At 44.2% G+C, this 72,089-nt stretch overlaps 4 protein-coding genes across 4 annotated transcripts; 3 read left to right on the forward strand and 1 right to left on the reverse strand.

Moving 5' to 3' along the window:
* Positions 1–323: 323 nt before the first annotated feature.
* mchr1a (melanin-concentrating hormone receptor 1a) lies at positions 324–10,437 on the reverse strand. The gene is made up of 2 exons (XM_030351413.1): positions 10,410–10,437; positions 324–2,801 (listed from the first exon to the last, which is right to left on the reverse strand). The coding sequence occupies exons 1-2, from the start codon at positions 10,435–10,437 to the stop codon at positions 1,732–1,734; spliced, it is 1,098 nt and encodes a 365-aa protein (XP_030207273.1). The 3' UTR covers positions 324–1,731.
* Positions 10,438–16,674: 6,237 nt separating this feature from the next.
* On the forward strand, positions 16,675–27,996 carry gga3a (golgi associated, gamma adaptin ear containing, ARF binding protein 3a). The gene is made up of 17 exons (XM_030352104.1): positions 16,675–16,812; positions 17,560–17,644; positions 17,901–17,976; positions 18,303–18,401; positions 19,075–19,198; positions 19,339–19,442; positions 19,787–19,867; positions 21,171–21,308; positions 23,263–23,344; positions 23,648–23,752; positions 23,969–24,181; positions 24,301–24,383; positions 24,516–24,931; positions 25,129–25,376; positions 25,660–25,829; positions 25,942–26,052; positions 26,525–27,996. The coding sequence occupies exons 1-17, from the start codon at positions 16,776–16,778 to the stop codon at positions 26,633–26,635; spliced, it is 2,283 nt and encodes a 760-aa protein (XP_030207964.1). The 5' UTR covers positions 16,675–16,775; the 3' UTR covers positions 26,636–27,996.
* A 247-nt stretch (positions 27,997–28,243) lies between these two features.
* sumo2a (small ubiquitin like modifier 2a) lies at positions 28,244–34,987 on the forward strand. The gene is made up of 4 exons (XM_030351510.1): positions 28,244–28,363; positions 29,033–29,164; positions 29,364–29,435; positions 34,475–34,987. The coding sequence occupies exons 1-4, from the start codon at positions 28,343–28,345 to the stop codon at positions 34,538–34,540; spliced, it is 291 nt and encodes a 96-aa protein (XP_030207370.1). The 5' UTR covers positions 28,244–28,342; the 3' UTR covers positions 34,541–34,987.
* Positions 34,988–35,325: 338 nt separating this feature from the next.
* On the forward strand, positions 35,326–48,718 carry jpt1a (Jupiter microtubule associated homolog 1a). The gene is given in 12 exon segments (XM_030351511.1): positions 35,326–35,507; positions 35,510–35,547; positions 37,428–37,570; positions 39,882–39,979; positions 40,343–40,370; positions 42,250–43,915; positions 44,624–44,714; positions 44,831–45,148; positions 45,451–45,549; positions 46,113–46,217; positions 47,166–47,203; positions 47,690–48,718. Coding segments are annotated over 6 exon segments (459 nt in total). The 5' UTR covers positions 35,326–35,489; the 3' UTR covers positions 42,384–43,915; positions 44,624–44,714; positions 44,831–45,148; positions 45,451–45,549; positions 46,113–46,217; positions 47,166–47,203; positions 47,690–48,718.
* Positions 48,719–72,089: the final 23,371 nt, after the last annotated feature.

Consider the following 72,089-nt stretch of genomic DNA (forward strand, 5'->3'; position numbering starts at 1 on the left):
TTTTTATTTTCTCCACACTGACCAAATGAATAGAGAGGGACTACAGAGCCTTGTGGTTAAACATTCCAGGCGTTGTTTAGCACAGGGGCAAACACAGGTGTAGCTCTGCAGTTAACTATAATTAAAAATAAAAATAACTATAATTTCACCTGTGATCAACTTACTGACTCACTTCTGAAATGTAGCTCAGCTTTTTATTGTATCCTTTTCTTCCCTATTTTTGTCACATCTATAAATTAATGTTAAAGGCTATTATCAATACAAATACAAATTTGCATTTATTTCTCTTGTGTAATTAAATGTAGCCATGAGAGACTTTGTGACTTGTTCAAATGAAGTGCAAAGAAAGAAGCAACACTTTTCAATAGGAGCACATACTTATTTCCTGCATATTAAAGCTGCCGTAGGTGGGACCGTGGGAGGTCAGTTTTGGTATGGGGAAATGTAGTGGGGGCATGTAACTCGCCAAGAACCCATAAAAACAGGCTTTATTGAAATGGTACAAAATGGATCTTATTTTATTGAAACTGCTTTCTCTGTTACAGGACAGCATACTGGCATTGCATAGCACCCAGCACAGGCATACACTATCACCGCCAAGAGATGATGGCTACACTAATAGTCATAGACACAAAATGTTGCAACTGCACACAGATTGATACAAAGCAAACAAACTGCTAGCAAGATAGCAAAATGTAAAACTTAGCTGTAGCCTTGGATCAAAATAGATTGTCTTGGTTTTTCTTCTTCATAGTAAAAATAAACACATAAAATATAAAACTTTTGGACACCAAAATAAATAAAATAAAACATAATTATTGACGCTTCTGACATGGGTGTCAAAACAGGCTACAGGATGTTACCCTCGGGTCAGAACACTACCGCACAGCATTTTAAACACATTTACCAAAAACATCATTCACAACTCAAAGTGCATAGGCTACATTAAACTGATCCACATATCACACAGATACATCAAATGCTATAAAACATCCTAAATGCACAGGCTTGCACATTACCTACATTTTCAAAAAACACGGCATATATACAGTAGGCATAATAGACAGGGACGGAGAGCGTTTTCGTTTTTTTGATCGTGAGTGGTATGACACATTCGTGCTTTCCTGCACTTCCCACGGTAATGGCTGTAGGTTCTGTTTTTGTTAGGATTTTGCTCCCAAACACATCTTAACGATTTGGACTCACTGTGAGTGAGTTTTATTGACCAGTCTAGCAGCACTACAGAGATATTCTATACTAACATTTCCCAGTGAGACTCCCTTTTTCTCCACCACGGTTATCACACAAAGAAGTTACTTCCATCCAACTAATACTGCTAGTGAGAGTTTTTTTGAAAGCAAGGGGTTATGCTCTTTCTCTTTAGGTTTCTCTGATTTGTTAGAAGGAGGGGGCTTAGCTGTAAAACATTAGAACTTACTTACTGCAGCTTTAAGGTTTGCTTGATATGATGCATCAACACAAAAAAAAATTGCCATTGCAAATAAACACAATGTATTTTCTGCTCTAAGCTACAATATTAGGCCTAAATGCAGCCAATAACAGTTTTTAAGCATGTGAATGTGAATGCGTGCTTTGAATAAATGCATGCAAATATAGCTTATAAAATGGTACCATCTTGTATGTTTCTTCTTATTTTTAGCTACCTGTTGCCTTACATTGGATCCAGGAGGGCCTGATCACTCAGACACAACGCACAGCTCTTGGTGTTCATCACAGTCCGTCTCCGTTGGCCTCGTTGTGGGGTTGGCTGGCCGGGGGCTGGGCCCCCCCGGGCACCAGTCTCAGGCTGACGTTGCCCCCGTTTGTGGTGCTCAGGTTAACCACCCTAAACTCCCTGTTCAGCGGCTTCTGGGCCCTCAGGAACTGCCTCTTGAAGGTCTCGCTGAGGGTGAGGTACAGGAAGGGGTTGATGCAGCTGTTGGCGTAGCCCATGCTGATAGCGATGTTATAGGCGTAGGCGAAGGCAGCACTGGGTTTCTGCACCCCCAGGTGCACCAGCTGCAGGATGTAGTACGGAGCCCAGCAGGTGAAGAACGCCAGGCAGATGGCCACAGCCATGCGGGTCACCTTCCGGGTTCTCACCCTGAGGCTCCGGGGGGGCAGGGGAGCCACGCTGGTGGCCATGTGGTGCAGGATCTTGAAGAACACCAGGCAGATGATAGCCAACGGCAGCGCAAAGGCCAAGAAGAACTGATAGAGCGTGAACCAGTAGGTGGCGGTGGCGGGGTTGGGCAGCAACAGGGCGCAGCCCGCCAGCCCGCCGGGAAGCGGCATCAGGCCCACGTACATCCACACGGGGATGATGGTGACCAGGGACAGCGCCCACACCAGCCCGATGGCCAGGGAGGCCGCGCACGGCGTGCGGACGTGGTTGAAGCGGATGGGATGCACAGTGGCGAGATAGCGGTCCAGGGTCATGGTGGTCAGGATGTATGTGCTGACGATCTGACTGTTTGAGTCTAGCACCGTGATGACGGTGCACATGGTGGCCCCGAAGTGCCAGGCACCGTTGCCCAGCAGCTGGTGGATCAGGAAGGGCATGCCCAGGAGGAAGAGCAGGTCCACAATGGACAGGTTGAAGATGAAGATGTCGGGGACGGTCTGCTTGGCGCGGCATTTGGTCTTCTTCAGGATGGTGTAGATCACCATGCAGTTCCCCAGGATGCCAAGGAAGCAGATGATGCCGTAAATGGTCGGGAGGATGGCGCTGCACTGCAGGGTCGATTTTGCAACTAGATACAAAAGGACAAAGGTCAGATTGAAGGTCAAATGATAAACAGCTTATTAAATTGACTATGAGTGGAATCTGATTTTCCAATGTCCAAAGTCACGAGGTATGAATTTATCTTTTCTTTTTTATTTATCAATGTATCCTAGTAACGGGGACGCTGGCGAGTCTAACGCCGCTCTGTATGGCTTGTTTTTATTCAGTATTTCTGTCACGACACAGAACGGGAATCAATTGCAGATCAAGAGGATTTATTCCCAAACAGTCCAGCGGGCAAATCAGATTCCAGGTACAGGCAGGGTTCGTAAACAGGCAGGCAGGCAGACAGATACTGGCGGACAGGTACAGGCAAGAGATCCAAAACCGATAGGCAGAAGGCTTAGTCCAAAACAGGCAGGGTTCAAAACCGGGAAGAACAGTAAACTATAGTTTCTCTTTAAAGAGCTTCACGCTAGTCGCACTCACGTGGCAGTCAGGTAGCAAACAGTACATAACGTGACGATCTGACAAAGTGAGCAGAAAGGGCAGCGTTTAAATACTCCACCAATCAATACAAAATGAGGGACAGGTGGACAGAGAAAATGGAGGGCACAAACAAAAGGCAGGAAGTCGCCCAAATAAGGACATGGGTGTCACCCCGGACACATGACCAACACATGGCTCCAAACATAAACAAAGTCCAGAACTATCACACTCCAACAGGTAGGGGGAGACAAAAACAACAGTCCATGCGAGGATCCTGACAATTTCCGATATTTCTCACGATTGCATTGAACATTTTGCCGTTTTTTTTGGTCTTTAGTAGTTTAGCTAAGTCTACTAGTTATATATAGTCACTTTTCGCTATTGTCAGTGCGCCAGTTTTCTTTATTTCTACGTGTTTTTACGTGAGGTCGTACAGTTGGTGGATGCTGTTGCCTTTTGAACGCTGTTGCTGCTGCTGCTCACCGGAACGTCATTTTTTAACATTATTTTTTCGCGATTTTCTTTTTCTTTCTAGTCTTTTAACTTTTTCATCAGTTTTCTTTTGCTTACTTTCAACACCTTCTGTCTGAAACCCTTCTGGACCCTTCTGGACCTCGGATCGGACTACAAAGTTAAGTTAAGTAACTGCGTCAGTTTTCTTGATTTATTTATTTATTTCTGAACGTTAAACGTCTGCGTGTTTTGTTTTGTGTTTTGTGCATGGAGTCGTGCAGCTGTTGGTGGATGACACCTGCTGGCCGGCTAGACTGCTGATAACCCCCGGCGCCGGCGCCGTCCAACTGGCTTCCCCGTCTCCAGCGTAGCTACAACCGGCTTGCTCCACTCCTCTGCCTCCGCTGTGCTAGCTCTGTGGCTTCACCATAATCGCCTGGATCTACCGCTGGCTTCTTCCGACTTCACAACCTGTGGATTTTAACCTGTTCCTCTGGATTGCGCTATGTTTGACTCTCACGTAACGAGCGCATCTCTGCCGCTCAGTTACTCGGTAACGGAGATGTTACGTCTACGGATCTTCTCAAGGACCCAACCACCTCAGCTTGCATCCCACCAGGACATTCTCAAACGACCAAAATACATCCACCGAGGCTCTGGACAGAATTTTCAGTACACTCACACCAGCAACAAAAACATCCGCTCCTTCTGGTCCACTGGGCCCCGCCCCCTTCCTCGCACAGCCCGTACGGTCAGTCCCGTCAATCACAGTGTCCTGTCCCCTCTGCTCAAAGCAACCTGCTACACTCCACTCACCTGTCTGAAACTCTGTCTGCTGAACACCAGATCCCTCAGTAATAAGGCCCTTTTGATAAATGACTTTATTGTTGACCAGAGCCTAGACATTCTCTGCCTCACTGAGACCTGGCAACAACCAAATGACTTCTCCCATCTAAATGAAGCTGTCCCACCAGGTTTTTCTTTTATTAGCAAACCCCGGGTTAATGGGAGGGGGGGTGGCCTCGCTCTCCTCCATCGTGATAACATCAAAGTCACCACTGTCACAGTCCCCCTTCATTCCTCCTTTGAATGTCTAGCTGTAAAACTCTCCGGCCCCAAACCCACTATCATTGTCACCATTTACAGACCACCAAAACCCTCCGCCGTTTTCCTCAATGAATTCTCATCACTACTTACATCTGTATGTGCAATGTCCCCCACTGTTATCCTCCTTGGTGATTTCAACATCCACATCGACAACCCATCCTGTACTTTTGCTAATGACTTCACATCACTTCTGGACTGTCTTGGCATCACACAACATGTCAACCTCCCAACCCATAACAAAGGTCACATTCTGGATTTAATCTGCTGCACTGACATCACTCCCACTAACCTTGATGTCATTGATTTCCCCATCTCCGACCACAAAGCTGTACTTTTTGACATTCATACCCAACTACACAAAACCAAGGAACAACGGACCATCTCCTTCAGAAACATCAAACTTATCAACACCACAGACCTCTCCACCATGATCAGCTCCTACCCCAACCCTCCCCCAGCTTCCTCCCTGACTGACCTGGTGACTCACTACAATAACTGCCTCTCCTCCTCCCTCACCACCCTGGCCCCCCTGAAAACCCGCTCAGTCTCATTCACCCACACTGCTCCCTGGTTCACTCCTCATCTGCGCCAGCTCAAAGCCACTGGTCGTCGACTGGAGCGACTCTACAATAAGACTCAACTCACTGTACACCGCCAAATGTATTCGGACCACCTCCATCACTACAAGAATGCCCTCACCACTGCCAAAACCTCATACTACTCCAACCTCATCAACACTGGTACAGGCAACAGCAGAGTCCTCTTCTCAACAGTCAACCACTTACTTCAGCCTCCTAAATCTCTCCCTCCAGATATTTCCACCACCCAATGCACTGCGTTCCTTGACTTCTTCAGCTCTAAAATCAACACCATTCACCAACAACTGGCCTCATCTCGCACCCCCTCTGATGACCCACCCTGGATGATCACCTCTGGCCAACCTCTCATCAGCTCCCTCTCGGACTTCACCCTAGTAACAGAACAGACCGTCTCAGAACTAATCCGCAAAGCCAAAACCACCACCTGTCAGCTCGATCCTCTTCCCACCTCCCTTGTCAAAGCATGTCTTCCGTCCATCTCCCCCATGATCACCAACATAATTAACTCCTCCCTCACTACTGGTACTGTACCCCTCACTCTCAAGCTGGCTGCCATCACTCCCATCCTGAAAAAACCTGGTGCTGACCCATCTGACCTTAACCATTACCGGCCCATCTCCAATCTCCCTTTCATCTCCAAAACACTTGAAAGGGTGGTTGCCGCACAACTACAGTCCCACCTCGACATTAACAATCTCCACGAACCGTTCCAATCTGGCTTCCGTCCAAAACACAGCACTGAAACAGCCCTAGTCAAAATCACCAACGACCTCCTCCTTGCAGCCGACTCTGGATTACTCACCATTCTCATCCTCCTCGATCTCAGCGCAGCATTCGACACCATCTCCCACCCTCTGCTCCTGGACCGCCTAGCTGGTATTGGGATCACTGGTGCTGCACTCTCCTGGTTTACATCCTACCTCACCGGCCGTCAACAATTTGTTCAACTAAGCAACCACAAGTCTGGGTGTTCAGGTGTCTCACTGGGTGTCCCCCAGGGGTCAGTCTTGGGTCCACTCCTCTTCACCACTTACCTCCTCCCGCTGGGCACACTCCTCCGTCACCATGGTGTCCATTTTCACTGCTACGCTGACGACACACAGGTCTACATCTCCACCAAACCCACCGCTGCCATCCCCCCCACCTCCCTCATCACGTGCCTGGAAGAGATCCGGAGCTGGTTGAGCAGGAACTTCCTGAAACTCAATGGAAACAAGACCGAGGCCCTGCTCATCGGATCCAAATCCACCCTCACTAAATCACAACACACCCCAGCTCCACTCATAATTATCGATGGATTCCCAGTACCCTTCTCCTCCAAAGTCAAGAGCCTCGGCGTCATCCTGGACAACACCCTCTCATTCGCACCCCATATTCACAACATCACCCGGACTGCATTCTTCCACCTCCGCAACATCGCCAGACTCCGCCCATCACTGACCCAATCCAGCACTGAAATCCTAGTTCACTCATTTGTCACATCACGCATAGACTACTGCAACGCCCTCCTCACCGGACTCCCCACCAAACTCATCAACAGACTGCAGATCATTCAGAACTCAGCTGCCCGGATCATCACCCGCACCAAATCATCTGACCACATCACCCCTGTCCTCATTCAACTTCACTGGCTCCCAGTACACTACCGTATCCAATACAAAACCCTACTCCTCACCTACAAAGCTCTCCACAACCTAGCCCCCAGTTATCTCTGTGACCTCCTCCAAGAATACACTCCCTCCCGCTCCCTCCGCTCAACCTCTGCTGGACTACTATGTATCCCCACATCACGACTCACTACAATGGGTGCCCGGTCATTCAGCTGTTCAGCACCCAGGCTCTGGAACTCCCTCCCCCCACACATAAAACAATCAGACACCATTACAACCTTCAAGTCACAACTCAAAACTCACCTGTTCAAACTCGCACACAACGTCTAACTGATCACTGTTTTGATTGTTTTTTTTTGTTTTGTTTTGTCTTGTTTTTGTTTTATTTATTTCTTATTGCTTATGTTTATTTATTTTTACACAATGTCTTGTTTTTTAAATAATGTATGATGACTATATGCTCTGTAAGGTGACCTTGGGTGTCTTGAAAGGCGCCTCTAAATTAAATGTATTATTATTATTATTATTATTATCCTTCATCCTTTATTATTCTACAAACGAAGTTCAAAATCCAGTGCCATATGAGTCAGGTGTTTTATTCTCTGTGCTTTATGGTTTGCCTCAAGGAGCCATCTTTATGGTGCGTTAGTAACCATGCATGACTTATTAGAAATATTGTGAAGGTTAGGACATTGTTAGCAATATAATGATAAATTGAGACGATGAGTGCTTATTTAAAAGCATTCTCGTAGAATGGATGGCGTTGCTGCTGTGAGTAAAATACATGCAAGAGCAGATGCAGATGCGTCTCTCCAACAGACACACATGGCACTAAGAGTATTGCTCAAGGATACCTCCTGAGTAATGAAATAATCAAACAGAATAAAAACAAACAAACACATATATCTACGTTAGGCTATGACATAAATTGAGAACTCCACTCAGATATACATGTATATTATGCCTTTAGATTGTAGAATTATACATTACATAGAAAGCAATGTTAATATGAAGGAAGGAATTAAATAGTTAGTATTTATTTTAAAGGTAGTAGCCAGCGTCGAAGTGGTTGTGTGCAATTCTATCGATGTATATGATATAGATCTAATTGAATGCAGAAATCGAGAGAGACTTGCTTGACTCTATAACATACCTGTGGTCAAATTAGAATATCGGTAAGAAATATTAACCGAAGAATCGTTGAAGAAATCCATCAGTATTTCCAGCCAATTTTCCAAGACAGCAAAGGAAACTATATCAACCAGTTGCCCCAAAAAACGGTGTTTGAAGAAAATGTTTCAATCTTTCCCTCTTCGGAATAAAGTTATTTTGGTCGAAGAACCTGTTAATGAAGTTTCTACGGATCGGTTATTGTGGCGAGGGGCATCCATCTCAATTTGGCACAAATGTTGCTGAGGTGACAATCTCGTCCACTCAGAATCGTACTCAGAATGAAAGAGAACGGTTGAGTCTGCGCTTTATACAAACTCCAGGGTTTCTTTGGCACTGCCTGAAAATGTCAAATTCGGTTATTTCTAGACCATTTGCACTTGTACAACGTTGTTCTCATTTGCTACTTCTTCGGATGTGGCCTAGGCTACATGTGAAGAAGACAGAACATAAACCCTTCATTCAACTATAATATTAAGCACATGATCTAGTGATCTATGCTCACATCTCATCCTATGTGGCGATCTCTCTCCTGCGGATTACAGCGCGTTTGAAGGACTTCCATCACGTGCGTTACCGCGCTCCGCCACTAGATGGCCTTCATGCCCTTCATGTCTACACACGCACCTCATTGTTCCCTGCGATCATATTCAACCGGGCTGAGCGAGACAGACTGCTCTGCTCGTCTTTGAGTCATTAATTTACTGATTCTTTAACAAAACTTGGCAGATCGAAACCTCTACGTAAAGGCATTCACATCGAACCGCATTTCCACCTAAAAAAAATCCCCCTTATCGTCGATCCTTCTTCACTTCCCCTCGAAATCAAGTGTAGGAACCGAAACATGTTTTTTATTGAATAACTCTTGCTCGGGATGCAAGGGACCTTAAGCCAGTTGCATTTCTGTTGGTCGGCCCAGGCCTCTGCCAACGTTTTTAAGAAATTGAATGAAAACTGAATTGTAATGAAATTTAATTTGTAATTTAAATGTAATATTAATATGTAATTTAACTAAATTCACAATTAATTTGACTCACAAATGACCTCATTCAGCAGACATAATATATTTGCAGATATTTAGATACTTTTGCTGCAATAAGCAGCTTGTTAATATCTGTGTGTGTGTGTTTGAGAGAGAGAGAGAAAGAGAGAAATGTTGAATGGGGTACAGGGATGAAGAAATGAGAAAGAAGGTAGCGAGTGAAAAGAGTATTGACTAGAGGTGAAAAGAAGGCCAGAGCATATGATGTTTGAGGCCTCATGCCCCACAGGAGCTCATAAACACACCGTTGGCCATGGGCATGTCATTCAGCCTGGCATAAGCACCGGAGAGAGAGACAATATAATAATAATAATAATAATAATAATAATAATAATAATAATAATAATAATTGATCTGTTTTTTATAGCGCTTTTCTAAATACTCAAAGACGCTTTACAAATAAGAAAGGAATACATACAGACAGTACAGACACTCAAACAAAAGGGAAAAAATAAACAACACCACAACAATAGGCAACACATTAAGAGAGCGGAGAGTGAGAGTGGAAGATGGCGGAGGATGATTTGTCAAATGTTGTAGGTGGTCCTAAAGAGATAGGTTTTAAGTTGACTTTCGAATGAACAGAGTGTATCAGAGTTTCGGATGGCCAGCGGGAGGGAGTTCCAGAGGGTAGGGGCGGCGATGGCGAAGGCTCTGTCCCCCAGGGTGCGATACTTGTTCTTGGTGATGGAGGTGAGAAGGTTGGCATCAGCGGAGCGTAGGCGGTGAGTGGGGGAGTGGCGATGGAGGAGATATGTTATGTACGAGGGTGCAAAGTTGTTTTACGCTTTGTAGGTGGTGAGGGGGATCTTGAAATTGATGCGTCGTTTTATTGGAAGCCAATGAAGTTGACGGAGGATGGGAGAAATGTGTTCTCTGGAGGGGGAGTAAGTAAGCAGTATTGGATGATAGTGGATGGGAGGCCATACAGAATGCTATTGCAATAGTCGAGTCTGCAAGTGATGAAGACGTGGATTAGCGTTTCGGCAGCTGAGGATGAAAGAGTGGGTCGAAGGTTTGCAATGTTGCGGAGGAGGAAGGATGCTTTTCTGACGCTGTTTATGTGTGACTTGAACGCGAGCGTGGGGTCCATGATGATGCCAAGGTTTCTGACCAGGGGGGAGGGAGTGACAGAGTGACCATCGTTGCAAAGTGAGAAGTTCTGGGAGGTGGGGATTTTTTTGGGCCGAAGATGATCATTTCAGTTTTATTACCGTTGAGTTTGAGGAAGTTGTGGTCCATCCAGGTTTTGATGTCAGTGAGACAGTTGGTGAGAGTGGATAGGATGGCAGGATTAATGGCTGTGGTGGTGATGTATAGTTGGGTATCGTTGGCGCTACAGTGAAATTGAACACCATGGCGGCGGATGATGGGACCTAGAGGGAGCATGTAGACTAGAGGATGAAGAGGATGGGGCCAAGCACTGAGCCTTGGGGGACTCCGTGTAAGACAGGGATGGTGTGGGATTTGTGTTTGTTGATGGAGATGTATTGGAATCTTTCAGACAGGTAGGAGGTGAACCAGGAGAGGGCGGAGTCAGTGATGCCAATGGATTGCAGACGGCTGAGGGGGATGGAGTGATTGACGGTGTCGAAGGCAGCACTGAGGTCGAGGAGGAGGAGAATGGTGAGGGAGCCGGAGTCAGAGGAGAGTAGGAGGTCGTTGGTGACTTTAAGTAGGGCTGTTTCAGTACTGTGGTGGGTTCAGAAGCCGGATTGGAATGTTTTGTACAGATTATTGGAGAGGAGGTATTGCTTGAGTTGTGTTGTGACGGCTCTTTCCAGTCGTTTTGAGAGGAATGTGAGGTTGGAGATGGGTCTGAAGTTGTCGGGGTCGTCGGAGTCAAGGCCAGGGTTTTAAGGAGGGGGGTGATGGCAGCAAGCTTAAGAGGTGGGGGAAGTTTGGGGGAGTTTAGGGAGGAGTTGATGGTGTCTGTGATAAATGGGGCGAGAGAGGTTTTGACGAGTTCAGAAGGCATGGGGTCCAGGGGGGAGGTGGAAGATTTCATGGTGGAGGGTATTTTGGAGAGGTCTGCTGTGGTTATGGGTGAGAAGATGGAAAGCCGGTGGTCAGGGGTTGAAGGAAGTGGAGGTTCTGAGTCAAGGCTTGTGGCAGAGGAGGTGGCAAGCTAGTTGTGGATGACTTCTATCTTGGAGTGGAAAAATGATAGGAGTTATTGCATTTCTCCGGGGTGAATGAGGATGAGATGTTATCCTGGAGTTTATTTATGGTGGAAAAAAGAGTGCGTGGGATGGAGGATCCAGAATGAATGATGCCAGATCAGAAGACAGAACGGGCTTTCCTGAGTGCTGATTTGTAGAGGTGCATTTGCTCTTTGTATGCGAGGGCATGTACTGTGAGACCGGTTTTCTTGTGTAGTCGTTCTAGTTGTCTAAGTTGTTTTTTTAGTTTGTGAAGTTCCGGGGTGAACCAGGGGGCCGAGTGAGTGAACGTGACAGTTTTAGTTTTCAGGGGGGGCAGTTTGTTGAGGGAGGTAGACAGTGTGTTGTTGTAGATGTTGACGAGGTCCATGGGGGCTGGATTTACAGGAAGGTTGAGGCCGGAGAGAGTGTTTGATATGCAGGTGGAGAGAGAAACTGCACAGATGGATATACGGTTGCGGAAGGAGATTTTGCGGTCCTGTTTGGGTTCGGGGCGGGAATTTCAATAACAAGTGTGATGGCCAGGTTGTCAGAGATGGAGAGGTCGGTGCTAGAGACATTGTGGATGTGGAGGGCAGTGGAGCAAACCTGGTCTAGGATGTGCCCAAGGTTGTGGTTGGGAAAGTTGATGTGTTGGGTGAAGCTAAAGCAGTTCAGTAGGTCCAGGAAGTCCATAGCGTTTTTACATTCCGGAGAGTCAATGTGGAGGTTGAAATCGCCGAAGAGTAAAACAGAAGGCGAGATTGAAGATAGTGCAGTGATGAATTCAGAGAGATCTGGTAGGAATGATGGGTTGGGTTTGGGGGGGCGGTAGATGATTGAAATGATGAGAGGTTTGGGGCCGGGTAGTTTGAAAGCCAGGTGTTCAAATGATGGGGCAGCAGGGATGGAGAGTGGGTGGGGTTGGAGGTTTTGATGGTAAGCAATACCCCCTCCTCTGCCCTTAGAGCATGGGTTGTCCAGGTAAGAATATCCAACAGGGGTAGTTTGTTTGAGTTTAAAGTAGTCCAGGGGGTTTTGCCAAGTTTCATTTAAACAGAGGAGGTCAAGTTGCTTGTCGGTGATAAATTGAGAAATGTATAATATTTCAAATTGAGAATGAGGCTTTTATTGTTGAGGGATCTTGTGTTGAAGACAGACTGAGGCCATCCTATAATAGCAGAAACAAATGATTCTTCCGATGTTATAACTCAACAGTGTGAACCCATAATGGCACATTGAGCAACACTCCCAAGGCTGTGTGGATAGCTCAGTGAATGGGGAATAGACAGATAGGAGAGGTTATGTGTCAAGCTTTTTTGTAAACAATTCATTCTTCCGCTTTGCCAGTTACTGGATAACCCCTATTCAGCCACATAAAGAGTGGCAGAATAGGTATTAGGTGGTGTTCATTCAGTCAGCCATCTCATTTGTTTTCTATCACCATGGAAACACTATATTAATGATTGCCTTATTCTCCAAACTCGGGTAGTGAAAGTTGCTTATCTTCTGAAAGCACCCGGCCATTACCAAACAATCGTTCATACAACCCGTTTCCTGTTCAATTAAATCATAAGCATATATAGTAAGATAGAATACAATTCAACATATTTGTATATAATACTTGACATTGCCTGTTATTGGTACCTATTCAATTGTATGCATAAGACACAAGTTATCTGTAGCCCAGTAGTAGGACAGTTCTAAATATTCATAATTGTCTAGATTAGAGTGTTTTTATAAGGATCTGTCTGGAACACACCTAATGGTCCATTTGTATATCCACCAAGCCCTATTCTGTGCCTTGCTAAGTTCATAACATTTTTCTACAAACGAAGGAGATAATGTCATATGAGATGAGGAAAGTTTTACATGTCACGACAATCTTTATTCAGGCCACAAAGTTTTGTTTCTGAAAGTTTTGTTTCAGAATTTAAAAAGTATATAAAGCTACTATCTAATAATAACATTAGCCCAAATAACACTATAATAGGTTTCATCTGCTCCAAATTGCTGGGCAAGTGTACCATAAGCACTTATCCTTACTGTGACCAGCCAGATTCACCAATGTTCATTACCAAATGTCGATGCTTGGGTTTCAAAACTCGATCTGAGTGACGGAGGGCAGAAAAGGAATGGGCATCCTGTTATTTTGTAGCTAACCTTTTCAAAGGAATCAGAAAGCAAATGACCTTCATCTACAGCAGGTTAAATGAAACACTTTTGAAAGTAAGGGAATAAACATTTTGCAGAACCATCTGTCAGAAGGGCCATGGGGAACGAGCTACAAAATGTAACTCTTTAGTGGTCCAAGGATGAAAAAAATCCATGCTGATATGTATGTAGTCTTCTCTTTTGATTTGGTCTCGAACAGCAACTTTTTCCATTAATTCTGGGTTTCAGCATTTTTTTCAACATTGTCTTGAAGTAAAATGTGCATTCAACTAAGTTGGATGTAATTTACTCGGACAAAGCTTAGATTATGCATTTTGACTCCAAACACAGAGGCCGATTCACAGCCTTATGTCTTTGCTTATCAGATATGTTAAGTTAGGATTCACTGAAAACTTTTCAGAGATGGCATTAGCCTCCCCAGGTAAGGTCGGCTTTCATTTGAGAGCTCTCGACTTCCCACCTGACCTGAGTCCCTGACCTCTGAACTGTGTGTGCATGCATCTGGTCCAATGTCAGTATTGGAGTCTGTTGGTCCCACGGTGGATTTGAATATAAACTTTGTTGTGTCGTGTCTTTTATAACCCTGTTGGTTGCAAGCAGTGTTTGTGCAGGGGACCACAAGCGTTGTAAGGTAGAACAGGACATTTACATTTAAATGTAGGGGATTTAGCAGATGCTTTTATCCAAAGCGACTTACAATAAGTACATCTGTCAGAAGAAAGAGAAACAATATATCACTGTTGGAACAGTAAGGATGTTCATAACTTAGTGCCAAGCACTTATGAGGACAGCTGACAGGAGAGAGACAGGTTTGCCCTCTCCTGTTAACCCCTCAGATAAGCCAGTTTTTGTTAACTGCATTCTAGCAATGTTGAACTACTAGAATGTTGTTTGCATTACACTTGTATTGCATTTAGGCTATGCAGGGGAACAGCAGTGACTGGCCTCTTTGTGGGGTTTGTTTGTTGAGCAGGGACCTGGATAGTACCATTGTTGCATTAGTCGAATCGGATGTCATTTAATGAGCATGTTATTTCTGGATTTCTGTCATGTTGTTTCCTAATTATGCATAATCTTTAAAAATGTCCTCCGCATGATGTTTATCTACTTTTCTCGACATCTGACACAAATTGAGTTATCTCGGGATTTGCGAAAACGCCAGCAGATTTTGAAAATACACAACTCAAATGGTCCTACCCCCTCTCCTTCAACGCTGACTCTGACTCCACCCAATCCAAGTACATGGACGCGCAATCATGCACGAGCGCGAACACAGACGCGCGAGAGCGAGCAAGGCTAGCTAGGTTGGAGGTTGGGTTGTCTTCTAGTGCTAGGTCCAAATGTGGATTAGCTAGTTAGCTAGCCAGTAGCTACCGCAGGATAACAACAAACAGAAGCTTGCTCTGGGTCACAAGCTTTAAGTACGTGCACGAATGGGTCATGCGCGGGGAGCAGGGGAGGGGGAGGGGGAGTGCAGTACGACCGTATGAATGACGTACTTACGCCCCGTGCCCACTACCTCCGTCCGTTGCGTGATCCCCATTGACTTTAATGGGGACGGACGCGCAATGCATTGTGGATCCGTCCGTTCCGTTGGAGCCTTCGGCTCAGTCAAGAATTTGAAAAATGTTCAACTTTTTCGGCAGCGACGGATCCGTCATCCAATCAGATCGCGTCTGCAAATTTAAGCACTGTGACGCGACTCGGGCTCTGACGATACTGGAAAGCGGGAAAGCGGGTCATCTTGCATCGCAACAAGCAGGAAGTAGCGGGAAGAACCCGGCGAAGCGATTTGATTGGCTGACGGATGCCTCTGCAAAGACTACTCCCCCATTAGTCAGCAACGCCTTCCCACCTCCGTTGACTGAAGGAGGTAGTGGGCACGGGGCGTTACGCTTCGTGCCCACTGCACCGTCAGTCAACGGACGTGGGAAGGCGTGGCTGACGGATGGGGGAGTAGTCTTTGCAGAGGCATCCGTCAGCCAATCAAATCGCTTCGCCGGGTTCTTCCCGCTTCTTCCTGCGTGTTGCTATGCAAGATGACCCGCTTTCCCGCTTTCCAGTATCGTCAGAGCCCGAGTCGCGTCACAGTGCTTAAATTTGCATACGCGATCTGATTGGATGACGGATCCGTCGCTGCCGAAAAAGTTGGACATTTTTCAACTTTTTGATGGAGCCGAAGGCTCCAACGGAACGGACGGATCCACAATGCATTGCGCGTCCGTCCCCATTCAAAGTCAATGGGGATCAGTCAACGGACAGAGGTAGTGGGCACGAGGCGTCGCCCTACATGCCCACTGCACCGTCAGTCAACGGACGTGGGAAGGCGTGGCTGACGGATGGGGGAGTAGTCTTTGCAGAGGCATCCGTCAGCCAATCAAATCGCTTCGCCGGGTTCTTCCCGCTTCTGCCTGCTTGTTGCGATGCAAGATGACCCACTTTCCCGCTTTCCAGTATCGTCAGAGCCCGAGTCGCGTCACAGTGCTTAAATTTGCATACGCGATCTGATTGGATGACGGATCCATCGCTGCCGAAAAAGTTGAACATTTTTCAACTTTTCCGTTCCACAGATGATTGACTTGTTTAATTTTCATGTAAGTACTTCTAACTCAGTGGCTGTAAGTGGGTTATGATAAGGATTTCAAGTAATTTTGCAAAAATGGCCAAAAAAGAGAATTCCATGCCCAACCTTTAACCTGATGATTGGCCTTCTGTTTTTAGTTAGTTTAGTCAATGCTCAGTGGTGTTCTGCTGACTGAATATAATATAACAGAAGGAGTTACAAGTAGATCAGGTCAACGTGAACATTGAGTAAGCCTAATATTTTTCGGAATTTTAAGTTTAATTAAAGTGTTATATTTTTTATCGTGCAGTGGTGGAAACTAGATCCAATTACCTATAAAAAGCGGTTTATTTTCTATTTCGGGATGCGCATTATAATACGACGTTAACTAACATCGAATGGATAATATTTGGAATGTATTTAAGTAGCATCAGACCTAACACACACGCGCGCGCGCGCGTGCGCGCGCACACACACACACACACACACACACACACACACACACACACACACACACACACACACACACACACACACACACACACACACACACTGTATAAAATACGGTATATGCGTCTGATCCATGAATGTTCCTTCCTTCATCCCATCACTTTCCATAATAAATCGCACGAGGAGGGCGTGGGGATGTGTCGTCACAGGTCACGCGGTGTTTGCCTCCATAACAGAAGAAGGGTGCAAATATGGCGGGCGACGGGGAGTCGCTGGAGTCTTGGCTCAGTAAGTATATCTCTATAATGATATCTGTGTCCTATTGCATGAACACTTAAAGTAATGTGTACATTTGCCTGGCTTATAACAGTATCTTAAAGCGCTTCGACTGGCTCTTCAAGACTGTCACGGTCAGATCAAGTGTTTACCATCACTTGTCAGAATGGGTCAGACGCGGGCTAGGACCTGTGGTCCTAGCTCCTCTCTGCGAAAACAGAAACCGGCGATGCGAAGTAATTGTCCACGTTGCCGGTCCTATTGCCATTTTAGATATGACATTACAGCTCGCAAATGTCAGCTAGCGAAAGCAAGTGGGGCTAATCTAGCTGACATGGGAGTGTGATCCTACCAAAGCAATCCGTTTTACGCTCACAGTAAGAGCATCAGCCGACGTTTGTTTAGGATAAAATGTGGAGGAACCAGAAACGGGGTTGACTTGATGGACATAGACGAGGTGCCTGTAGGCCTTCACTGAACAAAGAACAACCGCTGTGAAGCTGAAGAGCTATAGGGCCATCTAAAGGGAATGACAGCGTATGAGCCTTTTATTAATGACTTATCTTAACTATTACAGTCTGTGTCTGTAAGTGTACATGCGGGAGAGACAAGGAATGAGGGGTGATTTTTAGAGCATTACCTTTTCTTAGTCAATAGGTTTCCTGTCTGACTGTTTGCCCATTGTTTTTCCTTTTTTATTAAGAAAGGCGAAGTCAAATGAAAGCTACATGATGAATAACCCTGTTTGATTATTTCCAGACAAAGCCACCAGCTCAGCTAACCGACAGGAAGACTGGGAGTATATTATGGGATTCTGTGACCAAATCAATAAAGAGCTTGAGGGGTATGGGCATCTTTTACTTTATTCATAAATAATGTGGCAGATACTTCCTGTTCCAGAAGAGAAATCATTTGGGAAATAAACTTGAATTTCAATAAACTCTATTATACATTTCCCATTAATTGTGTGTATGTTACCCGAGGTAACAAGTTGTTGAAGATGCTATTTTTTTTTACAGTAGCTATGCTGGAAGCTGATCTAAAATGTAATGGGCTCATTATAAAACAACATATGTTCTCCTTGTATGTCATTTTTTCAGTCCACAGATAGCTACAAGGCTGTTGGCTTACAAGATCCAGTCTCCACAGGAATGGGAAGCCATGCAGACCTTGACGGTATATAGCCTGACTGCGCTCACATGGTCTTCTCTGGGTCACTGCCACTCAGTCATGTTATAGTGGTGCGCTAGCATGGGGACAGGAATAAGGACACAGTTTTTCTAGACAATTCCCTAATTGCTTTTAGGATAATAGATCATCATTGAGTCATTATGACCATGTAGGTCAAATATCTTGGTAATTTGACCTTTGGCCTAACGGTCAAAATACCAAGATAGGCTAAAAACAACATTTGATGATTAAATGTTGTTTTTGTGTGATGTCTAATGCAACGTTGTTGTTATTTGATGAATTCATACTTTTGACCATCTGGTATTCTGCAGGTTCTAGAGGCTTGCATGAAGAACTGTGGTGGAAGATTTCATAACGAAGTTGGAAAATTCCGCTTTCTAAATGAACTGATAAAGGTAGTTTCACCCAAGGTGAGTCCCATTGTTTTCTTTAAATATGAGAAAACGAAGAAAACGAAGCCTAGAGCATTTTGTATGAAAAGGGTTTGTCTCCTTTCAGAAAAGGAAATGAAATTAAAGTTGACAATTTTTCATTTGTAATTGTGCAAGACATTTTCCTTGGACATGCTCAATCTTGGCAAACAACATTTTATAAAGCGGTTTATAATTAAAGGGGAAAAATACTCATTCAGGTTTCTATGGTTATTGCTTATTGTTTTTTATCATGTTAGCAGAGCAGACAACTTATTCTCAACTTCTCTAAAAGCAGCAAATAATAACATGATTTCAATGTGCAAGACCATAGCTATTTGACTCAAAATCAGCTCCGGCATGTTTGCTTAATCATGCAAAGATTTAAAAATATCTGTGGAAAAACGGACTATGTGTTATACATGTGCTTGATCAATTGAAAAACAAGGCAAAACAAACTTTTGTTATAGTTTCTTAAGTGATTCAGTCATACAGAAATAACTAAAAGTAGGTTTTCAACGCCACTGGAATAATTGCCTGAGGCTATTTATAACAGTTTTATTTATTTCCATGTTAAGCACACTCATAGATGTCCAAAGCACAATGCTGGCGACACTTTCTCATCCTTTGATAGTTCTATTTCTAACCCTTCAAATTGTTATGTTTTTTTCAGTACTTTGGTGACAGAATATCGGAGAAAGTGAAGAATAAGGTCATTGAGATTTTATACAGTTGGACTGTCTCTCTACCTGATGAAGCAAAGATCTCAGAAGCGTATCAAATGCTAAAGAAGCAAGGTAAGCATAAAACCGCTTTAACTAATTATTTTTGTTATTAACTTGTGTTTTGAGTGTTTTGATTATATTTAAATTGTGTGAGGAAATGGACCTGTTGTTTTCAATCTTCAACTGAATGAGGATGTGTTTTTTGATTTTAGGGATTGTGTCAGTTAACCCAGAACTCCCTCACGACAACACACTAATACCTTCACCTTCCCTGCGGCCCAAGAATCCTGTTTTTGAAAACGAAGAGAAGAGCAGGGTAGGTATTACTTAAAATGCATGTGCATATTACACATGGATCCAGTTGTATATTTAAACATTCATGTGTTTCCCTCTGCAGTAATGAGTAGTTTTAGATTTATGTAGATGAAAAGTCTCTCGTGTTATCATTTGTGCTACGGTTACTGGCATGTCCTGACCTAAAGAGGGCAGACCGTTGGTGGGTTAGTGTTGGATCAAGTTGATGAATAGCTCATCGGTTGTTTTCTCTCAAGGCGTTTGAGACAGAATTTCGCTCGGCGTAGTTTCTGTGAGAAATGAGACTGACCTGACCTTTGATAACTCGACTTGATGTGGCTTGATTGATTTCTCTGTTTTCTATAGAGATTAGCAGAACTTCTCAAGAGCAAAAAGCCTGAGGACCTGCAAGAGGCCAACCGGATCATCAAAAACATGGTGAAAGAGGTCAGCACTGGCATCTAGCTGGTATACTTCTCATGATTGCTTATAGGTCCCATGGCATGCTACTTTATGGATGCTTTTATATAGATATTAGTTGGCCCCTAACACAGTATTTGAAGACGTTCATGAAATTCAGCCGTGGTGCAGAATTACAGCCACTACGAGCCAGTCGCACATTGAGCTTTCCCCAAAAGCGCCGTTTAGGTGTCTAGCTTTAGTTCAGATGAGGAGGAGAGAGGCGGGTCAAAGAGGAGGGTGGGGGTGTGGCCCTGAGCAGCTTGCGGCCATGGTACCATGCGCTCTGTTTACAGTGGATGTATCGCAATGGCGAGGCGCACACAGCCTTTGGCCGTGTTCTGTAAATATTCTAGAACACCCCGGCGGGAGTCCTGGGGCTCTATATCTAAATAATATCATATTATGCATAGATATCTATATCATATACTATATATTATCATTGCCAAGAGCTTTGTGCGCCTCCAGACGATATTATGAATCTCAAACGACTGCCTCGGGTTCTCCGACGTCTCTGGTTCTTCCAGAGACGTCTCTGGTTCTTCCACATCAGATTGATTTGGAAGATGACCTCCACATAACAATTGCAAGAAACAATCACAGGCAACAATCCCTTTCTCCTCCACGGTTCATGTACTTCAGGGAGTCTAAGGCAAATTTCCGTTCCCCCCAATTCCTTCTCAACCATGGCTGAGATAATCCCCACTACGAGTCTCGTTGTGGAAATACCAGAAACGTCAGAGAACCCGACATGTTATGCGCCATAACACCAACAGCAGAACGTTAATCCAAATAACAAAGAAAACACTTGCATTACAGTGTGTGTATTCACACATACCCACACATGTGGCGCTCGCACGGTCATTGGGCAAAGCAGAGAAGGGGAGGTGACATGTCCCTGTATGACGACATACAGGGAAAATTCCAAATCGGAGCGTCTGAGCTTTGTTTGTTCAAAGGCAGAGCAGGATAGCTAGTGCTCGTTTTACACCTATCGCCATTTCTAGCTACTGGGGGACCATTGGCGGCCTAGGGGAACTCATATTAACTTTAGAAAACCTCAAAGTGAAATTGTCATGCCATGGGACCTTTAAGATTTTGCTGTGTATTTTCAAACTCAAAACAAATGCCAGATGAGGTGATTGAAAACGCTGTATGTTACTATAGAGTCTGTTTGGCAGTAGTTAATTGCCTTTTAGAGGAGAAAAACAGGCAGATTAATGAATGGATGGATGAAGGGTATCTCTAAGTTGAAGTACTAAATCATGTCTGCTGTGGGTTCTGGTTACAGGACGATGTACGGGCCCAGAAAGTTACAAAGACGAACAGAACCCTGGATGAGGTGGACCACAGGGTTAAACTCCTCAATGAGATGTTGAATCACTTCAGTGAAGAGGTCTCCACGGATGGGGACAAGGACATCATCAGGGTTGGACTTCAAATAGATTAATTTTCTCTTCATCTGTATTTATTATTATTTGTTGACAAAGCGAAAATGCTTGAATTGTTTGAAAATGAGGAGGCTCACAGACAGCTATAGTAGTGAAATATAAACCCCATATGAACTAATTTCTACACATCACATTTCACAGGCAGATACGATCTTTGAAGTCATTATTTTAAAGGAACTAGAGTTTCCGCACGCACGTTGCGCACGCTCAACCTCTAGTTGTAATTAAACCCATAGCAATAACGTGGAAACCCCAGTCGATAATCTGACAAATTTCTGAGCGCAGTATATAATAAAATTGTGCATATAATGTTACAACGTATACAATTCGTTCACCACCAATGACTTAAAAGCAGTGCCAACATTTAAATATTTTTTAACCATTCAGCGAACAAAAGGCTGATTATCATTTAGGGGGCCACTCAATGACATGCAGAAGCGTCATCAACACGCTCACTGAAGTGGTGTGAGTAATACCGACTTTCTACTCACAAATGTCAGGATATGCTGTTCACGCATACGGCCCATCAGGTGAATCACACTTACACGTGTGTCTGAAAGCAGCTAGTGTGTGAGCATTTGATTACATTATAAAATGAGTCCATTTATGGTGACCGGGGTAATTGTTTCATGGAAAGTGTAGTATACTATGCATGCAAATCAATTATTAGATAGCTTTTACTGTTATTCAGAGCTGAAGAGTGCATTGACATTTAAAAATGCAATATAACTACTATTGGTTCGTTGAAAATACTAAACATCATTGAGATTAAACATCTCTTACAGTGTCCTGGCCAAGACAGGCAGCAGTAGCCTAGTCCCAAATAGCATGCACACAAAACATAAGAAAAATAAAACAATTATAACAGTCTGCAGGGGGGAATCAATATCGCAAGACATTTGGGGAGGCTCAAGAAGAAGAGTAATATTGCATTTGAGCAACAAAGTGTAGTCTTTTGGTGGACTCTATAGACATAATTCACCCTACTGTGTTTATTGACATGTATTCGTTGTGTTATATGGGCACTTTCTCTTTAAAATCACGTGACTTGTGTGTTGATATGCCGGTCGGCGCGTTGTTTGAATTTAACGGTTTTGATATGACGAAATGAACGACCTGCCGTTGCTTGTCCAGGTGAGAAATTGTCTCTTCCCTTCTTTTATCGCAATTTCTACAGTCTATAAACGGAACGTCTTACCTGGGAGAGTTTGTCGACGGCGGAGGCGTTATGTTTAAAAACATATCGTCTTAACTGGGCTAGTGTTGTTGCGGTGTGTGCGTGTGTGTTCTTACCTGCGCGTGCGTCGATGGCAGAACCGTTATGTATGAAAACATTACGTCTTACCTTGGCAAGTGTCGCTGCTCTGTGTGTGCGTGCATGTGTGTTCTTACCTGCACGTGTGTCGTTGGCGGAGGCGTTATATTTAACAACATAACGTCTTACCCTGGGCCAGTGTAACTGCGGTTTGTGTGCATGCGTGTGTGTTCTAACCGGCGTGTGTGTGTTGATGGCTGAGCCGTTATGTTTAAGGGATAGTGTAGCTGCGGTGTGTGCGCGTGCTTGTGCGTGTGTGTTCTTACCTGCGCGTGTGTCGATGACGGAGACGTTATGTTTAAAAACGTAACGTCTTACCTGGGCGAGTGTCTCTGCGGTGTGTGTGCTTGCATGTGTGTTCTTACCTGCGCGTGTGTCGATGGCGGAGCCATTAAGTTTAAAAACTTCTTACCTGTGTGTGTGTGTGTGTGTGTGTGTGTGTGTGTGTGTGTGTGTGTGTGTGTGTGTGTGTGAGCTCCAGGCTGTTTCGCACATGCCCACATGACTAACTTGTGTAACTGGTGAGACAGGCCTGCTATTATAGTAGTAAGATATTCTAATTAGTATTTCTGTCCAGTTTTGATCCATGTCTGATTTGGGGTCTTTCTTCTGAACAGGAGTTGTATGGAGATTGTGATAAGCTAAGGCAGACAGTTTTCAAGCTTGCCACAGAAACGGAGGACAATGACAATAACTTGGGTAAGGAATATGGGAAATCCGCCCCCTTTTAATCACTAGAATAAGATAAGTGTAAATTGTCCCAAATGCAAAACACAAGATTTGAAAGTACTGCAGTTAGCTCGATAAATGTGCAAGGCCCTCACACCTCTTCTTGGCCATTGCATGTTGGATTTACTCATTTATACAATCAACCAAAGCAACAATAAGAACATACCATCGGACGAGGCTATTGTCATTACATCCAGCACGTTTGTAACAATGTTTTCTCTGAGTGTTTGGTGGTTTTCACGCCTGTCTTAACCTTGTTGCCTTCACCATCAGGGAACATCCTGCAGGCCAGCGATGACCTCTCCCGTGTCATTAACTCCTATAAGAGGATTGTAGAAGGACAGATCATCAACGGAGAGAAAGAAGAACATTTGACTCGTATGCCCATTTTCTGTCCTAATTGACATGACCTGAAAGATGGTCCATTGAATGGCACAAATTGCTGTTGTCAACCTACATTATTTTACGTACATGAATCTACGGCAGATATGCGTGTGTGTGTCTGCGTGTGCGTACGTGCGCGCATGTTTGTATGTGTGCTTGCGTGCGTGCGTAAAAACAACCTGATGTTGAGTCTTGCGTCCTCTGTTCCAGGCCACAAGGCAAAGCAGTCGGAGGTCCTCATCGATCTGGCGGGCCTGGAACCCCAGGGCCCGGCGGCGGCCACCTCCAGCCATCTCCAGGCCCCGCCCTCCTCCCTGTCCGTCCCTGCAGACCTGCTGTGCGGCGCCGCCGTCGCCCCTGGGCCTCAGGGCTCCTTCACGGCAACCTCGCTGACGCTGCTCGACGAGGAGCTGTTGTTCTTAGGTGAGGACCTCCGAACCCCAACTGGCTGACCACATTGAGAGAGACTGGGCATCACTAAAAGGACTGTGGTGCTTTCTACGTTGGCATCATGGGATGGGTGCGTGTGTTTTTGTTGGCAGGTATCGGTGACCCTGCCCCTGTTGTAAGTCAATCCACCGTGACTAGACCTGAACCCCTGGATCATCAGCTGACATCCTTACAGGTTTGTATAGGTTTATTTTCAATGCCCATATTCTCTTTTAAGGAATTTCTCCTCCGGGGGGATAAAAAAGTTCTTATCTTTCTTTGCTTATCTGTTGTTGCATTCATTTATTTACATTTGTTTCTCTCCCAGGACTCCAGTCAGGACTTTGATATTTTCGGCTCGGTCTCACTTCCCGCCCCGCCCTCCTTCTCCACGTTCCCAGTGTTTTCTACCAACCTCTCCCCAGGGCCTCCCCCGGCCCAGTGTTCCCGCCCCTCCTCCACCTCACACCACTCTGCTGTCTTCTATGGGTCCCCCTACACCAACCAGTCAGCCACCACCGTCCCCAGCCTGCAGTCCTCCTCAGCCGCCACCCTTTCCCCTGCTGGCTGCCAGTCATACAGCAGCACCTCGTCTCTTCCAAGCTATGCTTCAGCGACTTCATTCCAAACGCAGGTCACCAGTGTGCCTTCGCCTCATGCAGCAAGCACTGCCCTGTCTCCCCCAGGCTCAAGCAACGGCATTCTGCAGGATTTGGACTTGCTCGACCTCAGCAGTCACAAAACGTGAGCCAAATAAAACGTATTTAAAAAAAATCATGGCACCGTTTATAAACCGTGGCTGTCATCAAGAGGTGGATGTTATGTGTACCAAAGTGCTAGGCTGTTAATCACCAATGCTGCCTTGCCATTAGGGCAGGAGTTCCAGCCTGAAGCTTTTTAATTATTTCATTATTTTTCTTCTTGTCTTCCACTGATCTCAGTACAACTGGCATGCTGGATGTCGCGGGGTTCCTAGGAGCAGCTTCCACGTCCTCCTCCCCCATGCCCCATCTCCTGGGAGGGATGCCAGCAGGACCTCTGGTTCTCCCCCCCGCTAAGAGTCAGGCAGATGACAGCCCGCTGTTGCGCTCACTGTCGCCGGTCCTCACCCCGAGTCAACCCAGTCCAGGGAAGGGCCAGGAGATCTCCCTGTCCAGTGTCAAGGTCTCTCTGGAGGCAATCAAACCAAGTGAGTCACGTCTTGGGTTTCTGTTCAATGATAAGAGGTGTAACCATTCTCCAACCATTGTGTGGAACCATTCTCTTCTTCAATCAACGTTTTGTTGAGAACGAGGGAAGCCATTTCTGGGTTTTGGGCAACTACAATTGAATATCAACAACACTAAGCACTATGAAGGAGCTTTTATACATTTATAAATGTATTTGAATCAACTTATAAACTTAATCAATTATTTAAATAGAATGGATTTTGTCCCTTGCCTGACTTTGATTTTGGTTATTTCGGCCTTCAGGCAAAGTGTGCCCGGTAACTGCTTATGACAAATACGGCATCCGAGTTCTGCTCCACTTTGCCTCCGACTGCCCACCAGACAGACCTGATGTACTGGTTATGGTGGCCTCCATGCTCAACACTGCCCCGCTGCCCGTCAGCCACATCGTTCTGCAGGCGGCAGTCCCAAAGGTACACACACAGGATGTGCACATCCACATTTCATTATTGGTAAAATAATAGACGTAGACAAATACGTGGCTGGTACTGTGAGCAGTCCCTTGATTTGTTTGCTCCTCTCTAGTCTATGAGGTTGAGACTCCAGCCTCCATCCGGGACAGAGCTGGCGGCATTCAACCCCATTCTACCCCCTGCTGCTATCACCCAAGTCATCTTGCTGGCCAATCCACTCAAGGTACTGGAGTCTTTCATCAATCGCTTCACCCATGAATAAGCTTCCACCCGAATGGTTTTCGTCATAGTATTTGTATAAACAATTGATAGATTTGTTTTGTATGACCAAGGCTAAGCGTATTCTCGCTACACACTATCCAACTTCAAGGGGCTTTAGTTAAATACGCTGCAGGTAAGTTTCGAGAGATGAAAAGAGAAAGCAGAAGCCTAGTTTTCAAAAATGTGAAGATAGATAACAGAAAACGCCCCTACTACTCGTTTCCCTCCTTCACCTTGTCCCCCCGCCATTGAGAAGTGTTGCATTCACACACCTGGGATTCCCTGAACCAGGCAGGGAATAGATGTCCTGAAAGGCCCCTGATTTATTTTAAATCACCTTTAAATGATAATACTTACTGTAAATCCTACCTACAGCACCCATTTTTGTTAATGAATACTCAATAGTGCACATCTTTTTGGTTCTGTTTTTGCAGGAGAAGGTGCGGATGAGATACAAGTTGGCGTTCACGCTGGGGGAACAGCCGTGCTCAGAGATTGGAGAAGTGGAGCAGTTCCCCCCTGCCGAGAAGTGGGGTGCTCTATAGCCCGGCTCTGTGTTGGAAGGGCTGCATTAACCGTAACATTCTTGAAACCCGAGCAAAGCAGAACTATAATCAAAGCTTTGAAGTTCAAGACCTTTATAGGCTCATGGTAGTGTCCACCTCCACCTGTGGGAGGGTCATTCAAGCAGATCATTGCAGTGTTTTGGACCTGCTTTATGTCCTTACTGTGGACTTGATTCAGATGTCACCACAGTGCCAGTGCAGTAGTTACAGTGGTTAAGTTGGGAATATCCATTTCCCAATTTGGGAAATGGATGGTTTCACACAGAAAAAAAATTCATGCCGGGCTTTAGTTTAACGTGCTACATTACCATTAGGTATACTGTATTTTTCACTTGGCTTGCATTCAAAGGACATCAATCATTCATACTGTAGGTCATTTATACCCTTTTTTGTGACCAACATTTGGTCTATCTTGCGCATCTTGGTTCTTTTAACCAATTGGTAGGAGAAGAAATGGTCATAAGTATGGGAAAAGGCATGACATATGAAAACTGAATTTGTTTCTGCTACTGACTGTTTTGACATCAGAAGTCATTTAAAAAAACTGTGATTCAAGCATACAAAGTAATTTTTTACTGACCATACTCAGATGAACGTTAAAAAATGTAGGTCCGAAACAGTAAAATTCTTAATTCCAGTACTAGACTTTCGGGGGAACCTGGATTTCTGCAGTGGGAAGCAGGACTTTGATATGACTCATGACGTGCAATGTTGGATGGTAGGGATAGGATGGCTGGATGTTGATCGTTTTGGAGTGAGGACTATCACCCATTAATAAACTTGTGCTTGAATTAATTTTTACCTTGTTACCGTATGACTCCGATTGTTAGAGACTTTTGTCCTTTAAACAATGATGGCACAAATGTATTTAGAGAGTTGAGAAGCTGAAGACCCAGTATTTATTTGTTTTGTGTGAGGATTGTGAAATGTATTTTATTTTCTGTATTGATAGTACTGTTTGCTCAATTCTTACCTAAATGCTTGTGTTGCTTTTAATATTATGCTCATGGCAGATCTGGTGGTGCTCAATGTAAACAAACTGGTCAATGAGTACTATTTGATATTATACAAATCAACCTGATTTACCTGACTTCATTTTTTGTTCAGCAAAGGGCTGGTTGGCCAGACCTAAACTAGAACTAAATCATTTGTATAAAGACATCCTAAATGGCCCTCTTTCAATATTATACCCTCTCTAATATAAAGGTTTGATCTGTCGGTCGGAGAGGTCCTTTTTTGTGCGAATAGGCCTTGGTCTCATGTCATAACCTGGGTTAATTCTTCATGTTGTGGCTCTCCTTTCAGACCTGGTAAATTGAAAATTAAAGATAACACTGACATTCGTGTTTTTCTTTCATGCGTTGGTAAGTTATTGCAATATTTAAGTTATTTTATTTATTTCCATAGGCCTACTTCTCAATTGAATATGTGATGTACATATTTTAGAAATAAAAATGCATGGAAATTGGTTGTACAATTATTTGTCTAAATATTTTTTATAATTGGTACGTATATAACAGAGTTTTATCATCAATGTAAACATTGGTTTATCGGTGTTATGAAAAGCTCAGTCGGGGCAGGTCGGCGCAATTAAATGCTTTCAGTGCAAGTCTTGCACCGAAAGCAAAGTGGCGCTCATCACCACAGCGCAGCCGCATCAGGTCACTCGCAAACACAACAGCAACCATGGCAGACGAGAAGCCCAAGGTGAGGAGAGTTTCCTTTGAGTATTGTTAATGCTTTCGATTGGGTGACCTAAAGAATTGCATCGAGTGTGTATGCTTATTGGTGTTTTAAGACAATGGATTCAATTTCAACAATTTGGTTTTGGGAAATCGCCAAACATTGGTGGCCAGATCTAGCTGATGCTAACTAGCAAGCGGGTTTGCCGAAGGGGTGAGCATGCTAAGCTATTGCTGCTACTATCCGATCAGCGTGCTGGTTAAGTTCCTACGGTACTTTTCGGAAGTTCAGCTCCCTTGATTCAGCGGTAATTTGTTCAGCCTGTTTCATTGTATCAGTTGGCACTTATAGTCGCAGTCAAAATGAATGAATCTGCATTAGGAAATGGCTAATGAATGATACCAGGCCATGGCTAATGCTAGAAAGCTATAGCGTATGCTACCTGGCTAATAGTACAAGGCCGGCAGTGTGCTGCCATCCTCTCAGTCTGGAGAGCGATCATTGCATTCACTGTAAGGTCCATTTAGTGTTTTTGCTGAGATTTGATCTATTCGGTCGCAGTTATGCACTTTCGTCATTCTTTGTCCTGCTTGGAATTTTCACTTACTAATTTTCTTTAGACCACCCACTTTCTTCTGTTCGCAATTAAGAAGACGCATGCCTAACCTTAAACCTATGTTGTGTTCCTTGCAGGAGGGAGTGAAGACCGAGAACAATGAGCACATCAACCTGAAAGTAGCTGGACAGGACGGCTCTGTGGTTCAGTTCAAGATCAAAAGGCACACGCCTTTAAATAAACTGATGAAGGCTTATTGTGAACGTCAGGTATAAAGATCTGTTTATATCCTAAATCGTTCAATTAACCATTGGGTTGCATTTGCACATTTTAGCTTTTGTAACTTGATTACACATTGGTTTAAAGTTTTACTTTATGCTCCTGGCCATTAAGTTTGAATTTAAGTCATTCGCATGGAGTTTGCTTCTGTCAATATATTGATTCGCAGCATTTCTCTTTTCCATACAGGGGCTGTCATTGCGACAAATACGGTTTCGATTTGATGGCCAGCCCATTAATGAGACAGATACACCTTCACAGGTATGTGTACTGTGTGATGGGGCTTATAGGAAGTGAAACTATCTGTGCCTGAAATGATCAAATACCAGGGGTTGACACTAAGGTTTCAAAAGCACTTGCCCATCGGCAAGTACAGGTCAGGTTCAACTTGCCCGAATGTGATGTTCACTTGCCCAAATTATAATCAGAATCGTGAACGGTCCTCTTTTTGCCAGGCACCCGGCCTGGTTTTGTGGGGCTCAGAAAACTCATCCTAGCTCAGACTGAAGCTGAATGTTAGCTTCCACACGTGTTGTGTTTACAAAATAACAAACTTCTCTTTGTTTACTTATTTATCGAGCGGTCACATCGTGCCATGAAGTGATTTCAGTCCACCGTTGCAACCTATTAAAGCTCTCGCCAAGTTTTATGTGGACCTGCATGATTTGATGCAAATGTACATAACTAAATGTCAGAGGTAGTAGCAAAGATGTATTTTTTAACTTTCAAGTTTCTTGTAGCTCTAACTGAATAATCACAATCGCGTTTCAAGTAGTGTTGTCAGTAACGATACTGGATTTTCTAACTTCGATAATATACCTGGAAAAATATCGATATTCTATACCATTTTCGATATCAGGGGAAAAGTTTTTTTCAGGAAAGAACATACCCAAAGTAAATAGAGTATATCTCCACAACTGCAAGGGCGATAATGTCATCTTTGTGCTAAAAGAAAGATTGTTGTGCAAGTGAAATATTCAATGGGGATAATACTTGGTTAAAGTGAATAAAGCCATGGAACACAGCATAAGTGGAAGATAACATTTCCACCTGAAATAATTATCAGTTGGTCGTTATCAGTTGGGAGCGCTGTCTTACTATGAGACAAAAATAAAGGTAGATATCTTATAGGGCCCGACCGATATTGATTTTTGAGTGCCGATGCCGATTATTTTCAGAGGAAAAATTACGATTTAATCGGCCGATTATATCTAAACAAAAAAAGCATATAAAACGTAGTTTTTGATACCTTAAATATACTTTAAACACTTTTGACGAATATGTGAATTGGTGAATTGAATGCAGAACCTTGAGTGTTTTAGAATACATTTACAGTCAAAAATGAGTAATGTAAAATAAATAACTAACTCCCAATGTGCTGCGCTCGTGAGCAGTGACTAACACGTGCGTGCTGAGCAGTATGGTCTCACCGTTAGAGTCTACAGTATAACAAATTAACATGGCCTGGGACCTAAAGAAAAACGGGCACAACATGCTCAAACAACGCGTCTTGTGTACATTGGTGAGGTGAGCGCGCAGCGAGCGAGCAAGCTTTCATGTTGTACGGTAAAATTCAATCTCCTCTTTTTTTACTCCAGCTAAATTTGTTAGTTAGCAAGGCGAGTAGGAGCGTACTCTGCAGGATACTAAGCGCAATAACATAAAAAAAAAAAAAAAGAAATCGTTTGTAATCGGCGTCTTTTTGTCTTTTTTATTATTTTCAAAAAGGCTATAATCGGCCGATTGAATCGGCAGGCCGATGAATCGGTCGGGCCCTAATATCTTACAATTTTGACACTTGACACCTCTATTTAAAGTTCAGGGCAAATATAATCGAATGCACCAAGCCAAACACTCGCAAATAAATATATGGCCACTAGATTGCGCTGAAGAATGTTTTCTGATTGAAGGCAATTTACCTATTTCCTAAGAAACCTTCTCTTATTCATTGATTGAAAACACCATGTTTAGTTGCAAAATTTGGCCCAGACACTGGATAATCTGTTTATGGTGGTTTTATTCGATCAGAATCAACTTTGTGGACAAAAATCACAAAGGTAATACATTTTTGGTTGTTAAAAGAAAAGGGGACGTTTCTTCTCTAGTTGTTATTTGCGAGTTTTAGTCACAGAATGATATGGTTTGGACTGTTGGAATAAATGGAGGCTCAGCTTTCATGTAATATATAGTAGTTTGTGAGGGTCCAATTTCGTGAAAAAGATCGCTATTGCTGTGCATGTGCACAGTTATGAAACCCAAAACCGTGTTCTTGGATATGACTTTCTTGATAATTTGCCTCAATCCAAAGTACTTCCAAACTGCACTCCTCCATCACTACGCCATTTTCCTTCTACCTAAACCGTTCGCGGAGGCGCTGCACTTGAGATGCTAGCTGTGTTAGCTAACGCCTTCGAATAACTGCCAGAGACCGCACTGCGAGTGAGTGACAGAAGGCGGGGCTATATTCGCACTGACTGCGTGTCTGTTAACTCGCTTTCCGAGAGAAGAGGAGACAGCGTGCTGATCAATTGCAAATACTTCTGATTTATGTGATTTTGCGGAACAAAATGTTGTTCTGCAGTTTCAAAAAATATTTGAATAAATAGCCTTTATATTAACATCCACTTGCCCGTTCGGGCAACCAGAAAAAATCTCTCGACTTGCCCAAACATTTTTTTTGCTTGCCCTGGGCAAGCGGGCAACCGTTAGTGTCATTGGCTGAATACATTCGAGGACTCCATAGAGAATAGCCTTTCTTGACAACCATAAAAGTGTGTGCAAAACGTATTCAGTCCCATTCAGACCATCCTCAGTGCAAACATACAAAGGTAAAAGACTTCCTTATATAGACTACGGCTAGTTGGTGGCAGACATGTCAATCAAAAGGTCAGGTAGGTTGATGTTTTGACTAGACGTTTTAAAAGGCACCACTCGCCTATTTTAAATTTTCTTGACAACATGCATGGCCGAGCTTAAGCCTGAATTCAGGCACCTCGCCTGAACTCTTTTCAGGCCTGTAATTTGTAATGAATGTTGTGGTTTGGCTAGGTTGGTGATCTTGTACTGTTTATTTTATAATGGGCAGGCTTGCCCAGATGCTGAAGAAGTACTTTGCTCGGTTCCTCTTTAATTTAGTAAATTCCTCCTAAATTCCAATAGTCAAGCGGGCGAGTTTGTCTTATGTGTTTTCTTTATTTCGATAACGAGCTCATTAGACAGCACTTCAGTGGCATCCAGGGAGACTTATAGAAAGTACATTAATTTCTCTGACGGTTTCTACTCCGTTTTTATAATGCCAAACGTAAGTCAAAGACACAATAGGTCTGTTACTTCGATGTAGCAGGGCACGAGGAGCAGAATTCTTTGCACTAGTTAGTCCTGTTCCCTGGTATAAAGTAGCAGACATAAAATAAGTGTTATGAGCGCCACCTTTGATTGTAGTAAAGAGTAGCACGGACTACTAGGGATGGGAATCGAGAACCGGTTCTTGTTCAGAACCGCTTCCGAGTCAACCGATTCCTTGGAATCATTAGCAAGCCTGCTTAACGATTCCGCTTATCGGTTCCGGTCGCGGCAAATGCGTCGCAACGTCACACACACGCTGCTTTGATTTGAGTTCAGAACGTAGAGACGCGTATAAGGGCGAATCTTTCGCGGGAGAAAACCGGCGACAAGTTTTTGTCGCGATGCCAGCCAATCAGCGTTCAACAGCGTGATAACTGAGTGACATGTGTAACGTAACAGCCAATCAGCGTTCAGCCGTCAAACTCGGTGCAGTCCGGGGTGAACTCCGGCATGGAGGAGAAAGTGATTGTTGCAGTTTGCGACTCCCGGAGCTCTATATATAATAGTATATAATATATTATAATTGTATATATAATATCACGGCCAACGGCTCTGTCGCCTCCGGATGGCCGTAGCATGGGGAGCTCTCATAGGGGTGGGCTTCTTGGGGTTTGTTTACCGGCATTGCTATGGTTTTTTTTTCTTGTGTGTTCCAACGGCTTATTAGGTAGGCCCATCTAATAAATCTGTCTAATCAATGCTTCATTTTGTTTATGTCAGTTGAATTTTGTTACAAGTTGAATGAAAATGAGCACTGTTAGCATTCCAAAAGGCACAAGCTCTTACTTGGCTGTTTTCAGTCTGTGTTTTTAGTTGTATGGCACATAATGATGGCATTTGGTCTTCAAAAGCCAAACATATATTTTTTCGTCTAGACCGATTGATTTGAAAATGTACAATTTCCTAATACTAGAAGCACTTCTGATCAGATATTAAAGAGATTTAATACAAACAAACACATTTATACTTTCTCACCCAATGAGAATCGATAAGAGAATCGATAAGGAATCGGATCGATAATTGGAATCGGAATCGTGAAATTCTTATCAATTCCCATCCCTACGGACTACTGGCATCAATGAAATTATACTATACACTACTTTTTACTCCTCATACTGCTTTTAGATGTAAATATACAACCAAATACTAGTACAAAGGCACCATAGTTTTTTCTGTTAAGTGTGTCTTAGGCTAGGTGTACATGACGGTCTGAACAGAAGACGTAAAAGTGGCGTCGCGTCTTCAATTTTTTTTCTGTGTTTAGACAAGCGTTTTCGGGAGGAAATCTGCGTGTATACGGTGACGCAAAAGTGTGTGGATTTCGATTGGGTATGCATGTCAGGTGGCTAGGTGGTGCTGTAATGCACTATCACACAACACCGCCATGTCTGAGCGCATGCGTAGAATCTTCCTCCTTCTCTTATCTGGGCCACGAAAACCAAAACATAATTACAGATCCTTCTCTGTTCAGTAATACTATCTGTACATACATTTCGTGGAAAGACTCCAGTAAGTTTATTAGAGCTGCCAGAGCAGCTTGATGGTCCGACGCATGGAAATAATCCAACATGTTTGTTTATTTCCCTGAACTGGCGCTGTATGTGACGTAAACGCGTACGCAACGTGAGCATATCTGAGCAGAGTTTTGCGTCTTGGAAGTGTAGACGGAAACGCTACGGCGGAGCGTATTCAAGTTTTCCACTCTGGAGGGTGGTTTCAGATTTTTGCGTTTTAAGCCCCAAAAACGCTGTCGCCGTCTAAACGAAAGGCACTTCCGATAAAATAGTTGGTCGTTTTTACCTGCAAGCGTCCTCGTGTAAATGGGGCCTTAGTTGGATAGGTATGCTAGAGAGAAGGGGTCTCTGCTCGTTGAAGATTAGTTCAAATAACATTGTTCTGCAACTGCTTTGAAACTTTATCATTCTTCTTGTAAACACTCCAAATTCTTCTTTCAGCTTGAAATGGAGGATGAGGACACAATTGATGTATTCCAACAGCAAACGGGAGGCTCCTCTACTTAAAGACTTTCCCCCCCCTCAACAAACACCCATGCCTGCATTTCTTCTTTCTTTTTTAATGCCTCTTCCTTTTGTCTTTAAATCTCCATGACCAGCTTTTCCATGACCATGTGTTGGAATCCTGTCACAGACGCTCATAGGCTGCAACACAGGGATGGATTCATTTTTATTATTGTGATATTTGTAATGATAGTTGATAGTGCACAACTTGTAAGCTGCATTCAATGTCATATGCTGAACATCTAAAAAAAAAAAACATTTCTTGGTGACATCATAAAGCAGACATTTACATCGATTGTTTTTTAACACTATTACTCATGCCATATAGCTGTTGGTTAAATTTAATGATGGTGTTGCTGATCTATATGCCTGTGTTTCAATTTACTCACATTGGTGGTTGTTTTAAAAAATGTACAATTGGAATAAACTGATTTTTTTTTAATAAAATTACTTGTTTGTGTTTATTGTTTATTTATGTTTAGTCTTGAGGCTTCCTACTTGTTCATCCTGCATGACACTGCATTCAACTTAAATTGAGTTATGTAATTTCATAATTACTTAAATATTGTCTTTATACTACCAACATTAATTGTCCTGCCTTCCATGTTGTTATAAATGGTACATCAGTCCCTTGATTTCAGGATTCTTATATGGGTTTAAAAGCATTCGCCACTAAACTGTCATTAGACCTTTGTGACCCTAAATAAACAATCCAATCAGAGCCACGCTTGAGGCAGCAGTGTCCAATGAACTCACCTCACCGTGTTCTCGTGGGCGGGACTCAACGCAACGCCCTCTCCACGCTGTGCTTTGCCTGAGAAGCCAGACTACGCAGCAGGTTGATGCGTTTTCAGTGCCGTCTGCCAGTGTAGATAATGAAAGGCGGGTTATGAAATTTTAAATCACGGTTATTTTATCTTTCAGTCTCAGAGCTCTATTAAATTACGACAGAATGACGACGACCACGAACATTTCAAGGGTTGGAAGCCGGTTTCCAAAAGCAGCTCCAGGTATAACGTTATTGTGGCACAGGACATGTTTGAGACGGTAGTCATCGAGGTGAACATGCTGTGCTTTGAAACGTATTCTCGGACTTAACGTTTCTGACCTAAAGGCCGTTGCTATAGCTAAAACTGCTATGGCTAAATGTTTACAGTCCGGGATGCTGGATATAAAAGCTTGCACCGCACCTTCTCTCAGCGCGGACGGGCCACTGGTTCTCGCCCAGCGCGCCTCCATGCGACGGGTCTCCTCTTTGTGGGGCATGGACATGGAAGTTGCACAGCTAGCTTGCGTTTGCTAACTGTCTGCATGCCCAAACGCGTATTAAGCCATCTACATCACATGTCTATGGAGCACCTTTCAATGTTTTGGTTGATCGTCACATTGTGTGTGATCTCCATCATCTCATCATCCTTATAGATGTATAGTAACGTCTGCAGCTAGCGCCTACTAAGATTGATTGTATTGTTGGGTGGGGCCCCTGTGGATTTCAAATCAGTTTTTGTGTCGCGTTACTAGACCACTATTACATTAATAATCATATTATAATCATCTACACCCAATACAATGTTTGCAACATAAACCAACACATAAGGTGAATTTATTAATTCACGTAAACATCCCGTTGGGATATCTTGGCGTTTGTTTGGGTTGATTATTGGTTGTCGTGCGTCGTTTGGGCTGGAAGTTGTACCTGTACCTGCTCAATGTAGATCTGTCATCCCATTCCTGAGAAAGGATCCGTGTACATTTTTAATTGTCTTCACATGCAGACCAGGTTATAACCCCTCAAAGCCGTACATAGGATGCATTTGCAGTGACTGTATTCAAATAGATCAAGTGCACTAAAATGGCAGACCCCTCGGTTGAGGTTCTAGGGTTTGCTCTTTATGTATCCCTAAGTACAGAGTAGCGGCCTAAACATTTTTGTTTGACATTAAGTTGTTGGTGGTCCCAATATTTAAAGATCAGCTCTCAATGATTGGATCTGCTGTGTGTACCACCAGATTAATATTGAGCTAGCAACCAATCACCATTATAAATCACCATTATAAATACTGCACTTCTCCGGCCCTCACGTTCCTGTTGCTCTATATGATTAATACGTAACACATAACATCCCTGCCACTAAATGTTGTCTTAAGATTTGGTTATGTCCATATGAATGACCTGTAATGTGTGATCAGTTTCTCTGGGGATGGGACAGTGCACTTGAGTCTACACTTGGGAACCACAGGTGGTTTATCCTTGGTATCATTTTGCTGTCTTATATTATTTGCATGTTATGCAAATAATATAATGAGGCCAAACCTGCACTATGTACCTTTTCAATCACTGCAGCTATTAGTTTTGACAAATAAAAAGTTACTTCTTCTCCCACCCTATGTGACAATGTGTACATTGAGAATATGTACCACACAATGATGACACATTTTTCAAAAAAAAGAAGCATGCATTGGCTTTGTTTTATGACTGAAGCAAAGATAATGTAGTAGTGCAGGAATGATAACAATAAAATATTCACACAATACCAATTCCAAAGTAAATGAGTTCAAGTAAATAAATAATAGAAAATACAATTTCTGACACTGAAGCACTGCTCTGGAAAGGCCAGAAGAACAAGGATAACGGCAGGCATCCAGAAACAAATATATGCTACTGTCTAAGCAGCAGTGTTGTTCCGCATTTGAACAGCAGGTGCTGCACGGAGCCTGCGATTCTTAGGCCAAATGTCTAAACAGAAATTTGATTGGTTAAGCTTCTACTGTACAATGAACTTGTTGGACCGAAATTTGCTTGATAAATATTGACAACTTTCTTTTCTTAAACTAAGCTTAACCTAATGCATTGTGTGCCTTTTTCATTGTTTCCTTATCTCTATCTCCAGAGTTTCAAACCCTCCAGGTGGCGCATCAAACATTTCTTTCGGCACAGATGAGGACAAACCCCCTGTACGGAAAAATAAGATGGCCTCCAATGTGTTTGCTGAGCCAGAGGACCCCTATGCCCATCGAAGGAACAACCCTCCCGGTACCCCTTCTACGTGTGTCTGACGTTTGTGTGTCTGTTAATGGGCCCTGTCCTTCAGTGAGTTCCAGAAGAGGGATTAGATACATGTACAATTTCACAGTATAATCAGCAAAAATATAATCAGCAAAATAAAAGACACCCAGTGCATTCTTTTTAGTAATTTCAAATATTTTCAGTCAACAATCTGATACATAATATTCACTAAAACAATCATTTTATCAAACAGATGTTACAGATTATAAGAAAAAACACATCCTGCAATGGGCAATTCCCTCTCCCAGCAGGAAATCACTGGCTCGTATCCACTTCAAGGAAATAGGAAGCACCTCTGGGTTTGGCCAATGTTCGTATTGTCTACAGCGATTGTAATTTCCTCATTGTTCCCAAGCCTCTCCTTGGTCATTAATTAGAAACTGAAGGCGTTTATGAGAAATGGATTGAGAAAAAGTAGCATAACGAAAGAAGTATTTAGCAAGTCAACATTTTCAAGGAAAAACGTTCCCCCTTGGGCTGATTAACAGTCAATTATGAATCAATTGATCAGGTAAAAGATCAATAGAAGTTTGAGGCCCTAATGTGGCCTCAAACTTTAATGCTCGGATCAGACTTCATAATTTCAGCCGGATTTGTTTTGGAAAAAGGTCCAGCGTCAAGGCCGAATACAACGTTGGGAAAGGCTAACAGGGTTCTTACCCCTTATAGTGGAACAGTTGAAGAATACCTTGATGCAGAGTCTAGCAGGGCCAAATCCTTGGTATTCCTGCATAGTTTGAAAACACCTATGAAGTGTTCCTTGATGTTGACCATCAGGATGGCCGAGTGCTCTCTGGTGCACATATGTTAACATGGCGAAGAGAAAGAGGGATGCTGTCAGGTGGAGCAACAAAACCAAAGAAAGGACCCCTCTTGGTGACCCCCAGAAACAGGTCCACAATCTTGAATCACGCTGCCAGACTCGCACGTAGTGCCTCTGACGGCAATATCTTGGTTCTCCTTCCCGCTGACCTAGGAAAGGTTGTGAAAGGCAGCATATGTTGGGTCAGGGTGATACTTGTAGGGTCTCCCGGCCAAGAAGCAGCAATAATCTAAGGCACTACAATGGCCTGATCTGACATGGGGAATGTAGCATGGCCAGTGCTGCCAAACCCCACATAGGTAGATGCAAAACACAACCTAGCCAGCTGCGAAACTGCACCTAGGTAGCTGCCAAAATCCACCTTTCTATTTTTAGGTGGGGTAAATTGTACCATGTAGGAGCTCTCTTTGAGTGTGTTTTGATGGCTGGTTTAACCTGTCCACATTGTCAATGCACAACAGGTGTGCAGCCTAACCCATCCCCAGAGTACAACCAGTGTGATGCGGGCCAGGTGAAGCTGTTTAAACCAGCCATCCACCACACACAATCCACAATGACCATCGTGAAAGAAAATAATTTTGTGTAGTCTGATCCAGGCAGAAGAAGGACCTGTATTTGTCCCTTGAGTCAAAATCACACTGTATGAAATGAACTGATGTATTTGCATGATATTAACGGGAAGAACACAACAGCTTCTGTTCATAATGATATTAGTAAGTCATGCAGTGTTCTCTGATGCATCTATTTTTGGCAAACCAGTTATTCAACACTAATAATTTAGAAAACAGTGTTGAGCGGTATCATTGCACCATTTTCTTTTTACATGACACTTTAGAATTTACTTTCATAATTAAAATGTAGGCTTTTAGGGAGTTCTTGTTTGCTCAGGGTAACACATAATGGTCCATAGATAATGGTGAGCAGATTAAAGCTGCTAGCCGTTGCCAAGCGGCATTATCGAAAAATGACGTACATTGGAAGGTAAACAATGACTGGAAACCCCGTGATGATGTAACATGTCGGTGTTATAGTAGAGGACGGACTGCTGAGAGCATCAACATTGTAAAATCATGTCATAAGCACCGGTTATCCAAATAATTAAATGCTTATCGCTCCTTAGCTTGCAGACATGCTTCTGTGTTTATAGTTGTTAGTCAGATTAGTCAGCCTTTCAGAAGGAATTTGCACGTCCGTATTGAACAATGAAACTACACCTTTCACCCACAATGAGTTTCAATGACTTCAATTGCATGCAATCAGCCCTGAGTACCCCAGTATTCAATCTAGTAGAACAACCAACAACGATAAGCCTTGTGTAGGTTTTTTCAGTGAATCAATAGATTGTATTTGTGGTGTAGTTATACAATACAGACTGCAATTTTGGGTGACTTGAATCACAAATATGTTCCCGGCATTACTGTTGCACTTTCTAACCATGCACCCTCCCTCCCACAGGGGGCAAGCCCACAGGGGTTCTGTGTGGTGAGTCCTCTGCCCCATTGAGAAGAGGACTGAACCACAACGCCAACCACTCTGCAGATCCAGCCAGCACGGTATGGTCATGAACACAAGTAGCTGTTTGTGAATGTAGAGTTGAACCACTGGGAATGGGGATGACCTTCCCATCAGTGAAAATGACCAAATCTTTTTTAATATGACGCATAATCAGGCCTTGGAGTGGGACTTAATTAAAACAGCACATGTTGGTCCAACAGCAGCCGCTTTTCAAAGCTACTTCTGTTATAAATGTCTGGGCTAAAATTCTTCCACATCAATCACATATGCATTCTTTAAATCTGGTTTAACTATCTGCTCTGTTAAATGGAACCTTTCAATGTTTATTTAGTGAGGGCTGGGAGCATGTTGTATGTTTACGTTTATATTTACTCTGAAAATAAGTATTGTCTCTGTTTTAGGATGTGGAGAATAATGTTGGTGATGCAGGTACATTTCTTTATTATATTTTTATTTATTTTTACCTAATTAAAATTTGAAGTGTTTTCACTGGTCGTTTGTTTAAGCCTATGTAGACTTTGACTATCGGGCATGTTTTTAATAATGTCTTTACTTATCTGGAGTAGGTTCAAACGTAGTCTAGTGTTAAAGTAAGTTTTAACACTTACAAAGTCAGGGTATACACATTACATAACGAGAATGGGTGGCACCTATCAAACCAGTTCTTCAAGATAGTTATTAAATATTTCTTAGCAATTGGCAGGTAAAAAATAATGTGCCAAATCAAACAAGTATTTAATTATTAGGGTTCGGAAAAATAATAGATTCTTCGATGCATCGCGATTCTCTCTAGAACGATTCCGTCTCGATGCAGATAATTTTTAAGATTAGAAAGAAATTAAAACTGAAACCTATTTTTTACATACTTCCATATTGTGTTGTAATGCAAGCTGCATTGATTATTGCATTGTTCATAGAAAGTCATATTTGTGACAAAAGCTTTTTCTCTTAATAAAATATTAGATAAGTTAATTAATCTGTCGATGTCTTTAATGATCATCACAAAAGTAGGAAGTGATTAGCAAACTCTTAGTAGCAAACTCAGATAAGGCATGGAAATTTACATAAAAAGAATTGTTGCAATCAATATGCATCGATAATCGTTTTAGAATCGTTTACCTCATAATCGGAATCGAATCGAATCGAATCGTGAGGTGCCAAGAGATTCCCACCCCTATTAATTATTGTAAGAGGGCTAGGGCCGTTGCACTGTGTGCTTTGTGCAGTACACATACAGTCCAATACGATTGTTCCATGCAAATCAATGTCCTCTCCAGTCTTCTCAAGCAAACTGCTAGTTCGAAACAAACTAGTGGTAACTCAGGACTTATGTGTTTGAGATGCACCGTACATCAGCCGCACGAGTTGCAAAGTGGAAAATCTCCCAGCTTTCTTGTGAAATTTCAGAGGCACGCCCACTTTTAGCCTGTTCCACTCGTGCTCCTGAGAGTCGACCGAGTTCAGTGAGGTTGACCGTACGACTCGATAATCAAAGATGGCTGCGCCCATAATGAGATGTTTTTTCTTAGTATTTGTGCCACGTTGGTCATTTTAATGTTGATTTTAAATCCTCTTACACACTTGATTGGTTCATTGGTGCTTTAATCCGGTCCCCAATTTATGCATTGCACCGTCTTGGTGTGCGTGCAATACATTTTTTTATTTTTTTTTTATTTAGGTTTTGTTTTCTTTGTTTTTGAGCTGGTTTTCCTAAAGAGGCTAATATAACTAACGATAACAATGACTAGCCAATGACCGACTCATCGTGTAACGATGCCCACAAAGACAAACGGGAACGCTATAATTGCTACAAGCCAGGAAAAACATCACAAGTGCAACTCGTGCAGGAGGTGTACGATGCATCTCGAACACACCGGTTGTAGGTTCTGGGACCACCATCGTAGGCGACCTGGCACATCTGATCCCAATCTGACGTAGCCCCGACTATCCTCATCTCACCTGGCTCCCATGTCAAAGGTTAAATGGAAACTAATAAATGCGTCCACGTGTACACAGGTCAAATATATGTCAAGAGCTCTTATCTCTTTTAGGCGAGCTTACAGTGTGAACACCCTTTACACCTGGCATTTACAACATACAAAATAACCTGGTAATCAAGTAGCCGTGTGGGACAAACATGATTATCTGCTTAACGTTATGATTTGGCAGTTACCTGAGGACTGCTCATTGCGTTATCAGAACATTGAAAACCCTAAAGCGGCCGGTTTGGGCGAGAGAATACCTCGGCCCTCAGTCCATCACAAACGGCCAATGCTGCAGTTAAGGTTCCTGTTGTGCTTGTGTGCAGTCCACAGTACAGAACCCGAGGCCATTTCGGAGCCGCCCAAGGAGGAGCCCCCGCTGGCAGAAGCCCCCGCCGCTGGAGCCACCTCCGGCCGCAGGAACCCCCCAGGAGGGAAGTCCAGCCTCATCCTGGGCTGAGCCTCAGCCCGCCCCCTGCCTGGCCTCGTCTCAGACCCCTCGTGCCGCTCTTTATTTCATATGTATATGGCCTGCTTGTTTTGATACGAACATGTTGCAACCCCTCATGTGTCCCTCTGATTCTAGCCGGATCACGGATCCCATCCAGAACCATGCGCAATGCTCAATGTTTTGATACCTCCTTTCTACATTTTTATTTAGTATTTATTTATTATTAATTTATACTTTTTCAGAAGCACTTTATGTATCTTGATGTTTGAAGCCTGTCCCCATGGTGCGTTAGAGCTACTTGACAGGGCATGGGGTTTACATTACGTGTGTCTTCTGCCAACTAACCCCAAAAACGAACCCCAATATATTTGTAGTTACTGCACAAGAGCAAAGTAAAGTCATGGCAACCTGCTCAATGCGAAGAAAATCGACCACGAAGTCCATTGCTTTTTTGCTGTTTTTTTGCACCATGTTTAAACTTGTTCCAACCTGCATGTCTGTGTGTTCTGTTGTGTATGAATATGAGAAGAAGAAGAAGAAGAAGAAGAAGAAGAAGAAGAAGAAGAAGAAGAAGAAGAAGAAGAAGAAACTGTGACAATTTAATTTAAACTGCTGGATAACTTTTGTTGTTTTTTGTTTATAGTACATTTATGTGGTTTCATTGCATTAAATGAGACTTTTCTACTGGTGTGTGTTCACACGGTAGCAAAAAAGACATAATAGCTGTCATTCTGTCCTCAGTTTATTAGGGCCCATGTAAAGTGGGGAAAGGGAATTGGCCTTTTGTATTTTCTCTTTCCCCTAGAATAGCCTATTTTAACCTCAGTGCCAGTTGTTCATGACATGTGTTTTTATAGGTGTGCCCTAACTATAACAATTGGTGCCAGGATGTGTGATACAGGCTACAAAATCAAAACTGTATTGGGTTTCCCAAAAGCACCATGACAATGCTTGTCCCTTCATCCCAATTAATTGAAGTAACAATCTGCCAGAAAGGGCTGAACGTTTCTGGAAAACTTAGCCCGGATTTGACAAGTGACCTTACGACAGCTCAGCCTTTTTAAGTGTTTTCCCTCGGCTCCAAAAAAGGTCTTCTGTTTCTCACCAACCCTAGCTCATTGTTGGTGCAACACTCCTTTGGTAAATTATCTGTGGTTTTTCATTACCTGAGGCTTACAAACCAGAGGTCGTTTTCATTCCAGTTTGTGTCAGTCCGTCACGGGCCATCAGTTATTCATGAGACGCAACAGGTTAATAATGAGGGGTAAATGAAATGTGGCATAGGTAAAGGAAAGTACTGTGGACTCTTTGCATCCTATGTCAATTCAATGCTGGATGTGATCATTACAAAAAAAAGATTGGCACGTTGAAAAATAAATGTAATTTCTGATCAGCATTTATTTCTTCAAGGAGTTTTTTGTTTCGCTCTCGGTTTAACGGGGGCAGGCTGTATGGGGGTTGGTACTACCGCGTATTCATAACGAAACCAAAAATATAGCGTTACAGTGAACATCGGTCTCAACACGAACGGCTGCTTGCGGGTGAGTTTAATAGTTATACTATGCAAACTCCACTACAAATGCCTTTTGCATGCAATACTATTATGCGCAACTTTAAACTTGTATAGTCGTAGACGTACTGAGCTCACGGTTAATGATGGGACCTTTGGCCGGCACACAATATTAAGCGGCAAATTAAGGAATGGTTGTATTCTAAGGTAAACTGCACATTCACAACTAAATACGTCTGTCTACCCATTGATGCTGTTTGGTAGTAGTTAATATTACTAGCATTTCGGCTCTCAAAGCCTGCTTTCTTTTGTGCTGGCTGACAAACTGCTCTGTAGTCATAAGGGCATACCAACTTGATATGGAGAATCTGCCCACAGAAGGCATACCTTTGTTGAAGAATTTCCGTGATATTTATACATGTGCATGTATATACAACACATGAGTGGATTGGTGGATTGTTTGTAGAAATGGAGAAATGCACTTCGTGTCACAATGCAGAGTAGGGATTGCGTAATATCCGTTTATGAGATCCATACAACAATCTACCTGCATGATATATCGTTTTATTGTTGTTGTCCTTTTTCCAATGCCAACTTGAAGTCTTCCAGCATGGCCTTATTTTCACTATTTTTGTCACTTTGTGGGCATGTCACAGTTATATGTGTCGGCAAATGATGGTAACATGTTTGTGTTGAGGAAAACCAAAAATGCCTACTGAGATTTCTTGTTTCAATCTAGGAAAACTGCTTCTATTGAACAGAGATCATGGCCTCTTGGACATGCTTGCTGTTCTTGACCCTTTTCCGCATCACTTCTGAATTTGTTTGCAGTAAGTTGGTATATTTAGAATAAATAACTCTAAATATGTTCAATAAATATGTTTTCAAATATTTTCATTTTAATAATGGTTTTATAATTCTCTGTTCTAATTTGAAGGTTTTGTAGCACTGGAGTGTAACCAGCACAGCCATGGATGGTTAGGCCAGCAGTCATTATTGGAGTGCATTGTGAAGGGAACGGTGCCGATCGAGAGGGTCACAGCGATCAGTTGGAGTATTGGAACGACCCGTTTAATAGAATACCAAGATGGTATCTTCACATCTAAACAAGGCTTTACATTGGCCGAACCAAGTTGGAATGAGACCAACATGAATGTCTCGATGCTTTTGAACAAAAGCATGAAGGCAGACATTGGAAACTACGAGTGCACAGTGAATACCAATCGAGGCATTTGTAGCAACTCAACCACCCTTGATCTCTCAGGTGGGTCTTATCACTGACATAAATATTCCGTTTTTGAACAACGAGCTCTGTGAGTTGAAAGGAAATGCAGAATTACGAATTCATTCATAAAAATATGCCACAAAACGTTCAGGTCTTTAGTTCGTTTGAGAGGAGCTCCTTCATATAAAAGCTCCATAGCAAAATGAAAACAGCATAAGGTTGAGTGCATAGTTTCTGTTTGAGCAAGAGTATAAATAACCTTTTAGAAATGTGCTACACATTTTGTTGTTGAGATATTCATACCAGACTAAGAATCAAATTCATGGATTTTCTTTCTTCAGCCATCGATAGCCGTCCGACCATCGGAGTGACTGAAAGCCTCCAGAAGTTTTCGACTCTTTCCTGCAATGATGGTGGCTGTGATCCGGATCGGAGAATCGGTTGGTTTGACGAACACAGTCATGATTTGACACCCAGGGACGAACAGGCCGCAATTATCGTTGCTTTTCCTTTATGAGTTATTGCGTCTCATACAGATGAGACTTCTAAAAGCAAAGACCCACACCATAGTGTGGGTCTTTGCTAATACGTATTTAAGCATATAATACCAGTCTCCTCTCTAGCAGAGTGAGCCTCGAACAGTTTCACAGAGCCTACAATAGCAGTGGAGGCAGGGAAAGAGAAGCCCATTATAACGTTGCACTTTACTATGAAGGTATCCTTCTCGCTGAAGTCTTCTCTACCCTAATATTATGTTTACCCTCAGGCCATTATGTTTACCCTCAGATACCAATTACACTCATGGTTGTGGTTCATGAATTAGCTGGTGGCTGAAATGAATGCAACTGTTTGCAGGATTCATGCTTCATAATTTTAAATGAATGATGTGCTAACAAATGTGGTGGTAGCGGTGATAAAGTTACACATTGCAGGTTGAAGCTGTTGATGAGAGTGGAACAACGAAAGATTTCACTAAAACATCTTAATCTTTACTTTCTTTCAGCTCCACATCCAGAATCACAATTGGCCTACAAAGTAGTACCCCCTGTGGTCGTGGTTTTACTGATCATAGGACTGCTGTTCTTCCTGAAAAGACAATGCAATAAACGTAAGTACTCTTTGCCTTTCCCAGAAGTAACAGGATAAACAGCTTGAGTACAAAGAGTCATGTTGCATGCTATCGTTCCTGAACAAACTCAGAGCTATCAAGCATAGATTATACTTTGGAGCAAAATGAAAAAAGAAAATTAGGGAATAAATGTGTGAGTTGGACCAAGGAACACAATACAGATTATACCGTAAAAACCTGTTGCACAGCCAAAAAAAAAGTCCTGTTATTGTTGGATATTGGCCATGAGGAAAGCTTTGAGACTAGTTTCAAGCAGCAGATTGTTGGGTTGTTCACGGAAACCAAAAGTAAAGATGCACATCTTAAAGGAATGTCTGTTCATGTATCATGAGTTGACTATGTTCATGGTCTTGTGTTTTTCTAATTTTTATGAGATTGCTTGTTTTCTTTTTGCGGGGCGGGCGGGGCGGGGGGGGGGGGGGGGTAATTAATGAGAGACTGAGGTAAAGTATAATTGGATTTCCATGAAAATGTTACACTATTGGTTCAACATTTTAATGCTTAAGCACTATGCCACTTCCAATATAGCTACTTTCTGACTAGGGTTAGAATTAAAATAGAAGAAATAAAATATATTTAGAGCAGAATACATTTCTGCTCTAACAGTACTACTCTGCTCTTCCTACTGACATCAGTATATAAAGTGCAGATTTCATCTCCAGGAAAACTAAACCAATTTGTATGTAAAATGAAAACAGTTATTAATTTCTGTGATAGAATACTTAATATGTTATGTCTGATAAAGTCGAAAGAAAACCACTTCTTGGTCTATTATTTGAAGGGTCACTGACTGTGAAATTTCTCCCAAATATATAAGCATTCATTGATCGAGGTAATAATTTACATGTCGGCCATTTTATCGCCATGGGTGCATAATAACAATATATTTTGTAAATATATTCCTACTGTATCATCCCTTTTTCATAGGTACACATCAAGAAATTCCCACAGACAACCATGAAATGGTGTGTTCATTTTTCATTATTATTTATTTTTATCACCTTTATGTCTTAATATTTGGTGAACCGATGTTTATTTGCATATGATAATGGTAATAATACACAAATTTAATAAATAACAGACCATGTTTTTTAAGTTTTCAAACAATAACTTCACAAAGACAACAATGAAAAGCTTTTAACTTTGAAGATAAGATCAATGGATCAGGAAGATCAATGGGCAAATCTGTCTGCAGATGATGTCATTCACCTTCAGCAGCGGAAAAAATACGCTATTGTGCAGTTATCTCTTCAATGTTCTAAATAGTTGTGGTTTAGCCTGAATGGTGTCCAACCAGTTTCAACCGCCATTTGGCAGAAAGTGAATTGCATCACTGCTTGTAGTACTGGTTTATATTACTTAACAACATAGATGGCCGCACTACCTGCCTAGTTCATCCAAACAGGATTCATTATTGAGGATTTGCTCTGACATATATGTGCTCTTTACAGGCGAACATCAACCACACCAGGTCTGAGGGACTGTGCCAAACTGTTGTCTATTGAAAACAAAGAGCGAGTGAGAGTTCCTGGAGGAAGAGTTACATTTAATGTAATTTTGCAACCAATGCTAATTTCATGCAGCATCCAAAGAAATTCCTCAGTTCTCTAACTAACTAATTGTAACTAAGTGTGCAGCCTTTATAACATCCAAAGGGTGTGTTGACACGGCTTGGTAGCACAATAAGACAAGACAACCACATTTTTCGCCAAACCAGTCCCAACTCTTCGAATGAAATGAATAACCTAAGTCTAAAATGATCTCTTCAAGCTAAAAAGGATGTATGTTACGATGAAGAATTGGAGAGATACAACATCAATTAACTGATGATGACATCTGCACTTAAAATGAGCAGAATAATAATTTTTACTGAACTACTTTCTAAAAATCTTTAATACTAAAACACCAGATAAATAAGTTTGTATAATATTAAATGTAAATACTTAGTTGGTATAACGTAACATCAGTCTATGTAAAAAAAACATTAGCACTTGTGTTGTAATTTTTTTAAAGGATTTTGTTTGGATGTAAAAGGAAGCACTGTTAGCTCCCGACGAGCTGGCTGTCGCCTTGCATGGTTGACTCCGCCGTCGGTGCGTGAATGTGTGCGTGAATGGTGAATGTGAGGCAATATTGTAAAGCGCTTTGAGTGGCCAATGGTTAGAAAAGCGCTATATAAATGCAGTCCATTTACATTTGATGCTATTTTTGAATCACTGTGACACTATTTTAACAATGTTTAAATGCCAGCGTTTGTAGCAAGCTCAAAGCCTGGTTTGACCCGCTTCTGAACAGATTGTGATGACCTTTAAGGACAGAGATGTAAATACTCCATTTGCCACAAATGCAATAGCTTAACAGAAAAAAATGAATGGAATGTGAAATCAGTTTCTGCAAGGGTAATTTGTTGTGCAGGAAAAAAACAAATCAGGAGACTTTTGTGAATGTTTAACTAATTAATTAAACAGATATATAAATATTTGTATACTGGGTTTATGTGTTTATGAGCCTGTGCCTTTCTCTAACTGCATGTAATTACTTTACCAAATGTTGCGACACTATATTAATACAGATTCCAACCATCCCAGATAAAAGCTAATCCAAGTAAATCGGCTGCTGGTCTTTGATGCAGAGGCTGTGTTTATCTCAGAAAGAGCTCCAGACTCGGCTGATGAGGACCATCTTAAAGACTAGGAGTTTTGATTGCTCTGAAATGATAACCATCTCATTTCATTTCATTTATTTATTACGGCTCACAGCCATAGCACATGGCATGGAGCACAAAATTCAACTTAAATCATTACAGACCAAAACAATGGTGCACGGCAAGGGAAAAAATAAAAACATTACTTAAACAATGGCAGGACATTTCTCAGAAAGGCACCTGTTTTAGCAATAACCCCTGGGTTATTTGACCTCAAAAGCAAAATCAGTTTGATCTTAGATGGAGAATAGACATAATATTTTGGCAGGTATTTTTTTCTATAATACATTACGTTTACATTTTTACACTCAAAAAGCACATGATATTCGTCGCCAACACAATTGGAATCGCAGATGTTGCACATTCTTTCGCTTCTTTCCAGCCCTTTGTATCTTCCAGTGACTTTAGGTATTCTGGTGTTATTCGTTCTAAAATTGCAGATAGCCTGTCTGGACTTTTGGTTTTCATACATCAGGTATTTTTCTAATTTAAACTCTTGTTTAAATTCTATGTACGTGTCACAGGAAGTCATGCTTGTAAGCTCGCTCTGCCACCTCTGGATGAATTGATCTTTTAACCTCTGCTCAACAATTTTTTTCAGCCAGTTAATGTTGTTGTACTTTTGTGTTATCCAGATGTATGACAACCCGCAGTCATCCAGTATCTGTTTCACCTGTGATACCCAGGGTGAAGCATATGCACCACTGCTATGTAAGCTGTGTAGAGCTGATTGTACATGATTTTACTAAGTTTACTTTCTTTACTTTCTAACAGTCTCCCCCAATATCCAATTATTCTTTTTTTAACTGTAACACAGAGTGGGTATACCGTCCAAGCTCTCCATACACCATATGACTGCAGGTTGTCATTTTAACTTTTAAGATGTACTTTAGAAATTTGAGATGTCGTTTTTCTAACAGATGTAGTTTTTCAAACCCCCACACTTCACATGCATACAACATAACTGGAGTAACCAACTTGTCAAAAAGGTCCAGAGTGACATCTACAGAAAGCTGAAGCTTTCAAGACTATACAAGACGATAATTACTCTTTCATCGTTTCTCCAGAACCATGGGGTCTCGTCATTTTTAATTGGTAGTTAAGCCACGAATCAATGTATTATCATTGAGTGCTTTAAAAGGATCCTTGCATAACACAGCTATTTACGTTACTCTGACAGAGTTACTATTAAATAATTAATGGTTGGTTCAATCCAATACATTTAAATAAAAATATATTCTTACTTGTGATATTCCATCCAGGCACAATAGTTTTGAGCAGGAAAACTGCTCAACAGATGTTTGATATTTCTTCTTAAAGAACGTATTAGTATTTATTTATCAATTTTCATCCTAATGAACTATGCTGTGGTTTCGTGCATCATAATGCTGTCTTCAATCGGCAAACAAAGAGATTTGTGCAAGCCTTTTCCACACATTTTAAAGTTTGGAAAAGACTTTCAATGGGAACGAATCCAGACCGATCCACAGAGAGCAACAGAATTTGAACGGTTTTGCAAGGATGCACATTCACTGCTACATTCACAAACAGAGGCTGGTTACAACTTGCTCTTCAGGATCAGTTAGATCATGTCTTGGATGCAGAACACCTTTGTTAAATCTGTTTGAGATGCTTGTTCTAAAGACCCCTTTGCTTGTATTTATCAGGAGGAATATGCTTTAACTTCTGCAAACTTGCACATCCTACATGCACCAAAATGTCCATGGGTACTTTCATAAACACACAACTTGGGAAACTTGTAGTTTTGTTAATGTTACTTTCTAATCCTGTTTCTTCTGCTTGTGAAATATAGTTTCCTTTGTGCCATCGCGAGAACCTAATATAAGGGGAACTGAGCCACTATTTTAACCAATATCTAGTGGCTATTGTCTAAGCCAGAGTTCATACAACAAGTGGACATAGAGTGAGGGTTCTACTCTCAAGGACACATTCTTCATACACATACAAAGCAGCCAACCATTTGCTATGAGTAGAGTGTCCATAGATCCTTAGTGATAGAGATAGAGATTATAAAGATTTTAGAAACCAAAATTTACTTGGGCAAGAGTTGAACACCTATGGCCCCCTTTTAAGAAGGAGCAAATACTCCAGGGAAACGAAACCCTAACCATGAACATGTTCTGCTTAACTTTGAGACTGACTTCAGACTCACTCATTTTGTTCTGCTATTACAATGAATTAGCAGAATAAGCTCTGGAAATTGGTTATTCTTCCTAGTGTATTTAGTCAGCGTTTTCCCCTTCCTCTGTGCCAGTCCGACTTTGTGTCAGAATTTTTCTAGCGGTTCCTGGTTTCCTTAATCCTGCCCGTTGACTTCCCGTTTGCCTTCTCCCTGCCAGATGGTTTGCCTGATCTACGAGACTGTTGATGAGTTGAGTGGAACAACGAAAGAGCATGCCACTAAAAACATAATCTTTAATCTTTACTTTCTTTCAGCTCCACATCCAGAATCACAATTGGCCTCCAAAGCAGCCTCCTGTGGTCGTGTTTTTTTTATTTTTTATTAGCAGGCTAGTATTGCCCATTGCCGTGGCTAGCCTAGCATGAGCGAACTCTGCAACTAGAAGGACTCAATGAAATGTGTTGAAAACTGTCTCCAATGATAAAGAACACCATGGCTAACTTGGGAATCAGGCCCTACGTCCAAAATTCCAAACTACCCCTTTGAGGACTAAGGAGCAGACAACAGCAGTGCAAAGAGAATCCGACTACACCTATACTAAGCTACGTCATTATGCGAATGACGGATGTTATGGACTGCTGTGATGAAACTACAATGTTCAGAAGATGAACTACTTAAAGAGCATCTTAGATATTTTGCCAATGCGTTTTTAATGTGCTGTTTCATGCAGGCTGCAGACCAGTGAAAAATATCACTTCATTACCATGGTTTGAATTTATTTCAATTATTTAATGAAGGCTTCCGGTCACAAAAGAGAAACAAAGTACCTGTCATATTGTGAATGGTTGCTCACGCTCACTCACACTCCTGTCCACTCGTATTTATGGACAGAAAATTAGTATAATTGTATGATGATAACTGTAAGTCAACGGCCAAATGGTCCGTCTCTTTAAATGTTCCTGCTGCAAGGAATTGTGGGAGGGCACTGTCTCCTTTCCTTTCGTAAAAGATGGACCAGTGTACCCTAGGAGATGGATGGACTATTCTAGTCTTGGACGTTGTGCCGATGGCAGACCATGTGCCAACAGTTCCCGCCAGTCCAGTGGAACTCATCGCGACCTTCCTCCTTTTCTTTGCCCCCTAATAAAGATGTTAAAGTCTGTTTGACTGAACATCAGAACATATTTGAAAACTCTTTCATTTGGGCTACCGCCGCCCAGCTCCTGTTCTCCAAGCTTCTCCACTTCTTCTTTTTTTTTACTCTTCATGGATGCCTCTGGATGGGTTTGGGCCTGGAACATGCCTCACAGACGGTCAGACGCAAGTGGCCAACGTCCCCCACTGCACGTGCAAACGTGCCTGAGCTGTCCAAGGTGAAAGAAGAAAGTGCTTTTACATTTATTTTACCAGATCTGCAACCGCCACGTTCTGATCAGATAGCAGGTCAGCGGCGGCGGCAGTGTAGCTCTGGCTTTTGGCTCATCAGAACCTGCTCAGCCTCAGAACTCGGAGCGGACCTCTTGACTCGCGGCTGTCCCTTCTGAGGCAAGTGGCGGTTACATCCTGACGTTGTCAGACTGATCTGGCAGAGGTTCAGATGGACCTGTTCGCTTCCAGAGAAAACATCCCCTGCAGGAGGTGGTTTTCTCTCAGCACCCAGGACCTCCCCCCGTTGAGGGTAGACCTGATGGCACACACACCGTGGCAACAAGCTCTCTGGTTTGCGTTCCCCCTGCTTAAGCTGATTCTTAACTTTTTTCTTTGTTTTTCTTATAAAACCCCAGGCGAGGTGTGTGCGCGTAGAGGTTGTCTAATGTAGGGTTAGGGTTAGGGTTAGAGTAGAAAACATCATTGTGGAGGTGGGGCGGCGTCTGGCCTGCAGGGGGAGTATGGAGCACCGGGTCTGCTGGGTGATGGGGTCTGATTGCGGACAGGTGTCTGCAATCTGACCCAATCAGGAAGTGTCTATTTATGTGCCTGCTTGTCTTTCAGTGAGGGGTGGAGAGAGAGAGAGGAGGAAGACGCTCTCTGCGAGCCAGAGAGAGCGTCGACTAGGAGACGGACGGATTAACATTGCAACGTTGTCCTTTTGTTCGTGTGTCTTTCAGTTTGTTGAACCCGAAGTGGAAATAAACGGGAGTTCGCTCCATTTCCACAAAGAACTGTGTCCTGACTCCGTGAACCCGTTACAATCATTAAACATCATTAAACTTCATTAAAGCAAGCCCTGCATAACAGGCTGTTCAGTCAGAACAAGACAGCAGGTTTGGGTCTGCTGATAATGGTTTTATTGTCATTCTTCTTCCGACCGAAACGTAGGCATATGGTTTCTATAAACAGATTAATTAAATAATGATAACAACAAATCAACTTATATACAAAGAAATATAAATTGAAAAAAATAAATTTGTGTAGGATCTTAGTGAAGAGGTAACATTTCTGAAGGTTGCTCTTTATTGGGGTATAGCCTCCAGCAGCCTTAGGCTGGATTGGGTAACATCGGACGGTTGTATTCTTCAACAGACTCACATAGTTTAAAACGTTTGGAAATGGACTAGTCTAATATTTAGCTCATATTAAGTGATTGTGTACAAAAAAAAAAGGAAAAAAGCCTGGCAGCCCTGTTTTGACTAATTTCACAGTACCACACAGTGCTAATGAATTTATTTTTTATTGGAATTAAAATAATGGCCATGAACCGAAGAAACCACCACCACATGGCAAAACGATATGAGAAAGAAGAAATATACAATTACTTCAGGGAAATTGTACTTAATTTTCACATGAATATGCTGTTTGTTTTAATATATAATTGTACTGGTAATCATTTATCTATCATGCAAATTAGAATATTACATGGCCAAAACATGTATCAGGCACCAGTATTCCTGCCGTGTTCCAATACCCGTACTATCCGCACTTACTAGCCAAAATTTGAGAACACAGTACGTTCCAATTCAGATCCGGCGAAAAGAAGTATACTTCAAGGACCCGGATGCCGTACTCAAAACGGGCTAATCGTGAAGTGTGGATCGAAGGACACTCCCCGTACTCAACGGCAGCCATCTTAGCTACGTAGCAGAAGAGGCGGAGCCAGGCTGAGCCAAAGTCGGCGCATTTTCCACATAGCGTGCATTAATAGAGTCATTTTGTAGTTTTTATAGCTTTTTATAGCTGCTAGGCGTAAAGAGTTCACCGTTCAAAGCGGGATGTTTATTGCGGGGGAGGAGCCACGGCGGCAGTCGTGATCGTCATTTCCGGTAAGTGCACCACAGAGTACTCGATTTGGAACAGCACTCACATCTGAAAAATTAACGTAGTAGATAGTACGGATAGTATACTTCCTTTAAGTATACTCATGGAAGTACGGGTATTGGAACACGGGTTTAAGTACGTCTGATACTACTGTAATCCACTTAGAAACCTTTTTTTAGAATTTGTTTGGGGTCAAGTCATATTTGTAGCTGACTATTATATCAAAGGAGGGAGATGTTGCCCCTAGGTTTTTTCTAACTTAAATTATGATGAGCAGTTTTTAGCAGCTAATGCCCACCGACCATTTTGCCGACCATGATCGTGAGTCAGGTCATATGGATGTTATGTCTGTCATATACGGTAGTTAATGTGCTTGCGCATATACTTGTCATATACGGTAGTTAATGTGCTTGCGCATATACTAGGGGATATACGGGAGGTTAGCCTGAGAGATGTGAGCAAGACACACGGCAGTTAATAAACCTGAGTTGAGCATCCGAACAAGTATCTATCGCATTACTTTACATGGTGTCAGAAGCGAAAACGAAGTCATGCCTAAGTTCCCCCCTCCGACAAACTTTTCTTTCGATAGGCCAGGAGAGTGGCCAGAGTGGAAGCAGCGTTTTGTGAGATTCAGAATCGCAACCAAGCTGGACAAGGAAGATGGTGCTGTGCAGGTTAGCAGTCTGATATACGCTATGGGAAGCGAGTCGGAGAACATCTTCCGTTCGTTTAACTTCGAAGATAATGCACATAGAGATGATTATGTGAGGGTGCTTGGAAAGTTCGATGATTACTTTGTGCCAAGAAGGCATGTAATACACAAACGTGCATGTTTCCATCTGCGCTTGCAAAGACCAGGAGAAAAAGCTGGCAGGCAGGCAGTGAGTGAGGTTACAGAGCAAACGGAGCAGCAGTCACACTTTCTTGGGGCTGTGAGTAAAGCAGACGGGTCGCCAGAGTAATGGGCCGTCGATTTACTGGTGGGCTCTACACCAGTTGACTTCAAAATCGACACAGGGGCCGATGTTAACGTCATCTGCGAGGAGACCTACCACTCACTCATGCCCAAAAGAGCACTGCAGCCTGCAGAGATGCCACTGGACAGCCCAGGGGGCGAGCTGCAGTGCATAGGACAGTTCCAGAGCACTGTGACCTACAAAGGAAAGACTCACCCACTCACAGCATATGTCATCCGCGGACGTACGGTCAACAACCTACTCAGCAGGCCGCTGTCTGTGAAAATGGATCTAGTGAGGAGAGTGAATGAAACGGTGTGCAACAGGGAACATCCACAGGCATATGGCACGCATGGGACTTTAAAGACTGAACCAGTGAGAATACTGCTGAAAGACAATGCTCAGCCATATGCTGTATACACAGCACGACGCGTGCCTCTCCCTATGCTGCAAAAGGTAAAGGAGGAGCTCAAGAGGATGGAGGGAAATGGCATCATCGAGAGGGTGACACAGCCCACGGACTGGTGTGCACCCATGGTGCTAGTCTTGAAGAGCACAGGTAAAGCCCGCATATGTGTTGATCTCAAGAGGCTGAATGAGGCAGTGAAAAGAGAACAGTATATCCTGCCTACTACTGATGAGATTACAGCAAAGCTGAGTGGGGCCACTGTCTTCTCTTCGCTCGATGCCGCCAGTGGGTTCTTCCAGATACCGCTGCACCCAGACAGCTGTAAGCTCACTACCTTTATTACACCATTTGGCAGATTCAACTTCAAGCGGCTACCTTTTGGAATCACGAGCGCACCAGAAATCTTTCAGAGGAAGATGATGGAGACCCTGCAGGGGCTGGAGGGTGTTGAGGTCTTCATGGACAACATTCTGGTCTATGGGACCACACAAGAGCAGCACGACGGTCGCCTGGAGAAGGTAATGCAGCGCATTGTGACAGCTGGTCTGAAGCTCAACCATGAGAAGTGCTCCATCAGGCAGAGTCAGCTGCGGTTCCTTGGACATCTCATTGACCGGTCCGGGATCCGGCCTGACCCAGACAAAGTGAAAGCTATAAGGCAGCTGTCACCACCAGCAGACGTGCAAGAATTGAGAAGGATATTGGGAATGGTAAATTATCTTGGAAGATACATCCCCAGACTCTCTACCGTAGGACAGCCGCTGTACAAGCTCTTGAGGGACAAGAATTCATGGACATGGAGCCACGCACAACAAACTGCTTTTGAACACATCAAGGAGCTGTTGTCAACTGCACCAGTACTTGTTTTCTATGACTTGAACAAGCCCACGGCTGTGTCAGCAGATGCAAGTAGTTATGGATTGGGGGGTGTGCTCCTTCAGCTCCACGGGGAGCAGTGGAAACCTGCGGCATATTGCTCCAGACGGCTCACTGAGGCAGAAACACGCTACGCCCAGATAGAGAAGGAATGCCTGGCCGGTGTGTGGGCATGCGAGAAGTTTGACAGATACCTCAATGGACTGGAGCAGTTCAAGCTCATCACTGATCACAAACCGCTAGTGCCTCTCATTAACAGCCACAGTCTAGACAATGTACCTTTAAGATGTCAGCGTCTTCTCATGAGGCTCATGAGATTCAATCCAGTGGCAGAATATGCGCCAGGGAAAACTCTGGTCATCGCGGACACCCTGTCACGCAGTCCACTGGCCAGCACGTGTGCAGAGACAGACACACACTCTGACGTGGCATGCTACGTGGATAGTGTAGTAGAGGGGATCCCTGCATCATCAAGCAAGATGGATGAAATCAGAACGGCGACAGCAGCCGATGCCGAACTGCTGTCGGTTGTGAAACTCATAAAGAAACGATGGCCTGAACACTTAAGCAACGTGCCCATGGACGCGAGAGAGTACGTCCAGGTGAAGTCAGAGCTATCAGAACACAATGGCCTGGTCCTCAGAGGAAGCAGGATTGTCATGCCAAAGTCAATGAGAGGTGAGATCCTTCAGAAGATTCACGAAGGGCACCAGGGCCTAGTCAAATGTAGGGAGAGAGCGTGCTCATCTGTGTGGTGGCCCAGACTCTCTACGGAGATAAGCATGCTTGTGACGTCATGTCAGGTGTGCTGTAAACTGAAAAGAACACATCAAAAGGAACCTCTCATCTCCACACCGCTTCCAGAGCGACCCTGGAAGAGAATTGCAATGGACCTTTGTGAGCACAACCACCACAACTACCTGGTAATCTCAGATTATTACTCCAGGTTCCTAGAGATACTGCACTTACCCTCGACAACGAGTGCACAGGTAATTCAAAGAATGAAAGCGGTCTTCGCCAGGTTTGGCATTCCAGATGAGGTGGTGAGTGATAATGGACCCCAGTTTTCAAGTGCAGAGTTCAAGGAGTGCGCGAGGCAGCTCGACTTCAAGCACTGCACATCCAGCCCTCACCATCCACAGGGCAATGGGCACGCAGAGAGAGCTGTACAGACGGCAAAGAAAATTCTCAAGCAAGAAGATCCTGTGATGGCTCTGATGAGCTATAGGTCCACTCCGTGCTCCACCACAGGCTTCAGTCCAGCCGAGCTGTTGATGGTGAGGAAAATCAGAACCACACTCCCCACTCTGGAGAAAAATCTCCTACCCAAATGGCCTAGCAGGACAGCTGTGAAGGAGAGGGACGGAAGGGAAAAGGCTAAACAGGCTCACTACTTCAACCGCCGTCATGGAGCCAGGCCCTTACCTGCCCTGCAACCAGGAGATGTTGTATTCTCCAAGTTGGACCATGAAAAGTCATGGTCTTTGCCAGCGGTGATCTCAAGCGAGAGCACCACCCCGAGATCCTTCGTCATCAGGACGCAGCATGGAGCGGAGCTGCGGCGGAACCGCCGTCACCTCCAACCAGGGCCAGTTCCCCAGCCCATCCCAGCAGCCTACAGGGACGTCACAGGGACAGACACACACTCTGACGGTGCCACCATGTCAGAGACCGTTCCTGTGAGTCAGGGTGTGGCTACAACCAAAACCCCTCTGCCCGGTCAGACTGTGACAAGATCGGGACGGGTGTGCAAGCAAATCGACAGGCTTGACCTGTAAATAAGTGCAGATCATATGCCCTTTTGAAAAAAGAAAGAGAAGAAAAGTTGTATTGACATTAATGTGAAACTGTTGATTTGTGAAAAAAAATAAAAATAAGTTGTACAGTTGTACATGTTTATCTGTTGATTAGGTTTATCTGTTGGTTGAGGGGAAAGAGACCTGTGTATGTTGCAATGTCTCCATTTAAGTTAATTTAAATTAATCTTGGTTTATGCTATGACCTGTTTGAATAGGCATTTTCAGTTAAACTGTTCCTGTGATGTTATTGACATAACACTTTAAAAAGGGGGAGATGTCATATACGGTAGTTAATGTGCTTGCGCATATACTTGTCATATACGGTAGTTAATGTGCTTGCGCATATACTAGGGGATATACGTGAGGTTAGCCTGAGAGATGTGAGCGAGACACACGGCAGTTAAAGGCCCACTATGCAACTTTTTTAGCCAAAATTACATTAAGTATGCAGGTTGAGAGTTATGCTGATGGTTCTGCATCCATTTCTGGGTCGATTGGTGGGTGTGTCATTTACCCATGTCGCCTCTCCAGTGAAAAAGCGCATATGCAACTTGATCTGTTCGGACCGACACAATCCGGATGTGACGCAGCGGAAGTATCCTCGAAAATGTAGTCAGATTGTAGTTTCGAAAATGCTTTACGGCACAGACACACACCCAAACATGGCACCGGCTAGATATAAACAGCCAGTTGCGAGGCAATTGTTGCATTCATCATGGATCAATCGACTAATGGTACGGCCACACCAACCGCGTTACTCGCGTTGGATAACGCGAGTAACGCGCCCAACCTGACGCTTGATCATTGTGTGTCACAAAAATGGTTCAACGCGCCTGTGGCTGCGCTAGAGTCCGAGGTAGGAAACCCAAACGCCGCCGTGTTTGGGTGCATGATAGAGTTTAGATCGGGTTAGATTAAATAATCTCGGATATAAATAACGATCTCATCTCATCTCATCGTCATCCGTTTATCCGGGGTCGGGTCGCGGGGGGAGCAGCTCAAGCAGGGGGCTCCAGACTTCCCTTTCCCGGGCCACATTGACCAGCTCTGACGGGGGGATCCCGGGGCGTTCCCAGGCCAGTGTTGAGATATAATCTCTCCACCTAGTCCTGGGTCTTCCCCGAGGTCTCCTCCCCAATGGACGTGCCTGAAACACCTCCAAAGGGAGGCGCCCAGTGGGCATCCTTGCCAGATGCCCGAACCACCTCAGCTGACTCCTTTCTAAGTAAAGGAGCAGCGGCTCTAATCCGAGTTCCTCACGGATGACTGAGCTTCTCACCCTATCCCGCGACGCCAGCCAACCTTCTGAGAAATCTCATCTCGGCCGCTTTTACCCGCGATCTCGTCCTTTCGGTCATCACCCAACCCTCATGACCATAGGTGAGGATAGGAACGAAGATCGACCGGTAGATCGAGAGCTTTGCCTTGCGGCTCAGCTCTCTTTTCGTAACAACGGTGCGGTAAAGCGAACGCAATACCGCCCCCGCTGCTCTGATTCTCCGGCCAATCTCACGCTCCATAGTACCCTCACTCGCGAACAAGACCCCGAGGTACTTGAACTCCTTTACTTGGGCTAAGGACTCATAAATAACGATAATCGGGTTAAATAACTTCACATGGTGTGTCTGGTGTGTTTCCAGCATTCGTAGTGTTGATCAGGAGAGAAATAGTCCGCCAAGACGTTGAGGTTGCTTAGCAACCAGAGACTCTGTCCATGCAAGTGAACGGAGCGTTCACTCTTCGTCATAACTATCAAACCGAACATCCTTCACATTCACCGAGCGAACATTATGAAAGTAAAATGCACATTTCTCGCTAAAAATGTTTCCATAAACGCATTTAATGGCGTAACTATGTTACTATTTCCACCCAGAATAAAGAAAGATGTCGGCCGTATGCTTCTGTGCAAGGGTCACTACAGTAACAAATTGCTTTACGGCACAGACCCCCAAACACGGAACCGGCTCGATATAAACACCAGTAACTAAGGGATTGTTATATTCATCATAGATCAGCCGACTAAAAAGAGACAGAGAAACCCAATGTCGGAGGAACAGAAGAAGAGAAAAGGGAGACTGACCGACAGAGAGGCCAGACACGAGTAAACGTTGGGCAAGCTTTTCAGGAATAGCGTGAACTGAAAGAAAAAGAAGACTGCAAATCAGACGCCGACTCGGCCGTGTTGCTTTTGAAATTGAAAGTACCCTTGGGTGAACTTTGTCTTCGTGGTATTCTTGATTCTGATAGTCTCTGTACAAATGTGTTTGCTCAACCATTTAGTTGTGAGCCCTGTAAAAATTGTTTTCTCGACCGTTTTGTTGTGAGCCCTGTATGTTTCTAGTGTAGCCGAGCGTTCTGAGTTCAACGATACTAATTATTATATAAAACAAAGACCGGGACCAGAGACGAGGTAGTGCGTTCAGCAGCCCACTCGGCTTCACTTTAATTCCCCTCCCCCACACACAACACATCAACAGTCAACTTCCCCCCTTACAGCAACTCACGAGGGACACACCTCCTTTTCCAGACTAAACGCCGAACAGTCTGTTACACACGTCCCCTCCTCAATAAGAAACGTCCACGTTTCACCTGAACAAAAAACATGGGGAGAATATCCCCCCAAATCCCCATCTGCTGTAACTCCAACAGAACAACAATATAGGCAACACAAATAATCAGAACATACATCAAACACCTGAATTCCAAATCCTCTAAGCAGTTGTTAAGCGCAAACTATACAGTCACCCTGTAACCAGTGACCCAAACATACAACCAATGCTGCCAAACATTTGTGCAACACCTTGAGGCTAAACACATAAACCCAACCTGAAACAAAATTAACAAAAACAATACAATGAACTCATTTGTTTTCACCGTACATTTCACCCTTTCATCAATTCAAACCTTTTTTTTTTATCAAGCAAACTTCCACAGCATTAACAAATCCAGAACACCATAACTTCAAAACATGACAAAGTCCTGCAAATGGGACGGAGGCCGCACCACTCGCCCGCCGCGAGACTGTCCGGACCTGAGCTCCGGTAAGTTCCCACCCAGTCCATTGTCCAACTCACCAGCCCGAGGCTGATCCCTGCTCTGTGGGAGCGAAGACTCGACCACAGGAGGAGAACCAACGGCAACAGGAGTGGCAGGAACAGTCTGTGCCGGCAATGGCAGAGTGTACGGTTTCAGTCTGTCATGATGAACCACTTGAGCCCGCTCCATCGGGTCGAGAGCGCTGATAATGCGATATGTTAGTGCAGCCTCCCCACCAGAAACCAGCACTTGCACGACCCGATATGGGCCCTTCCAGTGCGGTGCCAGTTTCATACGCCTTTCCGTGGGGTTATTCAGCCACACCAGCCCACCTACACTAAAGGGATGGTGGCAGCTACTCTGGTCATGGTACAGGTTCTGTCTCTCGCGAGCCTCCGCAGAGTTAAGCCTGGCTGCGCCGAAGGCTGACTCCAGTCGCTCTGCAATGGTGGATGCATAATCCATCTGGGACCCAGTGCCCAGGGAGTCCAGATCACCAGCAGGCACCAGCACGTCAGCAGGAACCCGGGCCTCACGTCCATGCATTAGGTAGAAGGGGGTGAACCGGGTGCTGGCATGTTTAGAGGAGTTGTATGCAAAGGCGACTTGCTTCACATAAGTGTCCCATTCACCTCCATGCGAAAGCAACATCTTTGCCAGCTGATCGATCAGAGTCCGGTTGTGACGCTCCACCATGCCATCAGATTTGGGATTATAGGCAGTGGTGCGTGTTTTCTTAATCCCCAGCCATTGACAGAGGCTCTGAATCACCTCTGCTTCGAACTGCCGGCCCTGGTCGGTATGCAGGATTTCTGGAACACCATGCACCAACACATAATCCTCAAAAAGGCAGCGCGCGACTGAGTGTGCTGTCTGATTCGGTAAGGCATACAGGGCAACAAACTTTGTAAAGTAGTCCTCGACCACTAAGATGTACCTGTTCCCCCGAGATGTCATGGGCAGCTCCAGAATGTCTGCGGCCACCCTCTGCAGAGGACGGTCAACTTGGGACCCTCCCATAGGAGCCCTCGGCCCTGGGACTGGGCACCTGCGAGTCTGACAGGCCCTACATTGCTCACACCACCGTCTTATGTCCCTCAACATGAAGGGCCAGTAGCAAGATTGCTTGGCTTTCTCCCACACACGTTCAGCGGAAAAGTGTGCAGCAGCCGGCCCCCCATGCAACTGTTGAAGGATCTCCGGCACCATGGCTGCAGGAACAACAGCCTGAATTTGCTTCTCTCCCGTAGTTTCAGGCAACGCCGTGCGGCACAGCAGCCCCTCCATTACCCACAGACGGTGGAACTCAGTCCATAACTTCCTCAAGCTGACAGAGGAACCCCCGGGGAGTCTACGAGGCCGCCGCACTCTGCCCTGCTCCAACCAAGACAACACAACACCAATGTCAGGGTCTTCACGCTGTGCTGACCGCAATTCAGCTCCACCACCACTAAGTGAATACACCGGAACTGGCTCTGTTTGTGCCCCGTCTGCAGGCGGAGAGTGGTCAGACACCTCCACTGAGGCCACGGCGCAAAGCCCGGCTGAAGGAGCATCTGGCTCGACAAAGTCTGGAGACACGGGTCGGCGGGACAGAGCGTCCGCATTTTTGTGGCGGGCGCCATCCTTGTGGACCATGACCCAGTCAAACGGGTCCAACTCCAGCACCCACCTACACCTCCGTCCAGTAGGGTCATTATCAATGGCCATGCGCCTAAGGCCCAGCAGAGGGCGATGGTCAGTGATGATGCAGAACGTGGATAGTCCCACATAGTGTTTGAACTCACGGACTGCCCACACCACAGCCCATAGTTCCCTGTCGAAGGTGGACCATCTCTTCTGTGTGTGTGTGAGGGCCTGGCTTGCGTAGGCAATCACCTTCTCACAACCCTCTTCATCCTGCGCTAGCACTGCCCCAACCGAGTCTTTAGAGGCGTCGGTGTACACCTTGAAAGGAAGTGCAAAGTTAGGTAGCGTAACTACCGGAGAAGATGTAAGCACTTGCCTGAGGTAGGTGAACGCCGCCTCACACTCAGCCGACCACTCAAAGGGCACATTCTTCCCTGCCAGCCGGTTTAGTGGTGCAGCGTGCTGGGAGAAATTACGCACAAATCTCCTATAATAGGAGCATAGACCCACAAAGGCCCTGACCTCTGACGGGGTGCGGGGGGTTGGCCAAGTTCTCACCTTATCAGTGTTCCGCGGGTCTGGTTGGAGACCATCCCTGGAGACCACGTGGCCCAAAAACACGACATGGTCCCTGGCAAAGTGGCATTTCTTGGAATTCAACTTCAGGCCCGCCAGCTGGATCCTAGAAAGGACTTCATCCAAATGAAGGAGATGGTCTGAGAATGTACGGCTGTAAATCAGTATATCATCCAGATATACCACACAAATGTGCCATGGCAGGCCCCTCAGAATGAGCTCCATCATTCGTTGAAACGTGGCTGGAGAATTGGTCAGACCCATAGGCATAGCCCGCCACTGATACAGGCCCCGGCCGGTCGTGAAAGCTGTCTTCTCGCGATCCTCCTCAGCCATCTCTACCTGCCAGTAGCCATTCGAAAAGTCAAGCGTGCTGAACCAGGCCGAGCCAGCCAGAGCATCTAGGCTATCATCCACTCGCGGGAGGGGGTGTGAGTCTTTGATCGTCACTGCATTCAGCCGACGATAATCAATGCAGAACCTCCACTGTCCCCCTTTCTTCCTCACAAGCACCACTGGAGATGCCCAGGGGCTACAACTCTCTTCCACAACTCCATCAGCCAGCAGTTCAGCCACCTGACGTTCAATCTCTGTCCGTTTCCCAGGTGCTGCACGATAAGCACGCTGCTTCACAGGGGGGTGGTCCCCAGTTCTTATATGGTGTTTGATCAGGGTGCACCTGCCCGTGTTTCTGTCGCCCAGGTTAAAGACATCAGTGAACCTCTGCAGCAACTCAGCCAGCTTGGCCCTCTGCTCAGCCGTAACAGGAGACTCCTCTAAGGAGACAGGGCCTGCAGCAGCCGGCGGCACAGCTGGATGATTGTCGACGACACGAGGCGGCACTAAAATGTCTCCCTTTCCGACTGGGTAAAACTCACCCAGGTGTAGACCCTGCCTGAGTTCAACCGCCTCCCCTGTGGGATTGAGGATGCGGGCTGAGGTCACACCATTCCTCACACTGCTCACTGTACGAGCAACCACCAGCCCCGTTGTTTCTGGGATGTTAGGCTCCAGATATCCCTGAAAGTCTGCAGCAGGTTGACTAGCTCCAGCAGGAGTGAGAATGTTCACTGGCACCAGAGCCTCACTCAGCGGAGGAATGGTCATGACGTCAGCGAGGGATACGTTACAACAACTTGGGACCAACTCTCCACCCTGAAGCAGGGGAACAGAAACGTCCCATAGTTGTAAAACCCCTCGCCCCAAATCCAACAATGCATGATTCTTAGCCAGAAAGTCCAGTCCGAGTAGAACACACTGAGTGGATTCCCTTAGCACATGGAAAGTGTGCTGCCAGCAGGTCGGGCCCAGGCGGAAGGTGATCTCACTGGTACCCAGTGTGTCTAATTTTTGTCCATTAACTGCCCGAGAGTCAATATAGTTCTTTTTCAGAGGCCTGTTTCGCAGGGCAGGGACTGACATACGGAAGTCTGCACTAATCAGTGACACCGAGGCCCCGGAGTCCACCAACATGAGAACCTCTGTGCCTTCAACCACACCCCTGATGAAAGAAGTTGATTGGCCAGTATAATCCATACAAGCAATGTCATTGGAAAAGTCATGGCTCAAGGGACCCACCATAGGAGTAGCTGGCGTTTGGGCCTCGACACCAGCTACCGGCCGTTTCCCTGATGGCCGTTGTCAGCATCCTGCTGTCGTGGCAGGAAGTGCACGCCGCGTCGCCTGGGCTCGTCCTCACGTCGCCTGGGCTCGTCCTCACGTCGCCTGGGCTCGTCCTCACGTCGCCTGGGCTCGTCCTCACGTCGGGCACGCCAGTTCGGGCTAGGGCTTCTACCCCCAGGCGGCCTGGAGGGCATCCCAGATGGATCTGAACGATAGCCACGAGACGGAAAACCCCCCTGGCGTGGGGACCGCCCAGGCTCGGGGGAGCGGCCACGGTGTTCCTCACGAGAGCCTCTCAACTGGCAGCCCCACTCGCCACAGGTACAGTTACAGCCTCCTCCTGAGGGCGAGCGAAACCTTCGCCCCCTTGTGTCAGCATCCCCTGACCTCAGCCTCCGATTTTCCTCACAAAGTTCTTTCATTCCCACTCTCATGGTGTGCATGTCCTCAGTTAGCTTTTCAACAGCTCTCTGGAGACCATCAGAGACTGACACAGACTGTACAGATGGGCCCCCACCACCGTAAGCAGCAGCAGCAGTACTCACGCAGTCTCTCTGTAGGGTCATTCTGGCGTTCTCACATCTCTCCGCCACGTGTAAAGCCTCCTCCAGGTCCGTGGCGCCCATCTCCAAACACTTGGCCTTCAAAGCCGGGTCAAGACCAGCCAGGAAACGCCGAAACTTCTCCTCCCTCTGTGCAACACCACCATAATCCGGAAATGCCTCTGTGACCAGCCGGCTCACATCAGCAGCGTACACCTCCAGACTTTCACCAGAAGCACGCACACGGGCTGACAGGCTTGCTCTGAACCGGTCCATTAACTGTCTCTGTCCAAATGCTGCTCCCAGCCTCTCTTTAATCGCCGCATAATCCAACTTGGTCGCATCAGGAAGACTGTCCCACAGCAGAAAAGCGGACTTGCTGAGGCGAGTGGGAAGAATCCTCACCAGCTCTTCCGTACAGCCGTGGCCGCCCCCTGCCGTGGCGCCGACGGCCACCTCCAACTGCCTCGCCCAGCTGAGGAAACTCTGGCTCCCGTCCCCGGTAAAAGGAGCAGACAGGTCGATCTTTACAGCTCCGCCCGGCGAGTATCTGCCCAGCATGCTTGCACTGGGTTTAAAAGGGTCCTCGTCTGCGCTCCACATGTCAACCTTCTATCACGCACCACGTACGGTCAGCCAGCTAGCTATACTGGGGCAGCTAAACCAATAACTAACTGAAACTAAAACTAACACCGACAAGGCGCCGCAGCAGACAAAATACTCAACTAAACACAATCAGCGGTTCACTGAAGAACACCGCTGCCACCAATGTAGCCGAGCGTTCTGAGTTCAACGATACTAATTATTATATAAAACAAAGACCGGGACCAGAGACGAGGTAGTGCGTTCAGCAGCCCACTCGGCTTCACTTTAATTCCCCTCCCCCACACACAACACATCAACAGTCAACTTCCCCCCTTACAGCAACTCACGAGGGACACACCTCCTTTTCCAGACTAAACGCCGAACAGTCTGTTACACTAGCTTGCTTGCAACCATATAAACACCTTTGTTTCCATGGGTGTTTTGCTGTTCGTCTGTCCCCCAGATACAGACTGAATCCCCGAATCCAGGTTCTTGTTTATTTCGATTATTATGTTGGCCAAACCTCTTACACTGATTGTTCTGTTCAACCTAAGATAAAACAATTATAACCTAGGGTATAAATTCTCCCGGTGAACTATAAAAAAGGATGGATTTATGTTTATTGCAATGCAAATACACCCTTTTAAAAATGTATAACCTTGCCTACACTTTATGAACATCTACTTCGGACATGGCTCCACGCATTCGCCAGCTTCTTTGAAAACAAATGCACATGGCTCGCGTAGAAGTGCATGGGGAAGGGACGTCAACGAGTCGTTACGACAGTGTTGTGAAATATCTACTACGAAGCTGTAGGGGGCGCTGTGTAGAGTAATGTGCGTGCCAAAACCAAGAAAACAGCGAAGATATTCCCGAAGTTGCATAGTGGGCCTTTAATAAACCTGAGTTGAGCATCCGAACAAGTATCTATCGCATTACTTTACAATGTCTACTGCACCAGCCATTTTGACTGCTTCCGACTCCATACTCTTCACATGTTTAGACTAGCAGCGGAGGCAGGGAAAGAGAAGCCCAGTATAACGTTGCACCTTACTATGACATAACTATCGTTCTCTCTGAGGTCTTCTCTACCCTGATACAATTTTTTACCCTTAGGCCAGATTTAAGTTACCAATTATTTACAAGATTTATGCTTTATATTTTAAATGAATGATGTTCTAACAAATGTTTTAGCAGCAGTGAGAGTTACACATTGCAGGTTGAAGCTGTTGATGAGAGGAGCTGGACAACAAAAGAGCATGTCACATACACTAACAACATCAGAATCACAATTGGAATCCAAAGCAGTCCCCCTGTGGTCATGGTTTTAGTTATCATAGGACTACTGTTCTTCCTGAAAAGACGATACAATAACGTAAGTACTCTTCTTGGCCTTTCCCAGAAGTGCCTCACAGGATAGGTACGAACAGCTTGAGTACATAGTCAATTTGCATGCTATCATTCCAGAACAAACTCAGTGTGTTAAGGTGGCTGCCTTAACTATAAAGCACTGGGGGAAACACTGTCTAGGCTGCTAATGATACTAAAGTTGAATCTAATCTAATCAATGGGCGCATCCTGGACCATTAACAATAACAAAACATGAACATTTATCAAAATGCTTAGAGGAGTACCTCAACTACCTTTATTCATGGTTATGGTTCGGTATTCGGCAGACGCTTTTATCCAAAGCGACATAATCATAAAACACCAATATAATGTAACAAATCAGGAGATTTGTAGAAGTCATTTTCAGTAGTTTAATTGACTTGAAGGCACAACAATTAACACTTGTAGCATTGGCTAAACAGACACACATACCTTGCCAAACACGCACACAGTGCCAACATGGTCCAAAGTCCAGAGCTAGCTAGGCCTAGCTCATTACACAGCCCCCACGAGGCATAGTCCTATTTTCTTATAACATCTTGTCATGGAATTATACAGAGTGATATGCAGTGTAGTCAGGTAATTTCTCCAAATCTATGAATTATGTTGATAGAGCAGAATTTGGTAGGCCTACAGCAATTTCATAAGACAGTAAATCTCGGTTAAAATCCAAAGTATCATATATTTGATATTCGCAACAAAATAGGGATGAATCTACAACAAAATATTTTTTATCACCCTCGCCCTCTTACGCCTCGTGCCCACTACCTCCGTCCGTTGACTGATCCCCATTGACTTTGAATGGGGACGGACGCGCAATGCATTGTGGATCCGTCCGTTCCGTTGGAGCCTTTGGCTCCGTCAAAAAGTTGAACAATTTTCAACTTTTTCGGCAGCGACGGATCCGTCATCCAATCAGATCGCGTATGCAAATTTAAGCACTGTGACGCGGCTCGGGCTCTGACGATACTGGAAAGCGGGAAAGCGGGTCATCTTGCATCGCAGCAAGCAGGAAGAAGCGGGAAGAACCCGGCGAAGCGATTTGATTGGCTGACGGATGCCTCTGCAAAGACTACTCCCCCATTCGTCAGCCACGCCTTCCCACGTCCGTTGACTGACGGTGCAGTGGGCATGTAGGGTTACTGCCTCACGCCTCGTGCCCACTACCTCCGTCCGTTGACTGATCCCCATTGACTTTGAATGGGGCGGACGCGCAATGCATTGTGGATCCGTCCGTTCCATTGGAGCCTTTGGCTCCGTCAAAAATTTGAAAAATGTTCAACTTTTTCGGCAGCGACGGATCCGTCATCCAATCAGATCGCGTATGCAAATTTAAGCCCTGTGAAGCGACTCGGGCACTGACGATACTGGAAAGCGGGAAATCTTGCAATGACAACGCAACAAGCAGGAAGAAGCGGGAAGAACCCGGCGAAGCGATTTGATTGCCTGACGGATGCCTCTGCAAAGACTACTCCCCCATCCGTCAGCCACGCCTTCCCACGTCCTTTGACTGACGGTACAGTGGGCATGAGGCGTCAACGTTCGACTGACTCAACGACGGTCTTTTGAAGACAGAGAAGAAGAGCACGCATACAATAAAAAGGTTTGTATTGTCTGAACGTTTTACAAGAAATTAATGTAGTTATTAGGGATGGGCATGATTAATCGACGATCGACTAATTGATCGTTAAGAATTTCGTCGATTACGTAAATTTTTCATTGATTAAACTAATGCAGTGTGCAATTAAACATTTTACCACACGGGGGCAATATTTAAATTTGCGGCTCCTCCCCCGCAATAAACATCCCGCTTTGAACGGTGAACTCTTTACGCCTAGCACTTATAAAAAGCTATAAAAACTATAAAAAGTACAAAATTACTATTAATGCAGGCTATGTGGAAAATGCGCCGACTTTGGCTCAGCCAGGCTCCGCCCTCTTCCGCTACGTAGCTAGGATGGCTGCCCTTGAGTACGAAAAGTGTACATCGCCACACATTTATTTTCGCCCGATCTGAATCGGAACGCCCTACGTATTCAAACTTAGACTAGTAAGTACGTATAGTATGGATATTGGAACACGGCGATGTAATCATGAAGCGGACGAGACCACGGCGAAGTCCGGTGTGGGACCATTGCGATTTACGAAAATGACTTCTCTTGGGGAGCACTATAGGCCTACCACTCAAGGCGAGGTTAGCATCGAAGCAGAAATAAAGAACTTTCTGAGCCCCTGGATTGTGGAAAGTTGTTCCCCCGCCTTGCCAAGTAAGCACGGTATTTGTGCATCACGGCAACGTCAGTCCCCTCAGAGCGGGTGTTTTCGGCGGCTGGACTGACGGTCACCATGCAGGCTGCAGTCGCGTCTGACCCCAGAGCATGTCAACATGCTCATCTTTCTGAACAATAATTCATAGACTGGTTGGTTAAGTTATAACATGATTGTTTTTTTGATATTATTATTGTTATTATTTTGGGAAGAAACTAGGGTTGTGTTTATTTTTTGCTATGTTTATGAGCACCGGCTTCGAGCTGCATGCTCCGTTGCTTAGAGCAGAGTAGCGCATAACTATTGAATGGATCTGGTTTAACGGAGTTGTTCATCTAATAATAAAGATCCCAATGAGGAAAACACTCTGCATTTGTATATTCATTTCATTTTGAATATATATATATTTTTTTAATGTAAAATATTAACGATTAATCTACTAATTGATCGTTAATTCTCCCGACGATCGACTAATGCATTATAGTGCAGTTAAAATACCCCAAATTTGAGTGTACATACGATGTACCCTACATGTTACTCCCGTATACCACAATGCAATGTGGTCGTGTTTTTCTGGAGGAGGAGAAGAGAAGCTGAGTGATGACCGCGAAAACAAATGCATTTAATGATGGAGTGTCCGGCTTTCGTTTAGAAATGTCAACAATTTATTTACAACTGTGTTGTAATATTTTCTCTCTGTAACCTTTTAGTTGAATGCAGACAGGACAGCCGGATGGACCACGCTAGACACTAGACAACTCGGCTATATCGCAAGACCAAACAGAACAGAGACGATGTGGCACAACTTCTCGACCTGGAGTTCGAGGGCAGGAGGGCCTTCATTGATTCGGATACAATAAGGGAACAAGGCAGACCGGCAAAAATATTGGAGGCATATCCATGCCTAACTGTACGTCCACACCAGAAGCGACCAAAGCGTCAAAGACGACTTGGTCGCTCATAAAGTTTCGCTGCGAATATTTCTGTTCGCTTTGGTTGCTCAAGTCGCTCATGACGTACAATTCAAAAGTGCCTGCCGGTGTTCCCTGGGATCCACGCAAGCGAAGAGCGTCTACATTCCGATTGGCTGTCAGTGTTTTGCCGCTGAAACGCGTCATAGTAATTTGCATAAAGTTCAACAGGTTTCAACTTTTTTTGGACGCTCTGGTCGCTCACCTTTGGCCGCTGGTAGCGTTGGTCGCTTTGGTCGCTGTTGCCCATAGAAAGTGAATGACTTCCGGCGATTTGGTAGCTCAATTCGCTTCTGGTGTGGACGTACAGTAAGAGATATTGACCATGTAAGTATGATCACAATTCACACTTTGGTTCAGTTCAACAGTGAACGTGTTCTTTTGAACATTCGAAGCATACTGCTTTAGCACATGAAATAGCTGATTTAGACCCCATTTACACGTAGGGAAAAACCTATGTATTGTCATGCGGTTTGACGTTTCATTTATACGAAAACAGAGGTTTTGTACCTGAAAACGAAAAATCTGGTTTTATTTCAGCATGTAGACAGGGAAAACAGCATTTATGCATTATGCAGCCATGCAAACTGGCTCGGGGTGAAAAAGGTGAGAATGATGCGTGAGCTGAGAAAAACACAGACCCACTATAGGGTTCCAGGTTTATACTCCGGGGAGATTTCTTTTACATTTTTTTTTGTATTAGGGTGAGTCACAAGCTAAAAAAAAATTACAGGACTGCGCACAATTACGAACAAAGCATTAATTTATAATGTGCAAGGGCAGCCCCAATAGGTACATAACTTATTACAAATTTAAGAAAGAATATTGAGAAGAATAAAAAGAGGTGGGAGGACAGGGCAATAGGAGTATGCCATTATTTATTTTTCTTCTTGGCCTGGACCAGTGTCTCAAGGGCCCGCTTTCGCTGTTTTGCAGCATGCAAAACAGCGACTTCTCTCACCTATATCGACTAGTATGTATCAACACAACTGGTGACCCCGCTGAAAAATTATCTTTCGGCGCGTTTCCACCTGAGGGTGCGTTCGGTTCGCAAAGTTGCGGCACGGTTCGCGTTTCCTCTGCCAAA

This window comes from Gadus morhua, chromosome 3 (assembly GCF_902167405.1).
Source record: "Gadus morhua chromosome 3, gadMor3.0, whole genome shotgun sequence".
Lineage (NCBI taxonomy): Eukaryota > Metazoa > Chordata > Actinopteri > Gadiformes > Gadidae > Gadus > Gadus morhua.

Coding starts and splice junctions, on each gene's coding strand:
- mchr1a (XM_030351413.1), bottom strand. CDS start 10,437: ATGGACCACAACTTCCTCAAACTCAACG. Junction 2,802..10,409: donor CAACTTCCTCAAACTCAACG/GTAATAAAACTG, acceptor CAATTTAATAAG/CTGTTTATCATTTGACCTTC.
- gga3a (XM_030352104.1), top strand. CDS start 16,776: ATGGCGGGCGACGGGGAGTCGCTGGAGTCTTGGCTCA. Junction 19,443..19,786: donor AAAACGAAGAGAAGAGCAGG/GTAGGTATTACT, acceptor TGTTTTCTATAG/AGATTAGCAGAACTTCTCAA. Junction 19,868..21,170: donor TCAAAAACATGGTGAAAGAG/GTCAGCACTGGC, acceptor TTCTGGTTACAG/GACGATGTACGGGCCCAGAA.
- sumo2a (XM_030351510.1), top strand. CDS start 28,343: ATGGCAGACGAGAAGCCCAAG. Junction 28,364..29,032: donor TGGCAGACGAGAAGCCCAAG/GTGAGGAGAGTT, acceptor TGTTCCTTGCAG/GAGGGAGTGAAGACCGAGAA. Junction 29,436..34,474: donor AGACAGATACACCTTCACAG/GTATGTGTACTG, acceptor TTCTTCTTTCAG/CTTGAAATGGAGGATGAGGA.